The sequence below is a fragment of the Rousettus aegyptiacus genome, unplaced genomic scaffold, assembly GCF_014176215.1.
Source record: "Rousettus aegyptiacus isolate mRouAeg1 unplaced genomic scaffold, mRouAeg1.p scaffold_m13_p_14, whole genome shotgun sequence".
NCBI lineage: Eukaryota > Metazoa > Chordata > Mammalia > Chiroptera > Pteropodidae > Rousettus > Rousettus aegyptiacus.
This window is the reverse complement of record NW_023416289.1, coordinates 32023388-32094217: the sequence shown is the minus strand read 5'-3', so window position 1 is coordinate 32094217 and position 70830 is coordinate 32023388. Positions and strand designations below refer to the sequence as shown.

Genomic DNA, 70830 nt, shown 5'->3' with positions numbered 1-70830 from the left:
GACTTTAAAGAGGCCCCTTTCCACGTGGCAGGCTCTGACCCACATGCCCAACCACTGCTGCTCACTTAACTCTGAAGATTATGGTCCCAGAGTGAGGTGCTGGAAACCACTTGTAACTGCCACGATCTGGGCCCTTTCTATAGACTTCAGTCCAGGAGGTTCCAGACACCTGTTCGGCCATGTGTGGTTCTTATTTGAGCTCAGTATAACACTGCCAACCTCTGGTGGCCTCCATGAAGCTCTGAGCACCAGACTGTCTTGGACCTCTCCAGCTTACCTGAGGACATTTTGTATTGTGGACATATCAAGTCTGCTTTGTGAGCACATCTACAGTTATCATATCCACCTGCTAGAGGTTTGAGCTATTTGGTCTTATTCATCAAACACACATACATATGGAGAGGGAGGGGAAAAAACACCCATGTACCTACGCATCACACGAGTGGTGACATTTGTTGCTTCATGTCATCTGTTTATTCCAAGTTCTCTTGCACTAGAGTGGCAAGAGGATGGAGCCCACAGGATCTGGAGATGGGGGCCAGGCCCTCCTGGAGCCTGATCTTCAGGGACAAGCTGTGATCCTCCAGTTCTATAGAGAGGTCTAAGATTGGAGCTTCAACATGCACTCAGGGACGGGATGGTGCCCCAGAGACCACCGGACCGACACCTCAACTTACCATTTAGGAGGGAAAGAAGGCGCAAGCCAGGGAGCAGGGTCTCTCCCTGAATCCACCCAGCACCCCGTGTGTCTGGTTAGAGTCAGAATCAGAGCCAGATCCCACGGAAGAATGAAAGCCTCGGAGGTTGCCTGCGAGAACAAGGTTTCAGGAGTTTTGCGGTGACTAAAGAGCCCCGCATTAGTGAGATGGGCCAGAGATGCTCCTTGACCTTGGCGTGAGATGCCCCACCTTGCTGAGAAAAAAAGATTTGCTATGCTACCTTTCATTAGGGCTTCCCATTCCTGACGTCAGGCTGCAGAACTCTGACATCCACCTAAAAGGACTCATAAGGGATTAGAGAACTGATTTTCTTAAGCCGCCAAAGTTTTGTTGGCTTGTGCACTCTTCATGGCAGTGAAAGCCAGGGTTTCCAGGCTGGGCTTTTATGCTTTAGTTTTAGAGGGCCTGCCTGAAAGCCTTCAGGGAAGGAGTTTTCACAGCCAAGTGTTCTTGGTGGAGTGGGGAGGGGGCAATGGGCTAGAGTTTGTAGAGAGTAACTTTTCTAATTTACCTTATCAGTCTCCCTTGGGCAGTGTGAAAGCTGCCAGATGGGCTGTGAGCCCCAGGAAGGGTAGCTGCATTCCAGAATCCACAGGATTTAAGACAGAGTCTGGGGAGGGCTGGCCAGACTTTCTGCGCACAGAGCAGCTGGCTTTCTGCTAAGTACAAGAGTCTGGCTGGGGTGAGGCTAGTCCAGTCTAGCTCTGGTGGCATGGCTCATGCAGGAAAGGGGGTGAGGACGGCGTGGGTCATGTGCTGAAGAGGACCCCAGTCTCCAGATTGCCTCCCTGAGGAAGTCGCTCCTTCACCCCTCCCTTTCCCCTGTATGTAACCACTTGAGCATCCTGCTGTGCTGTCTCCATTCCACCCTCCGGTGCCTGGAAATGGCTGTGCTGTGGCCAAGAGTTCCTTGCCAGGCAGAGCCATTTGCTTCTGCCTCACCCCCACCACTAAGATCCCAGGTTGCCTTTGATTGTGTTGAGGATTGGGGCTGGCGGGAGTCGGGGTGGGGACTGGGAGATCCCCAAAGGTTGGCCTGGACTGCATGCCCCTTCCCTTGGAACCAGGACAGGATGCCTGCTACTGACAACATAGGGAACACGTGAGATACAGGCAGGAGGAGCTGCCATGGGACTCCTCCCGAGCGCTCTCCAGGGCTGGATGAAGCAGAGGTATCTGGATGTATGGGGAGCTGCCAGGTGGAGTGGGAACCACCTTTGAAGCTATGCCCACAGGTTAGCAGCTGCGAAGGTCTGAGCAGGGGAGGGGGATAGTTTCCAGGCCCCACAGACTGTCACAGAGGGCCAAGGGCTTATAAATAGAAAAAGAAGGGAAGGTGTGCTGGGGAGGGACCAGGCAAGGTTCTGGTGGAGCCATAGGGGCTGTGGCCTTGAGGTCAAGATACTCCGAAAACCAGGGGCAGCTGCGGTCTGTTTCACAGCTGACAGAGCCGAGCCTCTGCTCTCCTCAGGTTCCAGTCTGTGGGCCTGGCTCGGAATGTCTATCCTGTGGTCTTGGTCCAGCAAGATGTGTCTCTCAAGAATAGTGAGAGGATAGTTTGCAGATTCTATTCTGTGGCCTTGTAAAGAGTTCGGACTTCAACGCTTGTTGGAGTTCTGAACAATTAAATCTGTGAGTGACCCCTCAGATTTGTAAACCCCCCAAAGGGGCCAAGATTGAGGGGCATGAAAGACCTCCTCAGGTCCACATGGTCAAAGAAACCAGACTCCGTCTCCTTTCTTGAGTGTGGCTACTCTCCTTTTGGTTATCAAAATGGAAGAACCTTAACCCCTTGTCATGCAACAAGAGGGGATTTATCAGCCCTAACAAAAAGAGCACTGTAGTCACTAGAATGGCTGTCCTTGGCAGCTGTCCTGATGCCTGGGAGTAACTTACAGATTGCCACCCTGCAGCTTGACTGCTCCCTCTGGGCACAGTGAGGAGGAAGGCCTCAGGGGCCGGGTCATCATTTCTTCAACACAAAGTGCCAGAGTCTTCCAACCTGAAGACTCTGAAGTTGCTCTATGGCTCCAATCAGAGATTTTTACACATGGTAACCCCTAGTTACAGACCAGTTAGCATGCCAATTGAAGCTTCAATTGCTAGCAAGCAGGAAGAGTAAAGCTGCCACTGGCTGAGTTTCTGGTGGCAATGGGACTTGTGCAACCTTGGAGACTGGTCACAGAGCCTGGATTCTCTCTCAAAGAGATCTGGGATATTCATGTTTGATGTAGATGCTCGATGGTGGGACCATACATGAAAGACTCCCCTCCATCAGACAACTGGCTGCCTCCCATGTGGAATTAGGGAACCAAGCGTTCCAGCCAGGTCAGAGAGCAGTGTGTGTGTGAGGGGTGAATGGCGAAAGGGCTTTCTTGCACCCCCCCTCCCCCCCACTCACTCCACAGGGAGAGATCGGCCCTCCGTCCAGACCTGAAACCTTCTCACCGCCCCACAATGCTGTGCCTAACCTTGACCTAACCCACATAGCTGCCAAATGCTCCGTCATTTCATTTAGGGGCAAAGCTGGGTAGAACCAAGTATCATTTTTAAGCCAAGTTACTAGCAATATTTGGAGAAAGGCTGAATTTATAAACTAAAATTTGTCTCTTAACCCATAATGGTCTCACTACGATTAAACATTGCTGTTAAAAGTGCAAAATAATGAACTGCAATCACTATGCACGGCAACAAATGAAGTGGTACAACATAATCCATTTGGGAGGCAATAGTGAGGATCTAAGAGGAAGCTGAGGAAAGTAAAAGTTGCCTTTGGCTTGCCTCAGCTCTGAGCTTCCTACAGCCAACACTTATAAGAACCACCAAGGAGGTGGGGTTTACTGAAAGGGTGCCATGTGGCCTTAAAAATACATGGAGAAATCCTGAATGTAAAGCATCACCTCACATAAAGCCTATCAGATCAGTAAGAAGACATGATATTACTTCTCAAAAATCCTGAAATCTCATAAAATTAGCAGTTCAGGCTGTTTCTGTGTCTGCACAGGTGCAGTCATAGGCAAATCCAAGAGAACCAAGTCCAGAAGCTGTGACGAGTGAACAGGCCTCCGGTGTGAGGCTCTTTTAAGTTGTTTGAAAGCATGAACTCATGAGCCTCCTCCTTCGGGAAGTCTTCTCTGAAAACCCTAACTCTATACTTTTCCAGTCATACTATTTATCTTACAAAACTGAAAGTTTTGCCCCTTCTGAACTATCAGCGTGGACGATATCCATCTCATATCTAACTGTATCTCCAGCACTTGGCACTGCGTATAGCAAACAGTAAGCATTCTTTAAGTGACTTTTCATTTATTCCACGAATTTCTGAGCACCTACCTTGGGCCAGGCCCTGTGCTAGGTACTGGAGATGAAGTGGTAAACAAGACAAAAGTGATCCTTAACATTCACTGGATGGAAAAGACAGATTTGAACAAACAAAAATGACAAAGATAAACACGACAAGGACTTGCAAGCACAATTAGGACATGTTGAGTGAAGAAAAAGTAGAGAGCTGGAAGACTGTTGGAAGAGAACTTAACGCATTCTGGAAGATCCTGGAAGACACTCCTGAAAATGTCATGATTAAATTGACATTTGAAGAATGAGAAGCAATTCTGTAGTTGGTGAAGAGACCTGCCAGAAGAAACTGCCTATGCAAAGGCTCAGAAGCAAAAAATTTGGATTATTTTAGGAAGTGAGGGAAGGCTAAGGAGTTCCCCAGAGACTAGATCATCTGGGGCAGGCTGGGAAGGATGGAACTCTTTCTTAAGAGAAACAAAATCACTGGAGAGTTTGATGAAATAATTTGGGTTTCCATAGCACTGAGGTGGGGAACGCAGAAGCAGTTGGTGTTGGCAAGGCACTCGGGGGTCTTGTGTGTGGTGTCAGAGGGGCAGAGCAACGGAGAGAATCCAAGGTCCTCTTCCAAGTATTTTTTATATTGACACTTAACTTACATAAGCACAAAAATCTTAAGTCCACAGTTTGAATTTTCACTTATGTGTATATACTACACCCACCACCCCAATTAAGATATGAAATACTTTAGTAGGCCCTGTCTCTCCCAAAGATAACTACAATTTTATGTCTACCACTATAGATTAGTTTTGTCGGTGTTTTGAGTTTCGTGTAAATAAAATCATACAGTATGTACTTTAAAAAATTTTTTAATTAAAATTATTGGTGACATTGGTTAATAAAATCATATAGGTTTCAAGAGTACAACTCAATAATGTTGTATACTGCATTGTGTTTACCACCCAAAGTTAAATTTCCTTCTGTCACCATATATTTGATCCCCTTTACCCTTATCTAGACCCCTGTCGCTTCCCTCTGATAACCACTAATCCACTGTCCATGTCCATGAGCCTCTGTTTGTCATGTTTGTTTGTTGCTTTCAGTTTTATATCACACATATGAGTGAAATCATACGGTTCTCAACTTTTTCTAGCTGACTTATTTTGCTTAGCACGATAATCTCAAAATCCATTCATGCTGTCACAAAGGGCAGCATTTCATTTTTTTCTTATGGCTGAGTGATATTCCACTGTATGTATGTACCACATCTTCTTTATCCAATCATCTATCTAAGGACACTTTGGTTACAGTATATACTCTTTTGTGTCTGGTTCTTTCACTCATCATGACGTCTGAGATTCATTTATGTCGAAGAACAAGTTTTTTATTTTTTTCACTGTATTTCATTGATAAATATACCTCTATTTACTGTCATTGTTCATTCAAGTTATTTCCAGGTTTTGGCTATTATGACTCCTATGAACATTCTTGTACAAGTCCTTTGGGGGACATAAGCTCCCCAAATCATTTCTATTGGGTATGTACCCAACGGGGAAACTGCTGGGTCATAAATATATATATTTAGCTTCAGTAGACACTACCCTTTGGCTTCTCAAGTGGCTGTACCAATTCCACTCCCACTGTTAAGGTCCCAGTTCTTCCACCTCTTCACTGACACTTGATATTACAGTCTTTTAAAAAAGTTTCAGTCATTTTTGTGGGGCTAGAATGGTAGTTCTTTTATATTATTATTTAGTTCTATTTTAATTTGCATTTCTTTGATGATAAAGACTCAAGAACCTTTCATATGTTTATTAGCTGTTTGAATACCCTCCCTATTGTGTGTTGAAGACTTTAAAAATTGAATTGTTGGTCTTTTTATTTTAACTTAATTTTTAGTTCTCTATATATCCTGGATTATGAAGCCTTTGATGGCTGATATTATATGATGCAAATATCTTCTCCCAGGCTGTGCCTCCCATTTTCATTCTCTTGACATCTTTTGAGAAACGTTTAGTCTTAATGAAGTCCAGTTTATCAATATTTTCTTTTATCTTTTCTGGTTATCATTCTTTGTGTCCCCTTTGCCTACTCCAAGATCTTGAAGATTCGCTCTTTCATGTTTGGTAGTTTTCGGTGGAGAGGTCTTGCACGCCTTTCGTTAGGCTGCTAGGTAGTTGATTTTTGGCAAGGTACTATTATAAATGGTAACATTTTAACTTTTCATTTTCCAATAACTTGTTGTTTATATATAGAAACAAGTGATTTTTGTACGTGTTAATAATTCACTTATTAATCGTAGATTATAGATTTGACGCTAGTCCCAAGAGGAAAAGTTCAATATTTCACCATCATCTGTGATATTGGCTGTACATTTTTTGGGTAAATAGCCTTTATTAAAGAAATTTCCATCTATTCCTAATTTGCTGAATTTTTCTTTTTTTTCTTTTCTTTCATTCATTTTTTTTCTTTCCTCTCTCTCCTTCCTTTTTTTTTCTATCTTTCTTTCTTTCTCTTTTCTATCATTCTTTCTTTTCTTTCCTTCCTTCCTTCCCTCCTTCCTTCCTTCCTTCCTTCCTTCCTTCCTTCCTTCCTTCCTTCCTTCCTTCCTTCCTTCTCTTTCTTTTCTTTCTTGCTTAATTTCTTTCTTTCTTTTCTCTCTCTCTTTTTTAAATCTCCTCTTTCTTTTTGAAAGGCTGAAGACTGTGCACACCCAGTTTGTTTATTTGGTGGTAGCAGTGGTGGGGAAGTCAAAGGTGAAAAGATGTCAGCCTGCTCCAGAAGGTACCCTAGGGCTCATGCTACCATTTGTGGGGGGATTGCCAGCCTTTCCACCAAGTCTCTGTAGGCTTATCTTTGCCAGGTCATCTGCATCTTTTTCTGGTAGTTGGCTGTGACAGACATTACTTGCGCTCACTAATATTTGGTTCTATAACTTTTGTGACTCCTTAAGTTAAGTGAGAAGGCAAGTTCAGGTTTGGATAATGCAAAAATGAGCATGTCTGATAGCTCCTTTCCATCCCTGGGGAAAGAAAAAGCAGCTCTCTTCTGACTACGCTATAGGTAGACACCAGGACAGTATCCCATCTCAGTTCAATGGAAGTCTGAAGACTCTAAGATTTCTAGATTTAAACCAAGTAGCAGCTGGAAGAGACAAGTAAGCTGGCCCAGACACTAGGTATGTTTCGAGCATGAGTTGTGACCTAGGTCGATGAAAGTTGCAGAGCAAATCCGCTGACAGTCTGGAACTCAGATACAGGGAGGCATCTGACCCAGGGATACATTCAAGGAGAGGCTATAGCCAGTATGGGTTGGCCTAGCATTTCTTGCTTTGTCAAGAAGTCCTTTAAACATTTGCAGAGAGTGGGCCTGGGGTTCTCATCATTCATAACCTAGACCTAAGCCCAGTGTCAGGTGATGGGCAGCTCCGAGGCCTAGTTGGAAGCTGAGCTGGATCTCTAGGCTGTTCAGAGCAGAGGCAGGACTGGACATGGAGACTCAATGCTGCTGAACACCCGCCAGCTGCTGAGCCAGAGGTGTGCAGCTGCCCTGCTAGCTCACAGCCCTGTGACTTATTTTTAGATCTGTGACTCAGAGGTCTAGACCAGGGCTGAGGCCTCGGGGAGGGAGGAGGCCCTGCTCAGGGACTGGCTCTTGTGAGTACGGGTCTGGCTGTTTGCCATGATCACATCCATATCAGACCATAGTTACAGGGATACAATTTCCAGTAAGACGCCATCTCTTAAGGCCTCCAAATTAGATGCCTTCCCTAAGACATATGATATAATTTGACAATCAGATTTGTGTTCCAAAGAATTCATTCTGGCTACTGCATAGAAAATAATTTGGAGGAGTGTAGTATGGATGAAGGGTGACCAATGAAGACATAGTAGTACCAATAAGAGTTAAGGTGCTTCATACCAGAGGCGAACAGATTTCTGCTTTGAGATGGTAAACCAACTACTTTTTTTAAAGACTACATTAAAATGTCAATAAACAAGCAAAGTGATATGATATGAATAGAATTGGGCAGGGAGGACTCTGTGAGGTATTTTTCAACAAATTTCTAGCTTGATGAGAATAAATGGAATAAGTATGTTGGTGACCTTGGGCAGGTGCTGCCACCTAGACCATCCCTGTAGTGCTATTGTGCAGGAGGAGCCACTTTCCTGGGACTCTGAAATACTTAAGACTCTGTGAGGTAGCAGGTATGACAGAGGGCAAGAGTGAGAAGGAGGCTTGAAAACAGGAAAACTAACCTAAGTTCTGTTTGCGCAACAAGCAGTGAACAATCCTGTGCTACAAGAGAATGACCTGTAATTAGGCAACGTACTCCTGAGAAAAAAGAACAAGTAAAAGGAAGACTTTTCTGCAGGTATCTGTGAGATCTGGGAATACTGGCACCTCTGAACGAAGCCCTCTGAAATTCAGAGATCTCAAGGATAAAGATCACTGCCTTAAATCAAATCCCATTAGATGACAAATCCTGACCACACAAGAGCTACAGGGAAACTAACTCTTCTGATATTCGAATACAGTCTACGACAGGAAGGAGACCAAATTAACAATCAGGATAAGGAAAGAAAATGAGGAAAAACTGAGGCACAAAGGATTTATATTCTTAGCACAAAAAGACAGTGGTAAGTTTCCAGAGAGAGAGAAAAAAACACATCATCCATAATAAAAAAGAATCAGATCGGCATTGGATTTAGCACCACCGCATGTTAGGTGAATGATCAGCAATTGAACTGAGAATGGTTTTTATATTTTAAAGTGTTGTTAAATTAAAAGAAAAAAAAAAGGAAGATGTGACCCACCTCATTATCTGGCCCTTTATATATACTTCCTTAGAAAGCTCTCTAAGAATTCTAGCAAACAAGGGAAAACATGGCATCCAGGAAACTGTGACTCTAGCTCAGAAGAGAAATGAAGAGAAATACCAGGATCCTAGCTTTGCTGAAGATCTTTAAAATAACATGTTTGAGTATTAGCAAGATGGCGGGAGGCCATAGAACAGCAGTTTCTAGGGGAAAAAGAGACTTCAGAGATTAAATAAAATAGATAGCATGGTTGAAGTTAGGGAAATCTTTATGATATGATAAAGGAAACAAATACAAGCAAATAGAAGAGCAATCAGAAACTCCAGGAGAAATGAGAAGCTGTAGAAAAAATAAAGGTCCAAGAAAAAGTCGATATTAGAAAATTGATGAGCTCCAGAAGAATGGAATAGATTCCATATAATAGAGAATATGAGGGAGGTCGGGTGGGACGGAAAGGGAGGATGAGGGAGGGAGGAAGAGAAAGGAAGAGGGAGGGAAGGAGGGAGAAAACATGTATAAGAGCCAATCGGACATTCTTGGCAAAAACATTGTAAATAAAAAGAAAACCAAGATAATAAGACATATAAAACTCAGGAGAGTGGTTTCCTTTTGGGTGAAGCAGAAACAGAAAAGGAGAGCCATAAGGCACAGACACAGCAGTGCTTTATGTTAAGTGACAGGTTCAGTTACTCATCGTCTTAGGAATCACGTATTCTTGTGTATATATTAAACGTGCAAAAGGAAAAACCATTTAAAAATTGGAAAAGGCAAGGTCCAATCGCGAAGCAAATTAAAATGTAGATGGTTTTAAGAAAATGGTGGACCTTAAGAACATTCATTTAATCTTGATCATAGTAATACATTATTTATTTATTCATTTTTTACAGTAGAGAAGAAAAGCTTTATTAGAAGGGAAAGTACACTGCCAGATGTGGAAGCAGGCCTGAGCAAGACAAGTGTGGCTCAATAGGCCAATATATATATTTTTAAGGGTACAGTATATATGATAAGAACTGTAGGGAAGGCGTACCACTTAGCTATGTGCTGAAGAATTCCCATAAAATCATAGCAGAATATTGTTCATTAGTTTTCAGCTTTTAAAGTCAACCAACATTCATAAATAAGGAAATTTTTAATGGCAGGAAGAATAAAACATTTTGTAAGATAGAAAATACAGATGCAGTTTATACTACTTAGCTCATTCATAAGGATATTTACTTAGGTGTAATAAGTATTACATATTAACTGTACTGAAGTGTTATGGTAAGTATATTAATAAAATACAGAGCAAAGATGTGTGAATCTGTGTGTGTGGAGGGGTTAGGACAGTATATCTCCATATCAGAAGGTCCATAGTTAATAAATAGATGGAAAAAACAAAATACAGAACAGCTTATACAAACTCTTCCTACTGATATATTAGTAAAAGGGGGGATGTGGGTGTCAAACATACACACAAACACACACATTATTTGAAGAGGAACACTTTCTAGAATATTGATAAATAGTTAAAAGTATTTACATTTAAGGAAGAGAAGTAGACTTCTTGTATACTATTTTGTTTCATTTGCAGTAACCATGTACAGGTATTATTCAATTAAAAAATTTTTTCCCTAATAAAAAAAGAGCTCCTGTAAATAACTAAGAAAAAGACTAACGTCTGAGGAGAAAAATAATCAAACAATACTTTTTATCTAAAGGTCATAGAGAAGAAAGTGCTAATAACTTAAACTTAAAAGAAAAATCTTCAACCTCTCGCAGAATGAAATGCACAGAGTACTGAAACAACATTTTCATTTATCAGACTGGCAAAGATTTCCAAGTTTGATAACACTGCACTGGTATATGTAGTTGACTCTCAACACAGCAGCCAGAGTCTTTCTGAATTAAGTCAGATGGCCACTCCCCTATTCAAAACCTTACAATTGCATCCATCTTGGAATAAATGACAATCATTACAGTTGCCTCCACTCCCTGCCTGGCCTCCACTTACTCTCTGACCTCACATTCCCTCTCCTCCTTCACTCCACTCCAGCCATACTAGGTTCACTCCTGCTTCAGGATCTTTGCAGCTACAAGGTCTTCAGCTCGAATATCCAATCACCTTCTCGAGTCATTTCTCGAAGGTCAGCTTCCCTAACCTATTTTAAATTGGAAGAAGCAATTTCCTCTCCTGCCACTACAGTCTTTCATGTCCCCCTTCCTGGATTTTTCTCCATAGCACTTAAACATCTTAACATATTACATATTTTACTCATTTGTCTCTATAATACAAGCTCCAAACAAGGGTTGGATTTGTTTTGTTCACTGCTGCTTACTCTGCAATTGGAACTATACCTCTTCCACAGTAAGGGCTCAAATATTTGTTGAATAAACTGTTTCCTCTTTCTCACAAAAAAATCAGCAAAACTAAAAACAGAAGACCAGGGGTAGGAAGGGATAAGATCGTTAATATGACTGCTGCCTTTCATTATAAGCCTTTCTGAGGAATTTAAAACACAACATGCACACAAACCTCCTATCAAAATAAACATTTTTTTAATAAAAAAAGAGGTGTTTGTTAGATACGCTTAGGAAATAGAATTGACAGAACTTGGTAACAGGTGTGATGCTGGAGCAGAAATGAAGGAAATGAAGTGTCAAAGGTGACTGCCAGATTTGTGGCATACTCAGGTTAGTGGATGGTGCTGCTACATAATGGTATCGAGAACACTGGAAGAAAAGTAGAGAGATTACTTCAGTTTGGGAAAGATTAAATTTGAGAGGTTACTAGAAGACGTTCAAGTACAGCTATCAATCACAAAGTCAGATCTAGACTCAGAAAAGAGATCTGTGCTAGATATGCGAATTTGAAAATAACTTCATGTAGTTAAAACCATAGGGGTTGATGCCAGAGAGTAGACAGCTTAACAAAAAGAAAAATGCTAAAGTATAACTCTGAGAAACACAATCATTTTAATATGGGGTGGTGAAGAAATCACGTAAATGGGCTGAGGAATAACAGCTAGAGAGGGTAGGACCAGATGACTATGGTAGCCAGGAAGATAAGAGTATTTTAAGAAGGAAGAGGTCTATTGTATGGAGTGCTTCTATAAAGCAAACAAGAGGAAAATGGGAAAGGCTCACTGAAGAGTGCTGGTGACCTTACCAAAAAGTAGATCAAGTGGGTTAAGAAATGAAAGATCAGGCATCGTGATAGAGCTAAGTAGGAGCTGGTAGGATGTAGGATTCTTTAAACGGGAATTTGTAATAATTACTAAATGTGCTACACAATTACAATTATATATTAATAGGTGAATATTAAGACATTAATATGCTATACAGTATACCAGTATAATTAAACGTGAATGGAAAGGATCCATTATCAAGAAGTTGGAGATAGAGGCAGTAAAAGAGGCAAATCAATATTTTAAGTCTGGGAATGGTGGGAGTTACGGAGCTGGAACACAAGCAGCTTTTTGGTAAGTGGTTTTGTTTTTATAGCGCCACCAGGAAAATGCTGGATGCAGATGAGATTGGTTAAAGGAGTGTGTAAGTGCTTGAGGCAATTTCCATCCAATGTCCTCAGTTCTCTTTGATATAGATGGCAAGGCCATTAGCTGCCTGCAGAGAAATGATTACAGAAAAGTCCTAAGTTTTGCTGGCAATGTCTAGGGCCCAGTAGAGAGCAGTAATCAGACTTACAGTGGTATTAATTTGCTCATTTGTGATTCCTTTGCAGGATTCGGCCCTCTGGATGAATATTGACAATGTGGATGGGTGGATGCTTTTAGGCAAGAGGACAAGCTCAAAAGAGGAACAAGAGTTGAGGCTACTTGCAAGACAGATGAAGGATCATGGAGTCTAGGCTGGTTGGTGGTGGTGGGGAAAGCAAAAGGAAGGAGCTAATGAATCCAAAGTAGAAAGATCCCTGACCTGGAGTTCTGCGCAGTGGTTAGATTACTGTATTTTCAAGTTATTTCTTCAGCAAGTACTTGGAAGATCAAAGTATTGGGTGTCTAATTCCATGATTCAGACGTGATGCAGTTGAGGGACAACGTCCAGGTGTGTGGACAATTTTGGGCGGGGATGAGGGAAAGGTCACAGGGCAAGGAACAGGAACCAGGGTGTGGGATGGGTCTGGAAGAGTGAACCTCGCAGGCCTATCCTCTATAAGGCCTGCTTACAGGTTTGGCCTTTAGTTGACATCTGGAAACTTGGATTTCAAGAAGGTTTCCACTGTTCCCAGAACTGGTAAGAAGGGCATATTGTACCTAAACTGTTTGTACAACGTGGTTCACTTGTCTTAATTCGGGGAGGGGAGGTGGGATGTCTAAGACTTTGGTATGTGCCAAGCAGAAGGTGCTGATATAACCAGCCCCCAATCCAAACCTTGGGAAGGGAGTCTCTAATCAGCTTCCATGGTGGATGACATTCCAGTAATGTAGAAACTACACACTGTTGGGGGAACGAAGTACATCCTGTGGTATTATTCCTTTTGAAATTCCCTCTGAAAGTTTGAGCCTGGTTTCCTCCAGACTTTGGTCATTCATCTTTTCCCTTTGTTAATTTTCCTTTGTCTCTTTTTGCTGTAAGAAATCATAGCCATGAGTATGGTTACCTTGGAGACTCCAAACACAGATGGGTAAACCACACAGAAGCTGAAGTCATTTGGAAGGACAGAAGAGGAAGGCAGGTAGCAGGTTTTTCAAGATGATGGGTAGTAATCGGGTCATTAGATGATCAAATAAGGAGAGTGAGAGGGTCACATGAGCCTTAATAGAGTTTAATAGAGGCTTTATCAGAGAGGGCAGGGGGCAAGGGCACCAAGGCGACATGCTGAACATAGGTTAGTAGGGCAAGAGATATTCCAGTGCCACTCCTGGGGAGGGTGGCGGTGGGAGCTGTGTCCTTAGGGGTCAAAGGTTAGGCACATAGCAGATTAAATCTGCTCTAATATATACATCAGGAGTACATAAGGGTTTTCTGGTACTTTACAGTAACAAATTATTTGCAGCAGCATGCTTGGGTAGAGTGGCACCACAGCTGGGCACACCGTCTTTCACCGTCTTTTACCATACTCTAAATCCTCAAGAAGTATCAGTGTTCCTCTCACCCACTCTAGGTCTGGCTTCTCTTGTAGAGGACAAAACATTGCCAGCATTATTTAATAGCCATACGCTAGAAATTACCCAAATGTGGCAGAATGGATAACTGTGGTCTACTAACACAATGGAGTATTATATTGCAATGAAAATGAACACTCCACAGCCAAATGCAACAATATAGTCGTCTCCCACGAATACAATGTTCAGCAAAGCAATTAAACATTTACATAAAGAGCCAAAACAAGCAAAAGCAATCTATGCTGTTAGAAGTCAGGATAGTAGTTATCACTGAGGATGCAGGAGGCCACTGGAAGTTGTGTGTGAGGGGCTTTGCGGGTACTGTTAATATTCTGATTTCCAATCTGGGTGCTTGTGACATAGGGAGTTATGATTTGTGTACTTTCCTGTATGCATATTATACTTCAAAACAAAACTGCTACTCAATATATGTGAAAAAAAATCAAGTTTCACAACATATATCATCAGTACACATATCACGAATCCATTTTTGTTAACTAGCACTTGCCTGTACAGAACAGCAGGCAGAACATACACTCAGTGTTAATGATGGTTAGGTCTGGGTGGTGGAATTGTAAATCATTTTTTCTTCTTTTACCTATTTTAAAAAATCTTTAATACTGCCCAGATTTTTGTTATTACTTTCACAAAAACAAAACAAAACTACACTTAATCCCACTTTATCAACTACAAACTATGACTCCACACCCACTTCAGGACAAATAAATGCTGTTAAACACTGGGGAACGGAGCAAAGAACCATCACCCAACCAACCCAGAAAGAAAAAATTTACATAGTACAATTTCAGCACAAGCAAAATCCTGAATCGCAATGTTGGGATTTGCATTCTCATCAACAATCCTGTGTGAGGCTAACACCCAAGGATTATCAGGATTAGGCAAGTATCAGGATTACAGAAGCACACTCCAGACATCTAATAAACATGTTCCCATCCTTTGTACCAGGATGGCTGTAACCATTTACTGGAATTCATTACAATCTGGCCTGGGCCCAGGTTTTTCACACTCCCTCAAGATTGGCATTCTTTGCACTCTCTCCTTCTACTCCCAGACTGCTCTTCAAGTCTGGAGGCAAAGGCAAGACTTTCTGGGTCACGAGCTCCTTGCAGGCTGCTCTCAGTTGTTTCTGTGCACCTAAAGTATGAGTCACTCTAAAAAAGCCTCATTTTGAACTAAAATATGCTTTGGTCTCACAGAGCTGCTTTCTTTATAAACCACATCGGACATCAGTGCATTTAAAAGCATTTCCTTAAAACCAATATTATGAACTAGAATCCGATTCAGGTCTATTTTGATATGCTTATGAGCTAATTCTGAGAATATTTTTATCAGTCAGCCAAGTTTGTCAAACATGAACCCCACTGGAATGGAAAGGACACCCATACCATTGGCTCACAGCTCTACACCACACGGAGAACAGAAACCACATTAGATTCATAGTCTTACCACGTGCTCTTGGAGCCAGATCTATAAATGTCTCAAAACCACAAGCTTGCTTTTACTAACAAACAGTCTCTGGAAAACAGGATAAAAACCTTTCCATCACTTCTCCTCAGAAGTCTGGGATTACCCTTTGAGCAGTGACTAGGACCTGCATCCCTGTCTGCCACTGGTCTCTCCAAGCTTCTGTTGCTCAAAGGTATACTCTCCCTTACTTCCTTCACTTGACAAACTCATACTCAGGAGATACCTCTTCCAAGTTGTTCCTGTGTCTCCATCTCGGGAGAAGCCTAAGGTAGCCTGCTCTGACCAAAGCTCACTTAGCTTCCTCAGATTCAGGGATTAATGGTGCTACTTTACTTCCCTAAGTTTGATTCCAATTGTATTAATACTTGTCACCTTTAAAAATGTCAGAATAGGTAAACTGATTGGTGACATCTGAGTTCACTTTATACTGTGACACTCTCCCCACTGTCAGTTTAAACCAGTTTAGTTTCTAAATTCCTAGGGCCAGAGAATCCAGCAACACGAAATTCAGACACGATTAGATCTGAGCCGTGAACATGGGCTTGCAGGAGCCGGTTCTCTTTCAGGCAGATAACCCAGAGGCAGGGACAACAGCCATGTAAAATTGAGACACAGACACAACACACACCCATTTCCTGTATGCTAGAAATAAAGAACTGTCTCTACCCACAGCAGCCAACCCCTGGAGGAAACTTAAGTCTCAATCTCCCCGTTTCCCCCAGATTCTATCCTGCAGAAATGTACCCCCTTCTACTTAGTCCTTTCCCTGTCTTCGTGCCCAACACAACCTGGATGTACTGCATTCGGAAGGTTAGGAAATGAAAAAAATAATCCTACTGAGGACACTTCACCAAGGCCCATAAAGAAGGGGGTTTGATTAACCAGCTGTGATGCTTTGAAACACTCTCAACTTGGCTGATCCACCAGAACAACTTAAGAGTGATTCCTGGGCCTCAGAACTTCAGAATCAGACTCGCTAGGTGTGGGGCAGGGGAATTTGTACTTAATAAAAAAAATGCTCCTCAGATGATTCTAAGATCTGTGAACCACCAAGAGGCGATTGGATGGAGTGGTAATGGGTTTCCAAAATATTAACAGTGCTACTGGAAGCAAGGTTCCTTCATACTTGTCCTTCCATGTCCCATGTCAAGTAAGGTTAGTGTTTTGAAAACCTGGGGCGGGCAGAATTAATTCCCACTCACTGTCTTTCCATGCAGAGGATATTCAGTTAGTGTTTCTCAAAGTGGAAGGGCCACTGCTACATTTTGGGCTGGATAATTGATTACATGGCACTGTCCTGCTGAGTGTAGGAATTTTACTATCTCTACACTTACTCTGAAATGCCAGCGCTGGTCTCTTGTCACTGTTGACAACCAAAAACACATCCTCTCACATTCTTAAATGTTCCCAGGATGTCAGTTCAACCCCTGATTATGAGCCACTGAGCTGAGTTCACATTCCTAACCTCTCTTCCAGCCTCTCACATTAAGTCCCACTTTTGGAGGGAGAAATGCTCTACCCAAATGGTGAATTTAGAGGTCAGCCCCTCTCCCCTCTTCTGCACCTGCCTGCCTACAGAGGGCACATTCCAGCATGATATGTCCTTAGCTGTCTCTGCATGTCCCAGATTTTGACTTTGGTGTGGTTTGTACCCTAGAAGGGGAGAAAGGGGCTTTCTATCTTTACCTAAACATTTATAACAAGAAATAAATCTCAGAAAAAGAGAAATTAATCTACTAGTTATTTTAAGAAATATAAACATGACCATAAGCCCACTCTGACATTTTAAAGATGCCTTTCATTACATTTCTATTAAGATAATATTATTGTTTAAAGAGAAAGAACTTTGACGAACATTTTTTTTATTGAATAATTTTATTCTGTCTCAGAACAAAAACCTTGCTTTAATATTGTAAGGTGCACTGCAGGTATGCCATGCTGCCAGTTATTGGGGCACCATATGCCCTAGTCAGTGACCCAGACGGCTTGGAAAACGCATGAATTCATACTTTCAGAGCATGTAGAACTGGTATTTACAGTTTTTCTTCTTGAAATCAGCCCAGGACATCTCCAACAGTCTACACAGGTATTGCCATAGCACTTGCTTTGATGTTCAGAATGGCTCAGAAATGTGTTCAATATCATGATTTGTGGGTCCTCCGAAAGGTTTTGTTGTTAACATGCAAGCAAACAGTATTAAACAATATTATCTAAATTATGGCTGCCAAGTACTGAAACTTAATAATGAAACCAAATTACAAAACATTTTCTTGTAGAGCTATACAAAAGATATAAAATTAAACTTAAAAATATCAACCATCTTTAAATATTCCAATTCTCCTACAGTGCAGTATTCCATATCTTTATCACTACTGAATAGTTTAAGGAGAAAGTTAACAAAAATCAAGAGATAAAAATATTTAAATCTTTGGATCCCTTTACTCTATGGCCTTCACAAAAACACAAAAGTGGCCAGATTTTCCCCCCCTATAGCTTAAAATATCAAAAAGATTTACTAGTAATTTATAATTAGCAATGAACTCTATACTGAGTCATTTGTGGGTCATAGGCCCAAGGACCAGTGTTATATCACAGGTTGCCAAAATAATTTCTAACACGCTGAATCCTCTTGAAATTAATGGAATGAGTCAACTTATCCTGACAAAATTCCAGGTGTATCAGGAAGAAGAGGTTAATTGATGCCTAGTTTTATTGTCTTAAAGGGGGGGGGGTACTTATTTGAAAATACAGTTAAGTACATTCTTATCTATGATTATTTACATTTGTATACTGAAAATATCTATTATTTGGACGAATTCTGTGATATGCCATTTACAACAAAATGAAGTTCTTACAATGAGCATGAGTAATTTATTCTTTTTAGATAACGAAAGAATGTATCAAATCTTCATTTGAGTTCCAAATGTTAAAAAAAAATCTTAAGCCTGGAAAGCTATGAAAAAAAGACCCACCCATAGCTCTGCTCCTCAGCATATCAACTTTTGCAAAGACACATTATGTTTGCTGACTTTAAAATGTTTATTCTTTAAAAAATTAGTTGCTTTTTATACAGCTATACAAAGTTCTTAATGTTTCTTTGGCAATGGAATATAATGGAATTTTACAACTATATAAAAAAGTTACCTTTGCCTAAGAAACAGTATTTACTGTGTGTACATAGCTGACTGACAAAATTCTCTACCATCCAGCACCCTAAATGACGAAACAAGCTACCTCAAAAAGGATATTACAGGATTTCCAAAAAGAAAGGGCAAAAGACACACACACACACACACACACACACACACACACACACACCCTCAAAACACAGTATCACGGCCCTATCTGCAGGCAACTTGCAATAATTGCCAAATACAATTTAGTGATAAGAAAAATCCTTTCAGTGATGAAAAAATACTTATAAGTCCCATTGAAGTACTGCTTTAGTTTAACTATACATAAGAAATTACTTAACCTTCTGCTATTCCAAATATATTTAATGCTCATTTTTAAAGATGAGCCATCCCCCCGCCCCTAATGTAACTGCATCATATCTTTGAAAGTAAGCAGAAAAACAAACAAAAAAACCCAGTGCTGGTGACAAATATACAGAGAAATCACTTCTTCATTCTTGGTAAAGACTGAAACCAACTCTCAGGACCATGAAGAGCTAGAAATTCACCTATCTTCAAAGACTTGTTTGTAGACTACGCGGCAACTTTGTTGTCTTTCTAAAAAGGAAAAAAAAATTAGCTCATGGGTCAAATTATTGGTTGATTAATAAATATTTCTTTTTAGTTTGCTTCAGTTTATTTTCCACTACCTTTAAACATACCTATCTTTTACTTTCATGTACAAATCTGTACCAGTTATTTCTAGGAAACACTTTTTACAACTTCCACACTCTGTAGGAGTTTATTATTTGTTAAGTGCATTTTTCTACTTGTTGGAGTTTAAAGCAGTGGTGTTGTGAGTCAAGCTGGTCCCAGCAGAAGGCCTATCTAAAATACAGGCATACCCTGCCATCTTTGACTGCCATCCAAATAATCTTTAAAAACAGAACTTAATCAAACTTCAACATACTAGTCCATCAAACTCATAAAAATCATCAACCAACAATATATTTTGGAAGAAGATTAATAAAATCCCTACGTCTTTGATGTCTTTACTTGGTAATAAAATATCCAGACAGTAAAATAACATTTCTCTCCAAAGTTTTATGCCAGAAGAAAGCAATGATTTAGAAATTCATTTTAAAGGATAACTTTTAAGTTTGAAATAAGTTCTAAAAAATCACAGAGTTGACTGGGAAATTTAAAAATGTAACCAGGGAGAAAGCAGTAAAAATCTCAAGGAGCCTGTAGCTTTCCAGCGAGACTAACCCTAAACTAAAGGCCATTTTCCTCAGACTACTTGCTATACATACCTACCTGACTTTTTCTGCCAATGCTCACTGTTAGAAATACACACTTCCTATGTTAATCTCAACTTTATCTGTGTGTATACAATACCAGACCATTTGTACAATGTTATTAAATTGGAATACACATGGCATGGTGTAAGCTGGTGCAGAAAGAAATAAGCTGAAGACGATCCTGCTGTCCGTCGTTCCCCACTGAAGCCAACCTTCACATGCCCATATATATTTTTTTTACCTTTCAGAAAGCTGTTCAATCAATCCAGACCTTTTAGGGTCCAAAAGCTGTGGTTTTGAAAGGTGAAGAAAACCAAAAAAAACAAAAAAACAAAAAAACCCAAAAAACCCCAACCCCCAAAAATGGCAGCAAGAGAAGGAGAGACGGAAATAGGAAGAGAGAAGGGAAGAGGAGGAGGAGACAGGTAGAAGAACAGAGGAGTGGAAGGGAGAGAGAACCATGCCGAGTCATTTTGGACACCTCATTGTCTCTGGACCCTCTCTGAAGGAACACAGACTCAAATGGAAAGTAATCTGTCTCATCCACCCTGGTGGCTTAACCTCTTAGCAGCAACATATAAAATAGCTGGCTGCCCTCTTATTATTCTTTGCCTGCTCCCCATTCTCCCCACAAATCCCCCTCCAAAAAAAAAAAAAAAAAGAAAAAGAAAAAGAAAGCACCTTTGGACCAAACTTAGCATAAGTTTATGTTTCTAACATTATCCTTAAGGAAAATTGGGCTGGAAGTCAAAGACAGTAAGTTTTGCCTTTATTAGCTTATACTCAGGATCAAAAGAGTTAGCTTGTCTGGGTCCTATGTATTGGGGTTAGGCTGGGAGAAAGCTTCTAGTTTGGCTGGTATTTTTAAAGAGTTCTAAAACTCGATGATGATCCTATCTTACCCATGTTTTCATTTAGCAACCAAATTGCTTATGCTCACTCCAAAACTGTAATGATTCATGTCAAGAGACCACAAAGAATAAAGCCAACCATTATGTAAAAACTGCTGCAAATGCCACTGACATCCACCTCTGAGAAGTTATCAGGCATTGTTTCAGAAGTGAACTTAATCTCTGAAGGTAAATCTCCTTTAGTAATAGTGATCGCTAATTATTTCTACCTTTAAAGGTGTCAGATGGTACGATTTAGAAGGCACAGGCCACTGAGGTGGTCAGGGCTCTCACGGCAGACAGAAGAGTCCGTTCAACTTTGAAATGAACAATCAAGGGCCAGCCACACTGATGGACCTTTGGCCTCATTGAAAGCTAAAGTAGCGCATTCCTAATCAACACGTTAAGCAGTTACTTCAAGCCCATTATGGCTCCATGCTGGGCAAGGTGTTTTGGTGGAAAGAAAAGCAGAATACATATTTACTAATGCCAAGAGGCTTCCATCTAGTTGGCAATACGGAACAAAACAAAACACATGTAAAATGTGTGCTGATGAAAGCAGATACCACAGAAGGTGAGAAAAAGAAGAAATCAGTGAAGGAAAGAAGAGATGTTTCTAAGGATAGAGAAACTCTTGGGCAAGGCTGTGAAGGGTAAAGTAAAGGGAGCCCTCCCTTTTAGCGGTGTCTGACTTCCTGCCGGACTATGAGAAGGCTGGGACCGCATCTGCTCTGCTTACCAACAAAGCCTAGCACGTGCTTGGCATACAGGAAGAACTCAAAATACTTGGTCAATGAACGAGATTAGAGTTGGAATCAAGCACAGTGTGTGTAAGAGGTGACCATGAGTCACCTTGCTTAAATCGGGCAAGTTAAACAACACTGAGAAATGGGGCTCAATATATCAAGGGGGACCCTTGTAAGAAGAGGAGACAGTGCAGCGTCACATTAGAACCTTTTAACCACCAGGGCAACGTCAGAGGGGCCAGTGAATCTATCACTCCTTGAAACACCCAACCAGAGGTTGGACTATCTGTCAGGGATATACTTACAGATAAAGACTCATGCAGACGACCTCTATGATGCATTGTAATTCTGAAATACATGTGATAGGGGTTTTTAACTAAAGGCTCAAAATTACTGAACAGTGAGAGATAGCTTCAAAATAAATGTCTGCATCAATAAGTACATGTACCATGCACCCAGGGGTTACTCAAAGATTAGGTAAAGTGAAGTAAAAGTCTAGTCTTCTACAGACATGAAAGCTATTTTTTCAAATATCTTAAAAATTATGAAGAATATGTAAATTCTGTTATGTTTAAAAGAGTTGAGTTAAACTAATAGCTTGAAGTTATAGGGAAAAAGATTTTCACTCAAATTGTGTGTTATGTCTATGAAATCCAAATAATTAGAGCATCCCTTGGCTGGGATGGACGCTCTTGGGAAGAGTAGGCCTCCAGCCCCTGAAAAGGTTTACAGTTTGGCCAGGTCAGGCCTCTCAGATGCTTTCCAACTCTCAGATTTCAATGATCATTAAAAGGTATGTCTAAGATAAAACTATGCAACTTGCTTCCCACTAATGTCAAAACTGAGGGCCTGAAAGGTTTAATGACTCAACTGAGGTCATACTTGAAACAATCACTAAAATTCTCATTGGGACTCAAGTCTAATTTAAATGTACTTTCCCTCAAACCAAGCTGCTTCAATGTAATTTTCAACATGGAATTGTCAGAGGTTCGTCAATAGGTAGTTGATATGCCTGAAGCAAGGTAAAGGGAGGCTGAAAGTCTGGAGACCGATCAATGGGTTACTGTGATAGCTGGCAGGAACATGTCAAAGGAATGAATGCAGTGATGTGGAAATGGGCGATGACATGGATACCTCCACCATCTGGGACATAAAAAGGAAGATACACCATTAGCTAATGCAAATACTTGGAGGAGGCTGAGATGATGCAAAGGCAAGATGACGATGAGGTCATTCCGAGGAAGGTTAAGTTGAAGTTGATCACAGAACACAAATCAGGTGAAGATAAACTAGCCAGAAGCTATGAATTGACATGCTCACAAAGGGGGAAAGGACAGCGAGGAAGGGGGAGTGAAAGAGACAGAGAGAAATATGTGCACATGCATGTGCGAGTGCACACAGACGCGCTTGAGCACATGTGAGAGTGCAAACACAAATGCGAGTACTTCCAAGCAGCAGCAAAGTGAATGTTCCAAGCAGAAGGATGAGGGAAAAAGGTCCTGAGATAGGAATAAGCTTGTCACTAAACAGGAGGAAGAGGGCCTACATATCTACGGCAGAGTAAATGAATAAAAGGGGAGTCTCACTAACAATAGGCCTATAGACAGCACTAGACTTCTAGCCTTGGAGAAGTAGGCAGATCATGAAGTGCCTTATATGCTGTGTTGAGGGACATGTGTTGATTGGATAAAAAATATGTTAAGAGTATTAAAAAACAAACTCCAAGTTTGGTGGGTGGTCATCAGTGTCAAACACTACAGAGGAGGTTAAGGGCAAATATTTGTGAAAAAGTTACTGAATTGTGTAAGCAAAATGTCACTGACAAGGGCAGTAATAAGAGCAGTAATAGTGACAAGCAAAAGGCATTTTCTAGTTACTAAGACATAGTGTCCCAGATAGAATGGCAGTTTTGCAGGTTAGAAGTCCTGAAGCTCCACCAGGCCACCATGGCTAGACAGTCTGAGCTAATGTCTTGAGGCTAATTTTCAGCAATCTTGACTGTGATGAGACAATACCAAAGGCATCATAATGAACAGACCAGACCTAAAAGCCACCAACATTGATACTTCAAGAGGGATCTCAACAATGACCAATTTTAAATACTGCCAGCACATCTTTATGGTTCCAGCTGCCCTTTGCAATTCTGAGTAGACCTCTTTATGCAGAGATTTTGATCCTTTCTGTGATTATATACTTTCCTCTCCACTTGCCCTGAAAATCAATAAACTAGGATAGTGACACTGACTTAATTTATACACTCCTTTAAATAAATAACATATAAACATACTATACAGATCTATACAATTTTCTAGCAGAGGTTCCTAAATGTCAATATATCATGAAATTTTCCAAGACCAGAGCAAAATAAGAAAACCAGGGAAAATGTAGTTGAGTTTTCAAAAAACTAAATTAAGAGCCCTGACTCAGGAACAAATTTACTAGGTTCAAGACCCAGCAACATCACTTACTAGATGACCTAAGACAAGTTATTTAATATTTGTATACCTATTTCCTCATCTGTAAAATGAAAATTAAAAAAAAAAAGAACTTATACCACTGAGTAAGGTTTAAGTTAATATGTGAAAAACATTTAGAACAATGCCTACTACATGCAATATTATACATGTTAACTGCTATAATCATTTCTAAAATAATGCCTTTAGTGATTCCCCCTGTCTCCAGCAATAAAAAATTATTTTAAAAGAGGAAATAGAAAAAAAAAAAAAATAACCCTAAGTCAATCTCTAATAGTTCTGGGAAAAATTTTATCAGTCCTTGAAATCTAAAATCATGGTTCTATAATAAAAAGGTAAAAAATATCATTTCTATCCCGTAATTCTTCCAACTGAAAATTTAAAAAAAAATTGAATAGCCAGTTACTGCTCCTTAAAATTACATAAAAATTACATAAATATCCTAATCAGATCAAAATGAAAGTTATACAAATGACCTAAAGATATTCACCCAAAATAAAAGTAAAAACATTTTTGAGTTTTATGAAAAACATGTAATACTTACCCTATATTCAAAATCTGCAAACTCCCTGCCCCCACGACCTCCTCTGAATCCACCACGAAATCCTCGAGGGCTGGTGAAGGTGCCACCTCTGCCACCACCACGCCCTCGGCCACCACGAAAACCAAGACCTCCTCTGCCTCTGTATCCCCCACGGCCACGGTTTGGACGAAGTGGGATTCCAAATGTTTCAGCATTTAACCTTCTTTCTTCGGCCCAGGTTGGTCTCCGTTCTCTGTTATAAGAACAAGTAATCTTTAGTGTATATTAAGTTTTGGCAAAACTATGTAGCATTAATTCTCAAATTAAGAGTAAATAATTCCTATAGATCAAATAAAAATAAGTGCCTTGTCTAAGTTACCACAAGCTATCCACAGTAATATGTTCCTATAAGTCTATTAAATTTCATGTGAAACTATGACTGATATTAAATTCTTGCAAATACAGTTGATAAAGCCAAGGAACACGACAGCAACTCCAATATAATAGGGATTCAGATATAATGATATTGGCAAGTAACGTCACCCTCCACTTAAACCCAGTGGAAGAGAAGGCAAAGCCAGGGAAAGAAACCCTGTCTCAGAACGCTGGGAGGAGAAGGGCACTCCCTGAGTTCCCAGTATGATCCTGGCCCAATCCCTGGACCTGATGCCTACAGCAAGTGTCTTAACTGCAGCACTGCTGCTGTCCTAAGAGCCCAGACGATCACAGGGCTCACAATCATCCCCACCCAAGTTTAAAGTGAAGAAAACAACTGCCACCAGGTGGCACTAAACTGCAGCCAGGAGAAGGACAATTTGGATTAGGCAGCAGAAACCCAGGAACTCTTTAGTGTGTTATGCTGGGTCCTTTAATTAACCTGACACTTTCCTGGATCCACATTTACTGAAGTGCGGCAGAGTTTTACTGTATTGGCAAACTTCAAAAGCAACATTAGCACTTTTGGCCCTGACTTTATTTGAACTACATTGTAGAGAGGTAAAGTAAAAGGTGTTATTTAGATGTTAGATGGATGTTTAATTATTTATTTCAAATGTGAAGTTTTTTAGTATTTTATTAATAGTTTCGAGTATACATTACATTGGTTAGACATTTATATAGTTTATGAAATGATCCCCCCTATTAGTCTATCACCCCTCTGGGTCTACACAGAGCCATTACATTACTGCTGACTACATTCCCTATGCCCTGCTCCCCATCTCCGTGACTACCTATCAACTACCAATTTGTACTTCTCCAACCCTTCACCCATTTCTCCCATTCCCTTAACCCCCACCCCTCTAGCCACAGATTGTCCTCTATATTTGTGAATGCAACCCTAAACAAAAGTATATGGTTATTTCTTCTTTTCAAGGAATATCTTTTAAAATTTTAGTATAATTATTTTTTAGCAAAATAAAACATTAAAAAAATGCAGCCTTTATGTATTTTTAAGTATTAAACTTTGTGAATTTATAAGAAATCACTCCACACATCAACTTCCTAAGAGCTTAAAAGCAGCTTAGAAAACTGTACCTATTGTCATCACAGGAAATATTATCAAAGAAGGACTTAGTTTTGTCATAATAGCAATTAGGTCCAAGTGGATCTTCTTCATCTGCATTTCCTTCACTGTTTTGAGTATCAACTCCTGAGTCTCCTTTATCTTCACCATTTACAGGCTTCTCCTGTTTCTCAAGTTTATCTTCTAATGAAAAACAAGTACACACCACAAAAGTCAAGACTTGTACTAAACACTGGTAATTCAAATAAATAAAAATAATTTGTGTCGAAAACGAAAATTCACCTTTTAATTTAAGTTTATTATGAAACTCTCTGTCGATTTCTTCTTTGTTAAATTGCGCATTTGCACTTTCAAAGTCAAAGTCTTTCTCAAATTTCATAGGACCATCTCGCCGAATACCGAATCTTCCCCTGCCACCTCGATGACCCCCACGCCCTCTCCTTGGAGCTGAAGGAGCACCTGGAACTATGTTAATAAAAAAGAATAAGCTGGTTTTGGACAGAAGCCATTATTGTAGTTTTTACATTAGTCAACAACAGAAATGCATATAAGTATCTACATATTACTATATTTGTATTTTTTATATAAAAAAATGAAGTTTCACTAACACTATATAATAGACTAACAATAGCATGCATAAAATTTACAAATAGCCCAAATTAAATTTATATTTATGAGGTCCACACTCATATATGTGTACAACCAAACAATCTGGGAGACTTGTTCTAAATTGCTATATCCTTCCTGAGGGTAGGATCTTTGTTTTGCTCAAATCCCTTATACTTGTAAAGTGCCAAACACAAAGTAGGCTTTCAAAATTTAGGAAGCCTTTTATAAAAAGGATCACAGGGACCAACATTTATAGTAAGATAAATAAATGAACACTAATCAGAACAAACTGCAAAGAAGATGTTATTTCCTCATCACAGATAGCACAAGACAAGAAGCACCAGGTGTCAACCACTCATACCACTTCCCACTCCCTCTTTATCAACTTCTTCTAAATGACACCATATTATTCAAGTCTTCCTATAGTTATTCTTTCTCTACAATATTCAATGACAGGATTTATAAGGTATGATAAAGCAATACCAAAGCAGCATGAATTATAGTGAAAACTTGAGAACTCAAATATCCAACGCAAGACTAATAATAAGAAAAAAAAAAGAGGAATATGGAATAGTATTTGATGTGAATTAACAGAAACATACAGAGCACAATGCAGTATGAATTCTATGAGTATAATTATGTGTAATGCTTAATACATAGTGACAAAGGTCAGAAGTGACTACAAAGTAACAGGTTTGTGTTCACTAAAGTTTGGCAAACTGCACGAGTGTGAGACAATAATAAACCACAAAAACCCACTACAGCATATTCAGACACTTAAATCTAGATAAACAGGAGGTTTAACACATTAAACTTTACTATTAAAAATGCCTTGGCCAATCCAGGAAATAAAGCATGCATGATCTTTCTGTCTTTACAAAAACAAGTTAAGTATAGTATATATCAAAAATCTAAAAAATATCCACTGTTCTGTTAATGAACCTCTGGGGGATGAATTTTGAAGGGCAAGTGAAAGATACTTTTATTTATTATTTGATGATTTATTTTTACTTATTTGACTTTTTAACCTCCTGTAGTTTATTATTATTACTTCAAGTTTATTGGGTAACACTGGTTAATACAATTATATAATTTTCAGATGTACATTATAATTTGACATCTATATATTCTATTGTGTGATTACTACCTGAAGTCCAGTTCCTTTCGCTATTTTATGATTTTTAAATGCTGGAAGTAGGATAATTATTTTATGTTGAGCAGGGGTCCTTTTTTCAAATTAAAAAAAAAAGTAAAATATAGTAAATCAAACCAGAAATTATGTACCCTTTGGCACACGGCACATATAAAAATGTACAGGACAAATGAAGTGTTTACACATTTAAAATATATCTAGCTTTCAAAAATTAAGTCAAAGACCACTTTCTAATTATTATCTAAGTAAGGTGATTACAGGTGATTACTTTTATTTTTTAATTTGGAAAAGTTTTAAATTATAATTTATCCTCTGTTAATAAGTTAGAAAATATTAATAAGATGAATGAATTTGGGGGTATTACCGATTACCAAACAGATAAAGTATAAAATCTTATTAAATCAATAATAATGAAAGAGTTAAAGTTCTTGAATAAGTACTTCAAAAAGGGCTCGGGGCTTAAATAATTTTAATAAAAAAACTTCAAAATTTTAAGGTACAGATAACTCCATTCTTAAAAGCACAGAAAACAATGAAAACAATTTTATAACATGAAACTGAAACAAAAACATAAAGTACAAAAGAGGAAGCCATACAATGTGTACGAATCCTACAGCAGATAACATTCATGAACATATTAAAAGACAATCACTTACCATCAAATAAGTTTATTCCCAAAATGTAATGATGATTAAAAAAACTTTAAAAATAATTACACATACAAAAAAACCCTGAAAGAATACTACAGAGTGGTCTTACATGCCCATGACCCACCCAGCCTCCTCTCCAAAGCTAACATTTTATTTAACCACTGTACATTATCAAAACCAGGAAACTGACCCTGGCACAATAAAATTTACACTACATATCTTGTTCAGATTTCAACAGTTTTTGCATGTATTCATTTTTTAGTAGTCTTTATGTAGTTTTATGACATTTTGCCACATACATAGATCTGCACAACTACCACCAAAAAATAAGATAAAAACCTGTTCTGTTACCACAATGAAACTCCTCTTTATATAAGTCACCAACCCCTGCCATTTTCTTCTTCTTTTTTTTAAGTAAATACGTACCACACATTTCAAATGTTCTATTGAGAAGCATAAAATATGGCTTTCAGATCCAAGTAACTCACCTATTTGTCTCTTGCTATCATTTCTGAGTTGCTCATTTTCTGGTCTTGAAACTTTGTGTACTTCGGCTATAGAAGACACAAAAAATGACAAATTAAGACATAATCAACAACTTCTGTAAAGTTAGAAATTAGGGGAAAAAAACCCCTACAACAAACCCCCCAAAATCTATACCCCCACCACCATCACTACTTTGAGCCAAATTTGACAGACTGTACATTCTATCAAGTTCAGTTTAAACCTTCTAGGATCATTCATATAAAGTATATCTTTTTAATGAAAATAAGGTGAATGGAAAATGTTGATGAGTCAATTAAGGAATAGGAAATAGCTAAATTTCTACCTCGCCTGTGCTCTTGATTCTCTATTGCTTTTTGGCTGGTAGATGGTAAAGGCCTGGTTGATACAGGGCTCCTTCTCCCAACAGGTGCTGGAGCAGGTAAGTGGGCCGAGGCGGTCTGTACTGCTTGTTCCATGGTAGGGCTTTTTCTCAAAGGGTCTAACTGAGGGCTTGAACGACCTAAAATGTAACCAAAAGATAAGAAACTACCCTATCTTTTGGGGATTTAAAAATAACCTAGACCTTAAAAAAAATCTAGTTTTATTTCTAGCAATTCAAATCCTTAGCACAAATTTGAGTTCATCTACTTATTAGACCGGAATTTAAAACTAATTATCTTTAGCGGGTTGGCCACAGGGTTAAAAAGAAATATTTTTTAAAAAGTAAAAATAAAAGAATCCCTAAACAAACAAATAAACAAACAAAACTCTGGAATTTCATCTGTATTTCCACCTAGTGAAATAAGGTTTAAAAATAAGTTTTTCAAAATTGCTGTCTGGTACAAGATTCCCCAGGAATATTATTTAAGATTGTGCTGTGGGTCAGATACAGGCTTTCCCCAGTAACAACAACCATAAGATTCTATTGCTAACTTTAGCCATCACTTTCAGAGGCTTTTAACATTTTTAGTCTAAAGGTATCACTTTAGACATATCTTCAGATATGTCTAAAGCGATACCTCTATACATATATAGGTATTATCTCCATTAAATTTCTTTTATGAAGGAAATAAAGAATTAAAAAATTAGGTGAAGTTCTTCAATACTGTGTGGGCTTGGGTAATTAAACATCAACACTAAAAAGCCAGCACCAAATAACACCCTTCAGATCATAACATAGTAGCAATACTTATTCCTTGCCATTTGACAGATTTCTTGGCAAGATTTTGCTCAATATAGGCTTTGAACTTATAAATTCCAATTTTCCTTTTATGAGGCCAGCACCTACTCTCAGTATGAACAAAAGAAGATAATATGGGTGTCCTGATCATACTTTTTGTCCCTACAATGTTTGCGGAAAACCTCTGGTTCAAAGTGCTCTGATGTCTCATGATATTGCACCAAAATGTTTTGCTTTAAAAAATAATGCTCATTTCATGTAAAAAAAAAAAAAAAAAATCCCCCACCTGCCTACCTGCACATATTTGCACAGGCTCCAAACAACTGGAGTATTGGTGATGCTGCTGACAAAGCATTGGTGGTTGTGCACCAGATGCTTTAGGGACCATTTATTAGTAATATTCCCCAAGTTTATGGTTATCTAAAGTACGCATCTGCAAATGTGTGTTACCGTTTCCAGCCATTAATGCCAAAGTTTACTTGGCCATTAATAGAAACACTGTAATTTCCACATTTATTATAATGGGAAATCATGGTGGTTTATGTAAGTTTTGGCTAATGAGAAGATATTTTGCAATCACTATCACCTTATAAATTTAATTTATAAAACAAGTGCTAAGTTTTTTGAAAAGACTAGTTTAGTTAGTTTTACAATACTACATTAAATAATCTCATTAAAGTTCATAAAACTTACTTCAGGCTTTTCTTTGAGAAAAGATCTTATGACTCACAAGTGTTGCAGTACCACAACTAACAGGGTGATCACAGCAAGTAACAACTCATTTGCGTACTTTAAAAACCTTTGTAATTGAAGTCGACTAGTCATGATGTCGATTTTGTTATACATAGGAGAATATAGGCAATACTAAACATATTATTAGGAATAAACAAAATCTATTTCAATATAATAAAAACATACCCCTTGAGCTAGCTTCACATTCTTGACACAATTAAAAGAAAATCTTAGGTGTTTTAATTTTGTAAAATTCAGAAATTTTAGTTGGTTAAATTAAAATGCAGATTTTCAGGTCTTCTCTGCCATTACTTTATACATATAATTTCCTTCTAATAAATATGGGCTTAAAATGTTTTTAAATATTATTTTAAATTTAGCTGAATCCCAAGTATATGGGAAGAAATCTAGTCATTTTCCTTGAATGATCAAGCAGTTGTCTGTTCCAACATCACTTACTGCATAACTAGCCTTTCTATAATTTAAAAATAGTATCTTTATCATATGCTAATTACTTATTTATACTTGGGTTTGTTCCTGACTTTTGTTCCATTCACTTCTAAATTTATTCCTACATCGCTTTACTTTATGCATACTTTATTATTGAGTAGGAAAGCCCTATCAAATTACTTTTATTTTTCACATGTCTAACTATATATACTTCCACATGTATTTTAAGATAGTTTGTATATGTTTTATTAAGTTCTTATACCACTTGATTTGGATTTATTGAAAGTACAATTTAATTAATACGAGAAGTAAAGCTTTGCCAGTACTTTATCTTTTTATTTAGGAATAAAATGTTTCTGATTATATTATATTTTATGTCCTTCTATTACATTTTATACTTTCATCATAGTGTTCATATTTCTTCTTATGTATTTCATATATAATTTTTTTGATTTTACCAGGTAATTTATTATTATTTTAAATTTATTTTTTTATGGTGACACTGGTTAATGAAATCTAATAAGTTTTAGCTGTACATTTTAACAGTAAGACATACATATTTTTACAGTGTGGTCACTTCCCATAGTTATATTTCTTTCTGTCACTACATATTTGACCCCCTTTACACCTCCATCTACCTCCCACCCCACCCTGGCCCCTCTGGTAACCACTAGTCTATTGTCCATGTCCACGAGTCTCTGTTTGTCCTGCTCATTTGCTGCTTTTAGGTTTGTATCTCACATATAAGTGATATCATGTGATTTTCAACTTTTTGTGTCTGGCTTATTTCACGTAGCATGATTTATATATAATTTCTATTTCTCAGTATTGTGACCATCTCTTACCCCATTACATAATTAGTAGGTTAAGTTTTAGAGCTATTGATTTTTGTGCATTTACTTTACATTTTACCCCTAATTTAAGGTCCTTATTAGTTCTAGGTTTTCCAGTGAATTCTCAATTACAAGTAGAGTCAGAGCATTAACTAATGCTAATTTTAATATCAGCATTAGATATCTATAGATATCTATATTATCTATGCCTCATTTCTTTTTCATGTGTTTCTGATTAAGTTAAAAATTCCAGAACAATGCTGAATAGCAATGAGAACAAGTACCCTTATTTATGACTTTAATAAGCATTCTTCTGGTGCTTCCATATTAAAGTTAATGCTGGCTACTGATTAAGATAACTAACATCTACTGATCACATATGCATGAGGCACTATGCTAAGGGAACTGCTTACATTAAAAAAATTTAATCCTCACAGTAAGTATGTTACCAGTAAAGTCCCATTTTATAGTTTAGAAAACTAATGCTTAAAAAGATTAAGTATTTTCTCTAAAAAGAATTCTTTGAAAAATAAAATAACAAACCAATACACATATACACAAATATACATTTAACCTAGAAAAAAGTCTGGAAATATACACAACAAAATATAAATATTTGTTATTTCTCCCTAGCAAGACTGGGTATTTTAATTTTCTCCCTATGCTTACTGGACTTCTAATTCATCTACAACAAATCACTAGAATGGTTAAAATTTAAGTTATTTTAAATCACTATGAATAATAAAAACTACAACTATTTCAAAATATCTAAAAATAGAATTGTTTAGCATTAGCTTGATTTTACCCTCAATAGTTTTAAAAAATACTGCCCCTCTGAAATGACTTCACATTGTTTTATTTAAAAGTAAACATCCATATAAAGCAACACACCAATAACATCCATTTTGGCAGCAGATAATAATAGATGTGGAATTTTGGGACCACTGACAATTATGAGACTGGGTAATAAATATAATTTAAAAAAATGAAACAGGATAGTTTAAGAAACTTATTAAAATACAGATTCTCAAGCTCTAGGGATTCTGATGTAGCAGTTTTCACAAGCTACATTTTTAAACACTCTAGATGATTCAGTTGTGGGTAGTCCAAACTGAGAACCACTGCTCTAGATCCTGTGAGGATGCTAGGAAAATTAGAACAGCATATTGAATAATTTGTTTTTTTCAGCTGCTATTTCAAATTCATCAAGGAAAGTGCATCTTCAGTGGTGAATCTGGGATTAATATGATATAGTTAAATATTATATACAATTTATATACTTACTTTGCAAAAAAAGTGCCAAACTTAGAAAGTGCTCACCGCTTCGGTTTTATGATCTAAGAATTGTCAAAGTCTAAATAGTGGAAGTCATTCAGTAATTTACTTAATGCAATGGCAATTAGAAAAATTTTAAAAGAACTACAAAGAAATTATACATGTGATTTACAAGCCACTAAAGTTCTTACACTCAAAGACAAAAACTACTAGAGAAATTTATAATACAAATATCTGAAGGAAAAAACAGCCTACCTTGAGATAACTGTGTTTTTAGAGATCTTGTCTCCTGTGTAAAGGCAGAGCCGACTGCATTACTTTGGGACAGGGTACCGCTGTTGGATGTTTCTGTTCCAAAGGATGTCAAAGAGTTTCCAGCTTTAAGAGATTTTTTTTTTTAATGACAAAAAAATCTTTTTAAAAAATTTAAACCTTTCATCATATAAAGTAATTTATCATTTTAATAATGATAATTTTCACCGCCCCCATAACACTCTTGCTAATTAATAATCTTGGAAATAAGTGAAAGTACAACAAAAATTAGTTTGAGAAATCTCTGACAATATTGTATAGAAAGAAAGCAAACCAATATATACTCCAGCATCCTAGGTGCAAACGTTTTGTTAATATGCAGTACAGTCCTAGACAGTTACGCAGATGAGAGAGCAAGGACCCACATCAGACAGAGTATCTCCACAAATAGCCGAAAAAGTAGACAGATTAATGAAGTGCTTTCCCTGAATTTCCATGGCAACAGATCATGGACTCCAGTCCGCTTTAATGCTTCCACTCGGGATGGCATCGTGGGGCTGCATTCTGTCTAAAGTGACCTCAAAAGTTTTGGTAATATGAGTAAGACACAGTCTTAGAAAGGGCTCAATTCTTTGCTATATTAGGTTATGTCAATCTTCAAATTTCTACAGTATTTATGGGAATAGTTACTTTTCATATGCCGTGCTCTCTTCTTACTTACTAATCTATGTATATTTTCTTTGGCAATCTAAAGATGACAGAATAATCTCTTATGAAATACAAACATCACATTATTAGAATCCTTAGGACCCACTGATGTCTTTCCACAGCCCTCAAGATAAAAGTTCAAACTACCTGCATCTCAGTTTATGTGGTCCTCTCCTTATCTGCCTACCTCTTCTCTCCCCACTCTCCTTATTTTCACCAGTCTACACCCTACAGTTTATCCAAATATTCTTAAATTATTTGAAGACTATGATCATGCCCATCACAATCTTCTCACTTCCAAGCAACTGTAGTTCTTTTACCACGACTCACCTTCACATGATATTCACTGCCCCCCACTTCAATTTAATGAATTCTAGTTCACATCTGTCTTAAAATGGGGGTACCAGAGACTGGTACAGCATCTAAGATGAGAACTAATGGGACTCTCATGATCGTCAGGCTGCAGCCCCAGCTAGCTCGAGAGAGGCCTAATATAACCTCCCATAACAACCCCAGAAATGTCGGGACTACTGCCCTCAATTCTGTGGAAAGCTGAATCCATCCCCTTATCCCTAGTATTTCTGGGCAATAACCAAGACCTAAGCCACTCTGATGATATGCATTCACATCTCCATGTTTCTGTGTTTCCTCACCTGACTCAACCTCCCACTGTTTGCCCTTTGGTTAGCCAACTCTTCTATATCCTCATCTCTTCCTTGAGTTCCTGGTCATATCACACCCACCTCCCTCACCCTAATTCTGCTATTAATTTATCTCAAATTATTATTTATGCATGGTATGAGACAAGGTTCAAGTTTAATTTTTTCCAAATAGATATGCAGCTGCTGCAGCATCATTTCTTAAAAAGATTTCCCCCTCTTCACTGTACTGCTTTGGTAGCTTTGTTTTAAATCAGTATTTACTGGGTCTATTTCTGTACTCTCTGTTCTTTACTCTTGATGTATTTGTCTGTCAACAATCCACTGTTCTGACTGCTATAACTTCATAGTAAATCTTGAAACTGGGTAAAAACTTCAAACCTTCATCAAAATTGTTTTGGTTATTTTTGGTTTTGTATTTCCATATAAATATTAAAGCCAGCATGTTAATTTCCATTTTTTTAAAATGTCTGATGGGATTTTAATGAGGTTATGTTCAATCTGCAAATTCTGGGGAAAAAGTCATCTTAAAAATATCAAATCTTCCAACCTATCAGCATGGATTAACCCTCCATTGATCTAGATCTTTAATTTCTCTCAGCAATGTTTTATGGTTTTCATTGTAGTCTTCCTAAGTTCAGCACTACTGACATTTTGGGCCAAATAATTATTTGTTGTGAGGGATAGTCCTATGCATTATAAGATGTTAAGTGCATCTAGATACTAGTAGCCCCCAGTTGTGAGAAGCAAAAATGTCTCCATATATTACCAAATATCCCCTAGGGGAGGGGGTTAAAATTAATCCTCTTCCATTGAGAAGTATTGTTGCAGAGGTTTTAAAATATCTTTTTCATTCTTGGTACCCAATGTTGTTGATGCTACTGTTAAGTTGTGTTGCATGTTACATTTCCTTTCCCAATAATCTGTTCTAGATCAAGTGTTAGCAAACTCTATCTGTAAGTGGCCAGATGGTAAATATAATGTTTTAGGCTTTTCACGCCATATGATCTATCTATTCAACTCTGTCCTTGTAGTGTAAAAGCACATAGACAACAAGTAAATAAATGAGTGTGGCTGTGTTCCAATAAGAATTTACAAAAACAAGAGGTTGGCTGGATTTGGTACATAGGCCATAGTTTGCCAACCTGTCTTTCCTAGAATATAAAAATACAGTTAAGTTTTATATATTTACCACGTTATCTCCTTACCATGCTAAATTTACTTATTCATTCTAGTGGTCTGAATATTCCTTTGCATTTTATTTTCTATGCAAACAAGTCATGTCACCTTCAAATAAAGACATTTTTAGTTCTTCCTTTCCGTTCTTCAAATCTTTTTATTTTTTTCTTGCTTTATAGAACTGACTAGGACCTCTTCGACACTAAATGAAATACTGAAATAATTCTGCCTTTGCTTTATTTCTTACCTCAAAGGAAACACATTCATTATGTATGTAAGCTTTTCATTTCACTGATGAATTTTAGGATATCCCTTCCTATTCCTTAGTTGTTGAGAAATGGGTGTTACATTTTATCAAATGCCTGTTCTGTATCTCTTGGGATTGCAGTTTTCTCCCTTTCTTTTGTTAATGCGGTAAATTACTAATGATTTTCAAATGTTAAAAGTTTTGCATTCCTGAAATAAACCTCACTGTTGTTACTATGTAGTATCCTTCTTATGAATTGCTTGCTGGCTTCCACTGCTAATACTATGTTAAGGATTTTTACATATATATTTTCTTCTTGTAATGACATCATTAGATTTTCAGATCTCAGCTTGCCTTGGTTATCTGGTTAGAAAGTGTTCCGCTTCCTCTATTCTCTGCAAGTTATTCTAAGACTGGTAAAATTATTTATTTCTTCTCTAAATAGTAAAATTTATCAGTAAATCAAACAGTCTACAGTTTCGACTTCTTTAACATATATAAGAATATTGAGATTTTATTTCCTCTTGTGGTGGATTAAGAAGGTTGTATTTTTCAAGGAATTTAGTTCACCTAAGATCTCAAATTTATTGACAAAGTTGTTCGATGTTTTCATATTATTCTTTTAGGATCTATAGTGATGTCTACTCTTCCATTTCTGATATTGTTGATTTGGGTGTTCTTTTTTCCCTTGATCAGTCTTGCTAGGGGCTTATTACGGGCTTATTACGTTATGAAATTTTCGATGCACTAACTCCCATCTTTGTCGATGTTCTATATATTTTGGCTTGTTTCTATTTCATTGATTTCTGCTTTAAAAATTTTTTTCTTCCTTATATTACTTTTGGGCTAATTTTCCTTTTATCTAGCTTCTTCTTTTCATTTTCTCTCTCGCTCTCTTTTTGACGGCAGAAACGAAAAGTTTTATTAGAAGAGAAAATACACTTCCAGATGTGGAAGTGGGCCTGAGAGCAAGAGAAGCATGGCTCGAAAGGCCCTTTTTATCTAGCTTCTTAAGCTGGCAGCATAGGACACTGATTTTAAAGCATTCTTGTTTTTTAATATATGTACTTAAGGGTATAAAATTTTCCCTAAGCAATGCTTAAATTTTGACATGCTGCATTTTAAAATCATTAAAAAAAAAATTCTTTTATGATTTTTTTGACTCAGTAATTTACAAGTTTGCTTAATTTTCAATTATTTGGATATTTTAAAGTTACCTATTAATTCCGAATTTAATTTCTTTTTAGTTTGAGAAGATACCATGTATGCTTTCAATCCTTCTGAATTTATCATAACTTGTTTGATGGCCCAGGATTTGATCTATCCCACTGATCAGTCCATGATTTGCTCATGGACTATATTTTGTGATAACTGGGTATACTATTTTATGAAAGTTACATACACATTTATAGCTTCTTGATGAACGGCCCCTTGTGTCATTATAAGAATTCCTCTTTATCTCTGGTAGTACTCCTGATTTTTAAGCTGCTTTGTCTGATGTTCACTTACTTAACAGTTTTCTTGTTATCAGTGTTTGTATGGTATGTCATACCTTTTTCTTTTTCTTTTTTTTTACTTTGTCTTTCGGTCCATCTCTTATAAATATCACAGTTGAATCATGTTTTTTAAAAATTGTTTGATGATCGCTGCTTTTAAACCAGAACGTTTAATTCCTTTATACTTTATTACAGTACATCTTTTAACAATCCTTAGTCTGTCATCCCTAATGCATGAAGCATCCTCCTGGCTTTATGCTAACTGTAAAGTTCATAAGCATATCTTCTAAGCATTCATCAAACTCAGTGATTAAAATTAATCTGAATAAAACACTGGAGACTTATAAGAATTATCATGCAATATGGTTTGATTATTTAACCATCTAAACTATACCCATTTATCTCTCTATTCAGCCAATATTCCTCCATGTCGCCCATAAGAGTATTATAAGACTTAGCATGCCAGGGCTGTTTTGCAGCTTGATTTACTGTGAGATAATCAATTTTTCCTAAGAGTTCATAAATTAAAGTCAATAATGACCCTAATCTTTACACATAAGAATTATTTTAGCATCAGCTTAAAAAAATAGTACTTTAATTCTATCTGGTACATTATTCCTTTCAATATATGAAAGTATCTGTTTCCCTACCATCTGGTCAAAAGAGAATATACTCAAAATTTCTGGTTTTGCCAAATTGATGGTGAGAAATGGTGTCACAGTGTAGATTTAATTTGCATATATCTTATTATAAACAAGATTTAAGCATTTCCCATGTTTAAGGATCGTATTTTTTTCTCTTTCTGAAAAAGGCAAAGTTAGTTCCTAACGCTTACTTATTTTTTTCTGTTGGGTTGGAGATCTTTATTTTTAAAAGCTCTGTACATAGTAAGGATATTAACCCCTCATGATATAAATTCCAAGTAAAACTGTGAAAAGACTAATAACACGTGAAAAAGATTAAAATCTGGCTTAATTTGTGCCATCACAATCTATATTTGAGTTAACTCCTTTTCTAAAAAGCATCTGTTACTGTAACCTATGCTATAGTTTTCCTCACTTGACAACTTTTAAAATATTATCTACAGGTTCTCTAATTAGCCACTCCACAATTATCCTATCAATGTGAAAATCAATCAAAAAGGATCTGCCACTGCAAAAATTACCCTGTCCACATAGAAAGTGCAAGTAAAATCTTTTACTTTTGTGACACCTAAGGAACACTAAACCAGCACTCATAATCATATTGAAAGTAGGTAATAGCATTTCTGAGAAATATATCTCACCACTATAAAATACCCCAATTAGAGAAGAAGGCTCTGAAGAATGGCAGAAGCACTATTTACTATGTAGACACCAAATGCTAGACTTTGTTCAAATGCTTTATACATAATAAGTCATGCAAACTTCACAGTAATGTAGGAAATCAGTACAATAACAATCCCAATGTTAGACAACTATTTGATTCAGTGAAAGGAGTCTTAAAAGGATAATGTATTTTGCAATTATCCCTTATCTGAATCCTCAGAATAGGATTCTAACAGTTATAGCTAACGGTACATCTGGATTTAAAAAGTATAATTAATATAATTAACACTGGCTTCACTACTTGAATAGGTTTTAGAGGTACATGAAGCAAAGTCACACTATTTAACCTAAGAATAATGAGTGTAAAAGGAATTAAATATTTAGTTTTTAACTTTAAAAAATGTCAGACCTATGTCAAAAGTGAAAGAGTACACCTAAATACACCATCCAACATTTAGTTTGTACTCAAAGTTCCTCAGTAGTCCTTAAAATGTTCTTTATTAACAACTTTAAAAAAAAAAAAAAAAATGAAACCCAGATCCAATCACATATTATATTTGGATGCTATGTCTCTTTAGTCTCCCCAAGTCTAAACCAGTCCTGTTGTCTTTTTCCATATTTCACAAAACTGCATCCTTTGAAGAGTTTGGTCTCTGGATATATACGGTCCATTTCTTCAGGATTAGAAATCTGCATTTTCTTGTTCTTTTTTTTTGGGGGGGGGCAGGGATTTTTTTTTATTAACTGATAGACGAGACAGCAATCAATAAGATTATAGATTTGACGAACATTACAAACCTTATCTAATGGACATATATATATTTTTAAAATTTTATTATTAGTTTCAAGTATATAGTACACTGGTTAGACATTTATATAGTTTATGAAACGATCCCCTTGACGCTTTCTCTGGCTCTACACCGTATGTGTGTGTGATTTTAGCAGCATTTATTTATTTGTGTGTGTGTGAGATTTCAGTTCCTTCCTTCCATCCATCCATCCATCCATCCATCCATCCATGTATGTATCTATCATGACACTGGTTAACAAAATCCATTAAGTTTCAGGTGTGCAATTTAATAATAAGGCATATGGATATATTGTAGTGTGTGTTCACCTTCCATAGTTAGATTTCTTTCTGTCACCACATATTTGACCCCTTTTAGAATCTGCATTTTCATTAAGAGAACCACAGAGGTGAAGTTGTGTATTCCCTCCTCCCATATCATTACATCAGGGGACTCATCCAATGATTTTAGTATTCACTGATGATTCTTGCTGTTAATTATTACATCAGAGATTATAAAATAGTAATTTTCTATATCTACCATTCCTTCTACTTATTAGCAGGCATTTTTCTGTTAAAAAAGAGCATTATTTCCCATTCTTTTTTCAACGTTCCTTTTAGTAGGAAATGGTATTTAGAAACCGAGTACTAGGTCTACATGTGTTCTTTTCTACTGGGTATCACTGCTTCCAGGCCCCTTCTATGAACAGAGTCAGGAAATCACCAGTTTTTAAAAAATGAGTTCAAATTCATACCTCCAATTTACATTCAACATCATAGGGTTCTTCCTTATCTTTCCCCATTCCATACTTGTATCTCCCTTCTCCATGGCAAGAACACCAGTTCCCAATATCAATATATTAATTTGCCCTATCCCAATACACATACAAAACAGTTTCAAAATTAACACAAATACCACTACCAATTCCGAACCCTAAGTCAAGCCTTTTAAATAGTTCTATTTGTTCTTACAATGTATTTTACTAAGAGTATAAAGGTTACTTGAGTTAATTCTTTCTTCTATGTGGCTGTTATCAATTTGATATATACTTAGCACTAGTTGTTTCAGCTTATATTCATTCAACTTTGCAATTTACTTTCCCCTCATTCTTCTTTATTTTGTGGATAAGTCAAACATTTACTTAAAGTTACAACTATATAAAAAGTACATTCGTATAAAAATTTTTACCAAAACTTGTTAACATACTAATGAGTTTCGAGGTACACTTGAAAGTGAATTTGTGATTCAAGTGAAACAAAGTAAATTGATAAATGGAACCAAATTGATAAAATAGAACCAAAAAAGATTAAGGGCTAGAATTTGAGATATTCTCCTTATAGTTACATTTCTAAAACACTGCTATAATAAACACAGCACCAAACCCCCAAAGATGCTATATATGTGAGTATCTCTCATACGTGGTGTTAAATGCGATAACCATCCACATTAAAAAAAAAAAAAAAAAAACTCCTTAATAGCATTATTTCTTATTAGCAACAGCATTACCTTCAATCCCCCTTTCGAAAATCCATCCTGTTGGAAAAAATACTTATTTTAAATGGATATTTCTTATATAAATTTAAAGCAACATTCAAAGAAATCTGGTAATTAGATATTTTTAGGTTTTTTAAAAAGTGATTATTCTGAAAGATGACCTTTTTAGTACTACTAGTCAATGAAAACATTAAATAAAGCCTTTGAAATAATAGGCTACAAATGAAACACCAAACGGTATGTCTGAAAATCTGTGGTAGAAAGAAAGAAAATAAAAAGAAAACATACCAACGCCAACAGCACCAAACTGCTGCCCAACCAATGAACTTGGACTGAACTGACTGTATGTTGACATCCTGCCAAAAGGTCCATAGGAACCCACTGACTGGAATGAAGAAGTAGATGAACCTAGTGAAGACTGAAGAAAGATCATGGGTTATTTTTCCAGGCTCTAAACGACATGCATATTATGGAAAGAAATTCCATTATTTATATTTTTAAGAAAATTATTACATTATAACTACTAAGCGCAAAAGCAGTTGTAATAATTTCCAACACGCATTTAATATTTCAACAGTTAAATAATCTTCTGATTTCACTATTTGTATATACACTGACCCTTGAAACACATGGGTTTGAACTATGAGGGTTCACTTCTATGTGAATTTTATCAATAAATAAACAGTTGGCCTTCCATATCCCCAGGTTTTGGATTTGTGGAGTCAATCAACTGCAGAGCAAATTTTCCATCTGTGACTGGGAATCTAAGGATGCAGAGAGCCAACTGCATGTATTGTTCTATGCCACTTTATAGAAAGGACTTGAGCATCCATGAGTTTTGGTATCCACAGAAGTCCTGAAAACAGGTCCTGAAAACAGTTCCCCATGGACGCCAAGAGATGACTATTGTTAAGTTTTTGGGGAGTCAACAGTTATACACAGGGGTGGACTGAGGTGGGTGTTGGTGCCCCTAAGCCCTTTGTTCAAGGGTCAAGTGTAATGTTCCAATTATACTCAATGTAATTCTAAATACTTTTTTTTCTATAATAAACTTCTTTAAGAGTTTTATAGCATATTTAGGAAAGAACTATAAAAAGTTACTTGAATAAATAACTTTGCTTAAAGAAAAACTATGAGAAAAACTACATTTGGTTATACTGAGTTTTAGGCTAGTGCTGACATAATTAAGACATCTCACTTTTGATTTTACTCTTATTTTCAAACGTGAAGTAGTCAATTAAATTTACAACAAGGAGATATAGAAACAAACTATCTTATACAAACCATTTACATTTAAAATATAGTTATCATTAAGAAAAATTTTAAAACCTTTAATTTGCTAAACCTAAAATACATTTTAATATGTTATACACAAACTTTACGTATTAATTTATCTTAATATAAAACATTTTATAATGTAAATATAAAGTATATTAACAGCTGTCAGAAATATAAGCTCACTGCTGGTGTCGGGCGCATGGCAGAGGTTCAATAAATACTACTGAATGAATCGAAAAAATCAAAAGTCAAAATTTTTGGTGATTGGAAGAAGTTATTCAACTCCATTTTTATTTGTGCTCTCTTGGTTTTTTTCATTCAATAAAGCTGATTATTTAATTAACTGGTTTCCTGGAGATTTATCAAAAGATATATAAATATGAGACAGATAAAACTACTCTTTAGTGTAGGCAGCTATCTCTATTAGAATGTGTCTTTTCTCCCTCCACTTATGAAGTTCAGATTTTCTCAGGATTCCTTCAGACTTACTTAAAAAGGAAAACATAAATGAGAGTAGAGAATTTCTCTAGTTTATTAGAAAAGTTCATGAAGTATTTTAATAGCTGGAAGTTGGACAATTCCTATGCAAGATAATTTATTTTAAAACTTAATTTTTTAATTTAAAAAATCGTTTAAGAATCTGTTTTGTGGAATACGAAGATTTTATTGTTCACAGTACAAAAAAGGGAAAATTAATTAGAAACTATTATACTGATAAATCAATAAGCGCATTTTAGTGCAAATGACTAAAATGAAGACGTCTAACAAGAAAATAGGTTAAGAAAATGGATTAGGAAGCTATGAACTTTTAATCAACTTTGCCCTCAAGTAAAAACACTCTTAGGTTCTGCTGTTATAGTTGATATTCAGTTTCTACATGCTTCCAAATAACATGTAAACAAGTACTGTAATGGACATCCTTTTAAACTAATAATTTAAAATCTTTTAGATATCATTGTTTCCGTTTTTAATAAAATATACAATTTTTTCCCCTTACTTAGACTACTTAGGGTCTTCTATTTTATTTATTTTTAAGAATTTTTCTTTATTTATTTTAAAGGCGGGGCAACTCTTGGTTGACCTCACAGATTGCAAGGACCTTGTCAGTTTACAATCCCTTATTTTTAATTTTTTACGTCTATAACACCTGGTCTTCCTAGGCGGTCTCCCATCTAAGTACTAACCAAGCCTGACCCTGCTTAGCTTCTGAGATCAGACGGGATTGGGCTTGTTCAGGGTAGCATGGCCGTAGACGGGTCTTCTTTTTTAATACCTTATTTAGGGAACTGAACACACATCTATATATGTAAAAATTCTTTTGTGTTTGGCTATCTTATTATATAACAATGCATGTACAGCATATTATATATACTGTGATTTAGCTCCCCCTGTCCTTATTAAACCTAATAATCTTATTAAGAGTAGCCATCACCACTTTGGTTTGTAATACGAACCACATGAGAGTAATGCAGTGGCATGCATCCCGGATTCCAGAGACAGACTGCCTGGGTCTGTTCAAATTGTGGCTCTACTTCAATTCCACTTGCAAAAATGAGAATAATTAGAGTACCAAGCTCAAGAGAGTGTTGTGAGGATAGACTTATACGTGTAGTGGTTTGAACAGTGCTTCCCATGTAATCAGCTCTCAATAAATGTTAGCTATTTTAACTATTTTCAAAATTAGAAAATATTTTTGATAAAAATAAATTTCTCAGCTATTTCTTACTTTGTTTACTCCCTTATGATCTAAAGGAAAAAACCTAGGTGAAAATATTGTCCAGGTATTTCAGCTACCTAGGGAACATTTATGGTAAGCTATATAAATATTCGATTGAAGAAAAAAAAATCCAGGAGAGGCAAAAGCCAAGGCTAGCCATGGACATCAAATTTATCTGGATTCTAAGACAAACTTACTATCAGTTACCTGAACGATAGCTGGGTCCTGAGGCAAAGAACATTGTGGTTTTGGAGGCTCACAAACAGTGAGGTCTTTAATATCACTCCCACGGAATATAATGTACTCAAAGACTTCATCTCGAGGTGGTATTGGACGATCTGTTGGTCTGTCTTCTGTACCAAAGGATCGAACTGGCGAGAAAGCAGAGGATGTGACATAGTCTACTAATCACATTCAGGTAATACCTCTTATAAGTGTATTGTTCCAAGTACTAAGCAGCAGTTCTTAAATGTCAACCATGAGAAAGCACTCATTAATCTAGCTAAACAAATTTTTTTTTTAAAAGAGTAAAATATAGTTTTGCCTAGAACTAAATGTACTCAATTTAAAAGATGCTATGTATCATGAGGTTGTATTCTTCCTACATTTTTCGTTATTTATATCTTTGGTGGTTGTAGTTGAGAGGAAGTGTTAAAAATGTCCTTTATTTCATTGTTGATTTGTCATGTCCTCATTCAACTAAATAAAAAACTGGAAAACTATGTGATATTTCTTGCAGATGGGGTGGCGTGGGACAGTGAGTAAAGATTTACCCAGTTCACAAAATCCCAAAGTTTGGGAAACCAAACTTGGGCCAAGAGAAGATAATAAAGGAATACTTATTTTAATGAGTAGCAGGTCCTCTAGAAGCCGAGCCAAGCAGCTACCAGCTTATTCAGTCCATGGGACAGCCTGAAATGCCCAGGTTACCTAAATTATTTCATAGCTAAACCTGATTACTTTAACACTTAGATAGCATTACTTGAAATTAAACTGTGGACAACGTGTATGAGGTTAAGCTAAAAGACTTTTGGGATCCTATTCAAATATAATGTGTCAGACTTTCTGGGGAGAGGGTCCACAAATCTGCATTTTAAACCAATTCCCTGAGAGTTTCTTATATTAAAGTTTCATGTTCACTGTTTTAGGAGACTTTTGAAAATGCCTGCATCCACATAGAAGTTCCAAGTAAGAAAGTTTGAAACAGGAAAGATGGTGGCACAGGTGTAGGTTTGCATAAGACTAACCCTCTCTAAAAAATAAATAAGTTAAAATATCCCTAAGCTAGAAAAGCTCTCAAACTCATATCATGAAATTTTATTTAGAAGTATCATTCAGATGCTGAATCAGTCGAACTGGAAGACCAATTACAGAATCCATATCTCGCATGCCCTGAGAAATTTTCACTGGTACCCACCAATTTGGTGGATGGGGATAGGGACACTAATGTGATAAGGAAAAAGATGTGGAAGAGTTGAAATTCTCCTTCCCCTGGTAGCCAAACAGTACTTTATCAGGGCAAAAGTAAGTGACAAGGTTCTATACTTTGTCCTTTATACAAAATGAAAATTAAAGAAGAGTTAAAAAAAATCAGAACTAACAAATTTATAAATAAATCAATCTCACCCCTCACCTCAGCAGCAACATCATCACCACATAATGTATAATTTCCCAGCTCTCTGAAGTAACAGATTAGCTCATTCTGAAGCAGAAGAGGGGAAAGGTAAAAGGCCCCTTTCTATAAATCATAGAAAAGCTCCATTAAGCTTTCCAAGCCCTAAAAAAAAAAACCCATTTAAACTATACCTATGTATTCAAAAGATAGAAGAAAAATCTATTTGGGATTAATATCGATCACAGGAAATAGAAGAAAATTTCGGAAAAAAACTGCTTTATGTTCTCAAGAAAAACAAAATTCTCATGATCAAAATAACACTGAAAAGAAAAGGTAGCCTAAAGAGTTAAGGAAATAAAAAAAATAAATAAACAAATGTTAACAGCAGATCTAGTAAGTACATCAGCAAGAGGAGTCAAAGCAGTAAAACCAAGTCAATGATAGAGGGCAATTTTGAGAAAAAGCAAACAAGATGTAAAGAGAAAGTACAGCAATCAGAAGGTTAGAGAGATGCTTGTTATACAGATGTTAGTTATCCACTACCTGAGAAAGAAAACAGAATACATGAACAAATACAATGAAAGACAGAATAGAAGTTTTCTGACATGAAGACCTATATTTGATCAAAAGATTCTATTGTATTCCAGGACAAAATTTAGTGCACTGTAAGACATAGAGACTTAAACCCTTTGCTGTATCAAAATCAAGAACTCACAGAAACAGTGTTATCAAAAGATGAGATGGACACAAATTAATTTAAGCACATAAACATATGTGTCAATTTACTATGGTCCCAGAACAAAATGTAAATTTAACATTTCTGAAAAAGTCTATAAAGTTACAAAGTATGACAAAGTAAGTCAAGACAGTATCTACACATCAGAGTAGTCTAACAAAAATTGGGAGATGAAGAGTGAAAAAAGAGAAAAATACAAAAGGCTACATAACACTTATCTTTTATAGTAGGGAGTCACCTGATAAATATTATGTCATTACAGTCAGAAATCACATTGGTTCATTCCCAATTTTTCTTACCTGTATTTTTTTTTTTTTTTTGGCACTTGTAGGTAATAGGAGCTAAACACCGCAAGCCATAGAAGAACAGTATGTGATGCCCATTGACCCTAAATTTCCTCTTGGCTCAATTTGGCTGCATATTCAGTCTTAGATGTGTTTACTGCATGGTTCTCCCTGATCTCGATGCACTCTTTCCTTGTCTCTAGCAGCAGTGTCGACTCTTCCTTATACCTTCTTCCATCAGGCTACCCTTGATTTTTTCTTTTAAGTCAACCAACAACCTAATTGTTGGGTATAGTTCGTCAACATTTTTGTTAACACTATCATTTTAATTATTTTTAAAAATTGTGCTAAGAACACAAAACATGAGAACTACCCTCTTTAACTACAAGCAAAATGTCAAAAAGCAGAGCTCTACAACTTTATCATCTTGCTTAACACTAACTTTGTGCCTGTTGAACCACGACTCTTCAATCCCCCTACTCCCATCCCCTAGAAACCACCATTCTACAGTATTTGTCCCCCTGTGACTATGGAAAATAAAATGAAAATGAAAGCAGAAGTTACTGGGCAAGTGACGACGAAGAGGTACTTAAAGAAAGGGGTCAGTCATAAGAGACTCAAGCTCACTAAAATTACTTGATCCACTGAATGCAATTCCTACTTAAAATTCTACAGCTCTGGCCAATTTTTCCCAAAATAGACTGCTATAGCATTTTCAACATCCAAAAGTTAGATAAATATACAATAACATTAAACGTGTCACGTATATGAGGCAGATTACAAAACTTATTTTCAAAAGATTACAACTATCTAAAATAAAAACAGATTTGAGTGACATCATGGAAGGTGGGAGAATGGAAACAACTAATGAGCTGGCAAGCAGTCAGAATAAACCATTTGGGAACTATGGAGTCCAGTCGAACACTTGCAGCATCTGTGAGAGTACTTGATGAAGAGAGAGGCTGGTGACTTTTGGTGAACTCCGGCATTTTGAACAGTGGCTGGGTGTTACTATTCATCACCTCCTATCTCCATGCCTGGCGGCTATGGGAACCGCAGCCCATGTTCCTGAGCGCAGCTTGTTGTTGACAAGTGGACAATAGGGACCTTGCCCTCCAAAAAATCAGGGTTGTACAATTTGACCTGCCTGGAAATTCATTGAGGGATCGGCACAGAAGATGGCCATATTTTCAACCTTTAAGGGTGAATGAAGGCAGCTTCCCCAGTGGTGCCTGTGAAGGTATTTAAAAGAATACTCTTTTCCCCATCAACAGCAGGAGAATATATGTTATTCTCAATAGCACATGGAAACTTCAGGATAAACCACATTAGGCCAAAACTAAATCTCAATAAACTAAATCAAAGAAGAAATCACGAAAAATGTGAGACAAGTGAAAAAGAGAATAAACATGTCAAAATTATGGGATGCAGAGAATGCCACACTCAAGAGGGAAATTTATATTGGTAAATGCTACATTAAAAAAAAAAAAATCAACTTTACACCTTAACTAGAAACTAGAAAAAGAGCAAGCAAAATCAACTCTAACAGAAGGAAGGAAATAATACAGAGAGGGGACAACAATACAGAGTACAGGAAAACAAGCAACAAAACCAAAACCTGGTTCTTTGAAAAGATCAACAAAATTGACAAAACCTTAGCTAGAATGACTAAGAATAAAGGTAAGAAAATGCAGATAACAAAAATCAGAAATGAAAACAAGGACATTACTACCAACCTTATGGATATTAAAGGCTTATAACTATTATATGCCAATTAGATAATCTAGACAAACTAGAAAAATTCCTAGGAACATACAAATTACCAAAAGTGACTCAAAAGAAATAGAAAATCTCAACAGACCTATAACAAGTAAAGAGATTAGGCCAGTAATCAAAAACCTCTAAACAAAGAACCAGGACGAGAGGGGTTCGCTGGTGAATTATACCGAACATTTTAAAAAGCTTTAACTTTAATCCTACTCAAATTCCTCCAAAAAAAGAGAAGAAAAGGAAACTTTCTAACACATCCTAAGAGGGCTGCATTATTACCCTGATCCCAAAGTCAGACAGATACCACAAGAAAACTGCAGATCAGTCATGAATACAGACAGAAAGTTTCTCAACAAAATGCTAGCCAACTGAATCCCACAGTATATTAAAAGGATTATACACCATGACCAAATGGCATTTTATCCTAATAACGCAGGGTTAGTTCAATACACATGCACACACAAAATGCAACGTAACATGCCATGTTAATAGACTAAAAGGGGGAGAAACCCTACATGATTATCCTAATAGATGCAGGAAAAGCACCTAACAAAAATTTAACACCTTTTCATAATGAAAACAACTTAGCAAACTGGGACTAGAAGGAAACTTCCTGAATATGTAGGGCATATACAAAAAACTCGCAACTAACATCATATTCAATGGTGAAAGACTGAAAGCTTTCCCCTCAGATCAGAAATAACATGAATTAGACAGGAAGAAGTAAAACTCTCTCTTTTGAAGATTACATGATTCCATATATATACTATCCCATAGAATTCATTAAAATCAACTACAAGAGTTAATAGATGAATTCAGTAAAATTATGGGTACAACACCAATACGAAAAATCAGCTGCATTTCTACATACCAACAATAATCAATCCAAAAAGGAAATTAAGAAAAACAATTCCACTTATAACAGTATCCAAAAGAATAAAATATCTAGGAATAAATTTAACCAAGTGAAAGACTTGTACACTGACAATTACGAAACACTGCTGAAAGAAATTAAAGACCTAAGTAAATGGAAAGTCATCCCATGTCCATGGATTGGAAGACTTAATATTAAGATCACAATGTTCCCTAAACTTACCTACAGATTCAGGGCAATCCCTAACAAAATTACAATGGACATTTTTTTCAGAAATGGAAAAGCCAATCCTCAAATTCATATGGAACTTCAAGGGTACCTAAATAGTCAAAAGAATCTTGAAAAAGTTAGAAGACCCATACTTTCCAATTTCAAAACTTACTACAAAACTATAATAGTCAATACAGTGTGGTACTGGCATAAAGACAGTCATAGATTCATGGAATGAAGAAGTCTAGAAATAAACCCAAACATCTATGGCCAACTGGTTTTAGATAACGGTCCAAGATCACCCAATAGGGAAAAACGATCTCTTGAAAAGATGGTTCTTGTACAACTGGATAACCAACCATACAAAAGAATGAGATTGGAACCCTACCTTATTCCATATACAAAAATTAAAGTGGGTGTGACAGTGTAATATATTATAGGAAATATTTATTTGGGTTTTCGTCTCCAGCTCCTGGCCAGAGTTCCTAAAATCTTTGTATTTTCCAAAGAGATAAAGGTAGTAAGAGCATCTTTTGTTCTAATATTTGGTCTTGGAGCCTAGTTCCTGAAACAGAGCTTCTAAATCTCTTGGATTCCTGGATGACAAGAGCATTTTTATGAGGAGACTCTTGGTAGGCTCCTGGATAGCTTCAGGAAAGGGGCTGGTCACCAGAGAGACCAAACTATAATAAGAAGTTTGGAACTTTGAGCTTCGTCCCCCATTCTCTGGGGAGGAGAGAGGGACTGGAGATTAATAATTGACCATACCTGTGTGATAAAGCCTCCATAAAAGTCCCTGAACTATGAGGTTTGGAGAGCTTCCAGGTTGATGAACATATGAAAGTGCTGGGATGGTGAAGTGCCTGGAGAAATCACACCACTCCCTCACACCTATCTTGCTCTAGGCATCTCTTCCATCTGACTGTATATAGACTATATACAGTTGTATCCTTTTGTAACAAACTGGTAATCTAATAAACTGTTTTTGCTGAGTTCTGTAAGCCATTCTACCAAATGATCAAATCAAGGAGGGGTTTGTGGAAACCCCCAATTTATAACTAGTACAGGTCACTACTGCACTGGTATTGTGAAGTAGCTGGTGGGGGTGGGGACAATCTTGTGGGACTGAGCCCTTACCCTGTGGAATCTGACACTAGCTTCAGGCAGATAGTGTCAGAATAGAATTAAACTGTAGAACACCCAACTGGTATCCAGGGAGTTGGAGAATTGGTTGATGTGGGAAAAATCCCCACACATTTGGTGGCAAGATGTACCGAGAGTAAATCGGTAAGTAGAAGAGAAGAGTTTTTCTTTTAGTTGGTGAACAAGCTAAACCAAAGAGCTAAAATTATAAAACTATTAAAAGAAAGCACAGGAGTAAATCTTCGTGACCTTAAATATGATGATTAAGATTTGACACCAAAAGCACAAGCAACAACAACAGAAAAATTAACTGGACTTAATCGAAATTAAAACCTGTGCACCAAAAAATAATATTGAGAATGTTAAAAGACAAGCTAAGGAACGGGAGAATTACTTGCAAGTAATTCGTATAGAAGGGTTTAATATTGAGAATATATAAATAACTAACTCCTCACAATTTGACAACGAAAAGACAAACAACCCAATTAAAAATAGGTAAAAACTTGGAAACACGTCTCATAAAGAGATATATAAAGAGCCAATGAGATTATAAAAAGATGTCTAATATTGGTCAACATGGAAATGCAAATTAAAACAATCATGAAATATCACTTCCCAACTACTAGGATAGCTTTACTAATAAAAACAGAAAATAACAAATACTAGAAAGAATGTGGAGAAATAGGAATCCCTGCGCATTTCTGGTGGAAATGTAAAATGGTGCAGATGCTGTGGAAATCAGCTGGTGGTTCCTCAAAAAATTAAACACAGAATTACCTAATGACTCAACAACTTCACTGATATATATAAAAACCTATGTCCACACAGAATCTTGCACACAAATATTTAAAACTATATTACTCATAATACCCCAAAGGTGGAAACAACTCAAACTCCCATCAATGAATGAATGGATAAATTGTTTTCTCTCACACACACACACACACACACACACACACACACTCACTCACTCACTCACCCACCCACCCATAAAAAGGAATGAAATGCTGATACAGGTTACAGCTTGAATGAAGCTCCAAAGCATTATGCTAAGTCAAAGAAGCCAGACACAAAATGTGACATATTGCACGATACCTTAAATATGGTAGATCTCCAGAATAGGAAAAGCCAGAGACAGAAAGCAGATTAGTGGTTACTGGGGAAACAGGAAACAGGGAGAGATTACTTCATGGATAGAGGTACTCTCAGGTGATGAAAAAGTTTTGAAACTAAGTATTCATACACTTTTGATGGTTATTGTATATGATATTTCACCTCAATAAGCTACACACAAACACATCCCCCAAAAAATATAGCCTAGAAGAGAATACAATACACAAAATGACAATAATAGTTGGGTTTGAATGCTGAAAATAGGAGTGGTTGTCCTCTACAGTCTAAACCTCATTCATCATGTTGCCACATTACTTTAATACATATTCTAGTTTTTCTTATTCCCCAAACTAGAAAAGCCACATTTTAGGCCAATGTTTAATAAAAGAGAGTAGGAAACAGGGAAAATAATTTTCTCTATAACCCTAAAGAATAGAACCAACTCTCTCTGTCTACAAATAGCCAAGGTTTATAAAATAAAAATGCAACTCATAATTTTTACCATTATTTTTTAAAGATAAAGTCAAAGTGCTGGAAAATCATTTGTCTAAAAAAAACCTCTATTTGCAGATCAAGGCAAATTCAAACATCACACTAATGCCAAACCTAGTTAACCAGTGTATTCACACCAGTGTATATATAGTCTTAGTACATGACTAGAGGGAAGTGCTGTAATAACTAACTTCCCAATACAACATTATCTACATTATAAAATGTCAAAGCTTTCTAAGGTTAAAGGTAATAAACATATACGTAGTTAAGTATAGTACCCCCAAAATTACATCATTAATATTTTCCAAATGCCCTAATATTTTTACACAACTAAAAATTATAAATTAGACTCTAATATTGATTGATAAGGAAGAAAAACAAATCTGTTGCGTACCAAGATGTGACAACAAGAAATGAAAACCTGAATTAGTTAAGAAATGCCCAAAAGTAAGTTAGGAAATTAAGGCTACGTTCAAATAAAAAATCATAAAAAGATTTGTAATGTAATCTTTTTCCCCTCCTCTTTAATCCTCCCCGATTTCCACCCCTGACCTATGGATGCTGACATTTTCTCTTAAGAACTGGATCTCTGAAGGTGGGGCATCTCCTCCCACACGCTTGCGGCATGCACCGGCATGCACCGGGGCATAGTGCCCTCAAGAGCACTTGGGGTATGGTCCGTGGCTCCAGCTGGGTCACCAACCCAGGACCTTCTGCATGTAAAGCAGACATGCTAACCACTACACTATGGAGCCACCCCTAATGTAGTTTTAAACTTAAAACTCTTGTCAAATATCGGTTTAAGACCTGGTCTCAACCCATGTACCCTAACTTAAGTTCCAACCAAGCTCATTATTCTCAATACATATAGCAGGTTTTCTACCCTCTACCATAGCTCTTCCCTACACACAACCTATCCTAAATTTCACCTTAGATACTTGTATTTGTCAGGGTTCTTTAGAGAAACAGAACCAACATGATGTTGGGTCACACACTTGTTTTAAGTAGCTGGCTATGAAAATCCAAAATCTGCCTTACAGGCTGGCAGGCTGGAGTTGTAAGAAAGAATCACAGTTTGAGTCCAAAGGCGGTCTTCTGGAAGAATTCCATCTTACTCAGAGGCAGTCTCTGTTCTAGTAAGGTCTTCAACCAATTAGACGAGGCCCACCATATCATAAAGAGTAATCGGCTTTCCTCAAAGTCCATAGATTTAAGTATTAATCTCATCCAAAAAATATCTTTACAGAAACATCCAGAATATTTGAACAAATATCTGGGGACTGCGGCCCAGTCTAGCTGACACAAATTAACTATCACACAACTCCCCCAGTAATATTCCCAGGCAGATATATTCTTCCTCTAAAAATTACAGCAGTCTACCACTGCCTATAGCTCCTTTTTCTAGAATCAAAAGTTCAGGAAAAAGATCTATATCTAAACCACCTTCATAACTCCCACAGTATTTAACAAAGTGTCCTACATGTTGCTGACATGTGACTATTTCTTGAGTAAATATCACAATGGAAAAAGCTATTAAGTTATTTCTAAAATTACTGAAAACTGTTTAATATCAAGGGAGTTGAATTAAATTATACAACAAACCTACTTAGAACAAAATGACAATTTACAGTAAAAAGTGAGAAATCACAACTGGACATCAATAGGAAGGGAAAAAAGAAAAAAAAATCCCAGCATTACTTAAAAAACAATATATATATATGTGAGCATCGAACCAGGAAAATAAATGGTTAAAGGGTGCACTTGGTATTTTTTTTCTCTTTCTGTTATTTATCCATAAGTACTGTTCATGTTGCACCCCAAGTATCATGCACTAACCTTTGCTGAAACCATTTGAGATAATGCATATTTGGAATAAGCTGTTATATATATAGACTAACATAAGATTTAATTACTTAAATACTAGAAGACCACCACTTATAAAGCTGTCTCCTCTTTAATACAGTACTCTAACACTGACTCTCATGGCACAATGCTAGTAAGCAGGCTCTAGATTTCTTATTTGGGAGGGGAGCTTTAACAATAAGATTCCACAGGCCTGCTCTTTGAATCACCTTCACAGCCTGCCTCCTCAAACCTCCGCTTTTGGCACACCCGCACTCTCTTCTTTGGCCCCTTCTTCACTCTTATCCACACCACCTTCTTTCTGTTAGGAATTATTACTGTGCCAAGTGAAAACGTCTGTCTCCAGCCTCCATTATCTCTTCTTGGACCTACTAGAGACTTGTCATCTCTGTTATAGAGACATTACTACTGACCCCCTCTTTGCAATATTCTCAATCTTCTCAGCACTTATCACATGCCAATCACTGGTGACTCAAGGGGGAAAAAAATCCACCTCCACTCCCAGAGTTTACAACCCAGATCACTTTCCTCTCACCTTTTCATTCTAAAAAAATCAACTCCTTACCAACTTGAAACTAACTCCTTATCACTTAATTTTAAAGGTTGATGTAACCTCCTGTTTGACTAAAAGGACCCAAAGCCATCTTGTCCTTTTCATTAATACATTTCACCATCTTCACTCATGTTCTTTAACTCTTCCTTGCTGGCTTTTTTTTTTTTTTTTTTGGTGGGGTGGTGGTGGTGAGGAGAGACTTATTTATTTATTTTTTAACCCATAGTCATTTCCCACAATTTTAAGTTTGAGACCTTGCTCAGTTAATTAGTTCCCCTCAATCGCAACTACACTGGCTTCTATACAAGATTTCCCCCCTTGAATTATTAATATATGCAGATTTACTCAGATATATCATTCCTCGACCATAAGAATTTTAGACTGAGTGCATGGGAATAATTACTAGCGAGAACCAGAACTTAGGGAGAGTTGCAAGAAGAGAGCATTGTAAAAACAAAAAAACAAATCTGAATATTTATTTAAATTTATATAATTTTTATGGTGACATTGGTTAACGAAATCTAGTAAGTTTCAGCAGTACATTTTAATAGTAAGGTATATATATATTTACACTGTGTGTTCACCTCCCATAGTTAAGGTTTGTTTTTGTCACCACATATTTGACCCTCTTTACCTCATCTACCTCCTCCTCTTCCCTCCCCTCTGGTAGCAATTTGAAAATTTAGATGATGATGCAACAACAAAACAACAGAAAAAATGCAAAACACATTTACAAGGATCTCTTTGAAACTGCAGATAAGGTCGTGAAACCTTTCTAGAAAGCACAGGATGGCAAAAGAAAATGGATCTATATTAATTATTATTAAGTAACACTACAATATCCTTAATGCTGTCTTCATTTCACTCTTTTCCTATTAAATATTAAGTTGTTCAACTACATACTTTCTGACCAAAGAAAATTTTCAGAAATAATGACCCTTCAATTGCTCAACAAATATTAATTTGTGATGTACATGGGACACAAGGGAGGAAAAGATGTTGATGGCCAGTAGTGAAACATAAGAAGAAAAGCTTGATAAGCTCAAGAAGAAAAGAGATGATAAAATGAGAACACAGAAGGTGCCCCTAACACTTCCTGGCTAGGAGAATCAGGGAATGCTTTGTAGGCGTGATGATGCTCAAGCAGAATCCAAAGGATAAACCTGATTCCCTCTTGATCTATTCCCAATTCTGGTTGATAAAAAACACTATATGGATCATCACTTAACTCTTCCCTGTTCCCTGTCAGATCCATGCTCCTAATTTTTCATGCATCTGTTCCTTCCTCTCTGTTTTAACTAGTTTAGGCCTACATTTTCTCTTTCTCAAACTCTTAAAAGATTCCAGCAGAAACCTCCTAAAACTGGACTCTGTATGTCACTCTACTGGCTAAACACTCCCAATGGCTCCCTATAGTTCAAGAAAACTCAGACTTGTTAGCCTGCCATTCAAATGACAGACTGAATAAATTAAGATAAATTCAGCACTGGAAGCTAAATAAGAAGGGGGAGGGGTTTTCCACAAGTCTGTTATTTGACATTTTCATTGGCACTTGAGCTTTCCAGAGCTGTTAGTTCTTCTCCTTCCTTTATGACTTCTTTCTCAATCTGTTATATTGCTCATTTCTTCAATAATAACCATGTAAGGAGCAGGGGAAGAGCATTCCAATTCAAGGAAATGTTGTGAAAAGGTCCCAGATCTGAAGGAACTTGATTGACCTGGAGACCTAAATTACACCTAGTGTGGTCCTGCCTTAACTGAAGATGTTGTGGGCCAGGATAAGTCTTGGACTTTGTGGCTGTCTGTGTTTGCTTTCTGCATAGACTGCAAACTTCTTGTGGCCTGGGACTGGACACTTCTTCCTAGATATCCTAGCATATCTAGATATGCTAATTGTGACTTATATGTCAGACTCTAACTTAAATGCTGTGTCCTTGAGAATCTTGTCTGTACTGCTGCTCTCTTTTGTTCCTAGCACCTAGTATACAGTGTCCAGCATGTATTCACAGTAGGCACTCAGTAATAATCTTGACAGCTTATTAAATAATAAGCACCAGGCAGATACAAGCTTCTCTTATGTGCCCCATTTTGTCCTTAGTGTGGTTGGTACCTCTGTTCTCAACTGTGCCTAGGTTTCCCCAGAACCTCTATCTTACCCTCTTTCTAGAGCAGGGGTCTCCAACCCCCAGCCGTGGACCAGTACTGGTCTGTGGCCTGTTAGGAACCAGGCCACACAGTAGGAGGTGAACCACAGGCGAGTGAGCAAAGCTTCATCTGTATTTTCAGCCGCTCCCCAGCACCAGCATCGCCACCACCTCAGCTTCACCTCAGATCATCAGGCATGAGATTCTCATAGCAGGACCAGTCCCTGAGGCCCAAAATGCTGGGGACCACTGTTTTATGGATTTATGCCTTTTAAAAAGTCTCTCTCATGTAGTTTTAATAGAATTTAGCAACAGGAGTAAAAGCATGTCCAATCTGGAGTCAAAATTTAATCTTGACTTGCTAAGCTGCTTTCAGTTGGGCATTCTTCCTTGTAGTTGGTTTTACATCTTAATCTCCCAAACTATAAAACTAAGACACAGAGATATAAAAATATGATATAAAAGGAAGAAAGATAAATGCATCCAATAGGAATTAAAAAACAAATCAAACAGCGCTAGGAGGGGAGGAGCAGGAACAAAACAAACTAATCTGAGAAAGTAAATTTATTAGGTTAAAGAGACTTGAGTCTGCAGATTTACAAGGTCCACAGAGAACCACTCAGGAAAAAACCCACCAGTGTGGTTAATATTCCATCCAAATGCCAAAAATAAAATTTCCAAAAGGAAAAATGACTGAGAATCAGACTGGCATCAACAACATCAGAATGTTAGAAGACAACAAACCAATAATCTCAATGTTTTATAGAATAAAGATTCTGAATTTGGAGTAGTATAGCTGACCAGTCAATCAAGTAATTAAGAAAAACAGGTTCGCTAAGAAAATTTGCCCACATATTTCATGGTTTTTTTTTTTTTTTAAACAATGACAAAGATGTCATTGTACTTAAGCAATATTGGGTGGGGAGGGAATCAAGTAAGAGGCCAACACTATAAACAAGAAACAAGAACCCCTGGGTGACTCTGAATAGACTGGTGAGAGATAATGAACCAGAGTAGAGCAATTGAGGTGCTAAGAGGTCAAATTCTGGATATATATTGAAAGCAGAGCTGACAGGATCAGAAACACATTAAGTGTGAGAGAAATAGAGGAATTAAGGATGACTCAAAAGTTTTTGGTCTTACCAACTAAAAGAATAAGCTGTCATTCAATTAGATTGAGAAGGCTGATGGAGAAACAGGTTGAATGAGAGATACCTAGCAGACATCCCTCCAGGTGGAGATGTTAAGGAGGCAGCTGGATATACAGGAGGCACTAAAATAAGTTTCACTATAACATTAGTAAGATGCCTAGGAACTTTGGTTTATATCAACTAGACTACGTAAAATTGGTTTTGTTATGGTGGTTTGATTTAAAGCCACATAACTTATAGACGATGTGAAGTCTTACTGTACAAGCCAGGAGTTCAGAGAAGAGGTACAGGTTGGAGAAGAGTCAGCAGTGTATAGTGTTTGAAGCCATGGACTACATGAGATCATCAAGAATGCACATAATAAATAAGCAAATAATTTTTAAAAGAGTGAAACACCAAGAGAAAAAACCTAAGCCCTGGACCCCTCTAACATTTGGAGGTTTAGGAGGTGAGGGAGCAACAAAGGAGAGTGAGACACAACCAGTGAGGTATGAGAGAAAATCAGGCTAAAGTCAAATGAAGAATGTGTTTCAAGGAGAAAAGACCAATTGTGCCATATATTGCTGATTGGTCAAGTAGACTCAGGATAAGAACCACCACTGGTTCTAGCAACACAGAAGTCCTTGGTAACCTTGATAAGAATAGTTTCTCATCTGTGGGAATAAAAACCTAAATAAAATGGGCTCAAAAAATATCAGAAACACGTGGTGCAGAAAACTCCTTCAAGGAGTTTTGGTATAAAGGATAGAAATGGAGCAGTAGGTAGAAAAGAGGAAATGCAGTTAAGACTGGCAGTGTTTTGTTGCTGCTGCTGTTTTTAAGATAGGTGAAATAACAGTGCATCTGTAAGTAGACAGAAAAGATCTGGTAGAGAAGGAAAAACTGAATACATTGGAGAGAGGAGAGAACCGCTGCAACGATTTCCTGGAATCATCAATAGGGGATGAAATCTACCGCACAAGTGGAAGGAAGAACAGTTTCTCTATATTGAGAGAAAAGATAAAGGTAACTGGGTATGTGTGCGATGAACTGGTATGTGTGGGATGAACTGATCAAAGTTCTCTTCTGTTTGCTATTCTTTTCTCAAATAGGAAGCAAGGTTCCCAGGCTAAAAGTGAAGAAGTGTTAGAGATCTGAGGAAAACAGAAGGAATGAAATCAACATACAGAAAAATGGAATGAACGGAGTATGGAAATATAATATGACTACTGGAGTTAACGAACATAAGTTTAGAGTGAAACTGGTCAGCATATCTATGTTTCTTCAAGCTTGTGCAAGAAAGCAGAAGGGAAGGGGGTTGAGAGTATATGTTCAGTACTTACTGTCACAATTACTCCTGCAATCTAAGCAAGATGGAGAAGTAAAGTTATCAAGGGAGTATGGGAAAGTGAAAAGTACTTATCCTATTTCCTTCTGTCTATTTTCTTCAGGCTTTATGCTGTTTTCTCTATTTTTGATTCAGAAAGAAATGGCTTATTTTACTCCACTTCGAAATGTAGTTAATTTTTGACACCTGATTTCAGACTTCCAGTATTAGCAAGTATTTCTGTGGACTACACGGAAACAATAAACTGTTTCTAAGGCTCCAAGTTCTGACAACCTTACCAAATAGGTAACCAAAAGAAATTACAGCTTAAAGTTTCCCTAGATCTTTAACATTCTGGGTAGTGATTTTGTGCTTCGCTAGATTTAGGTCCCCAACTCATATGATAATGCAAGAAATCAATAAAGCATTTCACAGGTATTTCATCCATCATATAAAGCTCTCCTTCTCACACTGCAGTTTGAGACTATGTGGCTAATGATCAAGACGTAGGTAAGCTCCACTAATGGGCAAGATTTAGCAGATGATTAAAGAAATACTACATTACCGGTTTTTATATTCCTCCACCAATCCCTTGATTTTTAAGGGACATATCATTTTAAAAGCTGCTGACTTACATAATAATCATTCTTCTTCACAAAGGCTCTTTTCCTACTGCAGTAGCAACCAGGTTTTCATTTCAGTAATGTAGTATCCAAGTACAGCTAACTAAATGTTAGATAGGAATTTCATTAATTTTAGCCCATTTTATTGAAATAGTGTTTATGTGTGTGAGTGTGTGTGTGTGCATAAAATGTTTACGGGAAATTTGTTTCTTCTAACTCTGAAGTCCCTAAAATTAGAAAGCTTCAATAACTACAAGTGTCCTTTCATTTACTCAAATTTTACCAAGGGCCTGCCACGTGCCAGCCAGGCACTGTTCTAAGCACTGAGGATACAGCAACGAATGAGACAAAAATTGTGCCTTCACAGAACTTCCACTCTGTGGGGAATCTCTTGGCATCCAGGATCTAGTATGTGCTTGGGCATCATATTCACATATGTAATTGGAAATATTCCACAAGCTACTCATATATGTCACAGTCTTGCAATTCCCACAAATATACTGAACTGATTTTTCCCTTAAACTTTAAATGAAAATTATAATTGTGTTTCACAAGATAAAACTTTCTCCCCAACAGTATCGATTTTGTCATACATAAGATTTATCCACTTGTATCCTCATTCTCCAAAATCTGTTTTTGTGGGGGCAACATATGTTAGATACTTGAATTTTAAAGAGAAATACAATTTTGAATGTGGAAAAGCATACCCCCAAGAGATTTCTACAAGACTAATAAACTAAAATGTTAAATAACTTCCATTTACTCATTCATTAAATAAACATTTCTTCATCCCAGGAGCTTAGACTCTCTGGGGAGAGGGAAAGTGAGCACAGACAATAAACACATGCAAATAAGCAAAGAAGATTACACGTAGGTAGGGTAGGTAGGTCATGATCAGTGCTAGGAATAAAATAAACTCAGAGCTGTGACAAAAACAAACAACTCAAGATTATCTATTAACATAAGAGACTGATGTCAAAGTCTTTCTAGGTTGCCTTTAAGACTTCTTGACCTTATTTAGAAGACTGAGTATTAAAGCCCATCAAATTTACCTCAATTTCACTTTTACAGAATTAAGAGCTAATCTGTGAAATCTCTAGCAGAAAATAAAAGACATCGCCCCTTTAGCAATACCTCTGGGACTGGGCTTTTGATCACATATAGTGTGACCATACAATTTATTCCCCAAATGGAAACACTTCTAAGAGAGAAAAGAGCTGTTTTAATTATTATGCCAGAATCACAGGCACAAACAAGGACTTTCCACCAGAACAAACCAGGCCATATGGTCCACTCTAGTTATATGCCACATTAAACGTAACTAGTCCAAAATTTCGAGGAGTATTTTATAGTTCCAGGTGGATTTAAACTAAGTAATATTCAAGTAAAGAACCTAAATTATATAACTTGGACCGTATAAACCAAGTGAATCCATTACTAAATTTAAAGATTTAAATACTTGATACCATACCCAAATCAATTTTAAGTGCATTGCAGACCTAAATGTAAAGGACAAAACAAAAGTTTTGAAAAGACAATCAAAATATCCCCATGACCTTTGGGTTTGAAAAAATTCATAAAAAGAAAATAAACATTAGCCATAAAGAAAAAATAACAAACATGTCTACATTAAAATGAAAAACTCTGTTCACCAAAACAAACAAAAACAACAAAAAACCATTAAAAGGAGAGAAAGTAATTGTAACATCTAGCAAAGAATTCATATTCAGAAGACTAAACTCTAGAAAGATACCCATTTCAATAGAAAAAAAGGGGAAAAGATTTCAAAGGCACTTCATGAAAGATGAAATCCAAATAACCAGGATATGATACGGTATTTATCTCATTAGTAATCAGGGAGATTAAAACCAGGTAAAGCCACAGACGCACCAGATTGACGAGAATTAAAATATCTAATACTCAGTATTGTTGGTGAGAGATGTGGAACAATTAGAACTCTTATATACTAATAATTGAAACAAAAACTAGTAAACAACTACTTTGGAAAACTGCTTGGCATTACCTAATACACACATTCCTCATGACCTTGCAATTCAAAGTATATACCCTCAGGAAAATGCCATAAATGTTTGTCAGTGCACTTAAACACAAATTTCATAAAGGCACTGTTCACAAAAGTCAAAAACTGTAAACATTTAAACATCAACTGTAGAATATCCAAAACAATTGCAGAATAAACTGGTTATATTCACGATGGAATACTATGCCACACAAAAGCCAAAATGAAATATATACATCATGAGTCCATTTATATAAAGCTCAAAAATGGACAAAGCTAAACTCTATTATTTAGGAATGTAAACTTAAGTGATAAAACTATAAATGTCAGAATAACATTTATATCTAGTTTAAGAGGGCAGTAGTCATGCTGGGAAGATGCAGAGGGTGGGAGGCTTCTGGAATGCTGGCAAGGTCTGCTTTGCCCTGGGTGGTATTACAAGGAGTTTTGTTTATAAATATTTCATTTTTATCAACGTATTTTTTCAACATATGTGGTTATATTTCACAGTAAAAAAAGGAAAATACTAACTTCAGAGGGGGTTAAAAATTAATATCCTAACGAGAATTCTAAGAATGTTAAAGAAATTACCTCAATCTACAGTTCACAAAACTGAATTCTAAACTCCGTAATAAACTTTTGGCTTTAATGTTAGACTGCCATTTGCATCCAAATTTTGAAAAAGATGAAATTTCATATATCAAATTATTCAACAAGTCATGTCAATTCTCGAATTTCAATACCAGACACCCTACTTCTTTTTGAAATGTGAACCAAGTGCCCAGTGTTGACCGGAAAGTTATATAGCAGTTTTAGATTAGATCCTGCCGAGTAGAATAATATGCCAAGATTTGGTTAACTCTAATTTTTGCAAACAATTAAATTCCCAAATCTGTTACACAATAATTTATACTGCTTAAGAAAAAGCATATATTATGTATGTGGGATTAAATATCAAAGCTATATAAATTCAATGATTAAAAAAATCTTTTTATTGCTTTACTTACATGGCATATTTATGACACAAGGAACAAATTATGTGTGACATGAATTTAACTATTATAGACTAATAGAATGTTTATCGACTCTAAAATCTGTTGAGTTTTTTTAAAACTGGGTCATTAATATTAGGTTCTTGCATAGAAGAGCATATTCAGAGAGATTTAAAAGACTGAAGTTAATATATTAGAAATCTAAATATGTATGAATTTTTTCTTTGTACGGGTAACACAGTAAACTTACTAATAAGTCACAAAGCTAACAAGACACCTTAAAATTCAGATTAGGTAAAACAGTGGTTTTTAAAAAGTTTATAAAACCACTTTAGTGAGAAGTACTGTTTTCAACCTGTATGTGGCTCTCACCAAGAACTTTAGAGAGCCTTTTTCATAATTTCCTGAAGTCAGAAAAGCTAAAACACTATACAGCTAAATATACATTTGGGGGCAAAAAAAAAAAAAAAAAAAAAAAAAAAAAAAAAAAAAGAAAGAAAAAAAAGAAATGGAAACTAGAGAAGATAAAAGTAAAGCTCCCTAACCAGATATAAAATTTGCCCCAACACGAGTGCTATTAAAACGGATATAGCACAGCATCCAAAAAATGTCATTAAATACATGTTTGATACTGTGAAATGTTAAATTTGTATTTACAGATTTAGAAAATTTCTTCCTATTCCTGGACCTCTGACCCTACCATGCTATTTATTCCATAAGTCTACCAGATGTGCTGGGAAATTGCTTTAGTTATCTTGCTTCCCTCTCGTAAGTGTTCCAAACTTATGAGATTTCTTTTAAGATCAGGAGCTAGTTTATTTTCTTCTGTTTCCCGGTGGAAAGAAGGCCCAGCACGTGTGGAACGGAAACAAAACCCACAAAGACTGTGGCGATGCTAAACACTATGGGTAGGACCTCTTCCTCCTCAACACTCAGAACTCCTGGTCCCAGCGACAGGCACCCACGGACCACTCATATCTATCTGCCTTTGGAACAAAAGTCCTGGATCAAACCTGAACCCTCCTCTCCACTCAATTTCCAGAAACAGGGTCGACGCGAGTGCAGCAAGCATTTAAAAAAAGATGGTTGCACAAACAGGCTTTGAAAAGGATTCCGGTTTAACAGGTAAATACCACCCAAGAGACGAGATGCGATCTGCTCGAGACCGGCTGCGTCGCAAAACAAACCCAAAGTTTTGGCACATAACTTAAAATTCACCTGAGGAATATCGCCACAAACTGAAACTGAGAGCGTGAGAAAATGGTGCTGTAGAATCAACAAATCAGCACTAAACTTAAGCGAGCCGGAAAAATTCTTTGACTACTCAGGCTTTGTTTTGTGGTGAGTCGACAGAATCACCGAATTTCGGAGTTGGAAGACACGCATCTCCGTGTTCTCCTGCCCGTTCTGGGACCTCAGGGCCACCCCGCCTGCCCCGCTCGCAGTCCTGCAGTTCCCGGATGGAAGGCGCGGACCTCGGCGGTGGAAGCCGGGGAGGCCGCGGCCCGCGACGCCAAGGCACGGAGGGAGGGAAGGGAGCGGCCTCCCGGAAGACAGCGGAAGGAACAGGGAGGGAGCGACGAGGACGCGGGCCGAGAGCCGGACACAACCCCAAGCGGGCGCCCACCCCGGCGCCCCACCCCGGAGTACCTTTGGCGAGGGCTACAGTGGAGTTCTCGGTGTCGATGGTGTAGAGGATGCCCTCGTAGCGGATCTCCGCTTTGGAGATAAGGCTGATCTTGCTGCCGATGTAAGGGGTGCCCCCGCTCATGGCGCCGCCGCCGCTCCTGGCCGCTAGCAGAGAGGCAGATCCCACGCCACGGTCGCCGCTCCGTACGCCCGCTCGCTTCGTCGGCGCCTACAGCAGCCGCCTCAGACCCAACATGGCGGCGGCGCCGGCTCCGCTACCCTCCCCCAGACTCCCGCCCCCAAGCCGCGGCGCGGCGGCGGCGGCGGCAGCGGCAGCGGCGGCGGCGGCTGTGGCGCGGGGCATGCTGGGCCAGCGAGGCCGGACTCTCGCGAGATTCGGCTGGCTGCGGGTCACTCCGCACCTCTCGGCGGATCCTGGTCCTGGCAGCGCCGCTGGGATGGACATAGACAAGTCTAGCGCGGGCTCGCTTGGGCCGGCAGAGAGGAATTTCGAGAAGCAAAGTGCCTTGTGACGCCAGGTCACTGTGGGTGCGTGCTGCTCTCAACGTCAGCTGTGGCCTCCACCATTTCCAGGCCCGTGTGTCTTGTCCTGAGTCCTGTGTCTTTGCAAATGCTGATCCCTTTGCCCGAAGGCTGCCCACCCGCCCCCAAACTCCTGACGAACTCCCTTAAGATCCAGTCCTTTCCCCTTATGGAGCTCTTATCCTCTCCTTGCATCATCCACCGCTTGACCGCTCCCCACCTCCACCCTCATGCTAAGACTCTGTCCAATACTTTCAGATGGTCCTATTTCAGTCTCAGTGCCATTGTGCCTAGACCAATCCTGAGTATTTGCAGCTTTGATTAGTTCTGCGAACTTTGGATTCATATAAACAATAGCCTCCTCAGCCTCTCTAGTTGTTATGTCTAATTGGCAACTTCGTATATCCAAAGCCCTAATCCTGATTTCCTCTCTAAACCTAACCGTTCTCCACTAATGTGTGAAAATGAACAAAGGAAAAGCTCATTCAAAGTGGAGCAGGGAAGCCCTAAAGGGAGAGCTCTCCATCACAGCTTATTTTACAGATTTGGGGAGGAAGAAGCTTGCTTTACCGCAGGAAGGAGGAAGATTTTCTCTTTGGGCAGCAACAGTCCAGCCAATGAGAGGCCATCACCGCTCTGAACTTCCGCTTTCCTCCAATGGACTTTTGCTTTTAACTGCCGCTCCCGACTTCCTCCTTTTTCTCTATAAAATAATGTGTCCTTTCTTTGTTCTCCAGGTTTGCCTGTGGTTCACCATAGTTTGCATGTCCTGACTGCAATTTCTCTGCCATTCCTGGATAAACTCTTTTTGTTTTTGGTGGTAAAATAACTAGCTTTTTTATTTTTAAGGTTGAACCGTTTACTCAACTGCTTATCCTTGGAGTCATCCTTAACTTCTGTCTCACTCCCACATCTGTTCTGACTACAGATCCTTTCTGTTCCACCTGACCAGCTAAATCTGACTACTTCTCACTATCTCCACGCCTACTTCTCCATAATATGCTACCATTATTCTGGCCAAGATTATTGCAATGGCCTCCTAAAAGGTCCCTCTACTTCTGCCTTTGCCCCTAGAAGTTTATTCTTAACACAGCAGCCAGGGCAATCTTGTTAAAATCTAAGTCAGATCATATCCCTCCTCTACTCAATACTCCTCTGCCCAGTGACCACATGTCATACAGAGTAAAAGCCAGACTCTTTTATTTTGTCCTATGAAAATATGCATGATAACCCTTGGTTTCCTTGCTTCCCCATTCTGTTCCACCCACCCCTTCTTTACTCAGAGCTCTCACAATTCATTCATATCTCTGCTCAAATGTCACCTCCAGAGATGACTTTACTTAGTGTCCTATTTAAAATTAGAATACTTGCATCACTCTACATGCCCTTGATGTCAGAGACTCCATGGGGCAGGAGTCCAAAGAGGGCCCCTGCCCTGGACCTTGGTGACTAGGTTCCTGTCTTATGCCATGAGAAAGAATTCAAAAACATGATAAGCAGCAAGTGCAAGTTTTATGAAAGGACAAGTACACACTTAAGAGAGAGTGCAGGCAGTTCAGAGAGAGGGAGTCTGCCCTGAGCTGTCTGAATTACAGGCTTTTGTTTCCTTGGGTGTCCCACGACTATCCATCTTGTCATTGGGTCTTGGCTTGTTTCTCATGCCACCTGGAGGGGAAGGGCAGCTCAAGGCCATCTATCCTGTTTCCCCCAACTCCTCCCAGCCTTGTGCCTTGTCTCCTGATCAGAATCAAAGCAAGGAGAGGGCTAAGTAAGGGACTAAGGAAAAATTCCAGGGCTGCCCCCGGAGGGGAGGAGGAACTTCCCTAGGCTACTATCCTGCCTCATCCTTATTCTTGAAGAATGATTTTCTTTAAAGCATTCATCTCTTCCCAGTATACCTATTTAATTATTTGTGTGTGTTTCCTTCTCTGGGTGTAAATGTATTGAGGCAAGGATGTTGTTTTGGTCACTGCCATAGGGTCAGGACTAAGTACAGTGCCCGGCACAGGGCAACTGCTCAGTAAATGACTGCATAAATGAACAGTTAGATGAAGGAAGATCATAGGCAGGACGTCTGGTGAACTGAGTAAACATATGGCGAGAAGCCTGGCGACATAGAGAAGGGGAAGCAGGAAAGAAGGAAAAATACTAGAGGCAGTGTTGAAGTTGGTACACAGTGGCTTCAAAGGAAGGCTATGAAATCCCTGCTTAAGAACAAGTTGCTGCCACGGACTTGAACCCTTATTTCTGTTCTTTCCTCTCCCTTCCAGGCCTGGAACCTAACTTACCTTCACATGCTTGCTGAATGAGCTCATCTTTTTCCAGCTATAAGCTGACAGTTCCTAAATTTACATCTTCACTCCAGACCTCTTGACTTCAAGGGTCACACTACACACTTACTAGATGCAATTGCTTGGATGTCCCACTGGCACTTCCAACTCAACATGTTCAAAATTATCTACATTTACTTCCCTCCTTCCCCAAAATAAACCTGTTCTTCATCTATGCTCCCTATCCCCATAACTGGCCTCAGGACTCATCGAGGTGTCCAATCCTGAAACCAGGAATCTTTATCTATCTACGCCCAATCAATCATCAATCTTGTTGATTCTACTTTGTGTTTTGTAATTCATGGTTTCCTGTACCACACCAGAAAATATGCATAAATGCAGCCGATCAGTGTGGTAGCCCATAGTGTATTATGCAATTTATGTGCTAGAAAAAAAGTTGAGAATTGTGACACATTTCACTACCATAGCTTCCTAAAACCCAAATCGCATTTTGCTTCCCTGCTTAAGAACCATGAGTGACTTCCAGTAGCTTACGGAAAAAAAAAAAAAAAAAAAAAACCAAAAAAAAAAAAACCCAACTCCTTTCCATTGAAGGTTTCCAGCAATAGGTGCTCACTGGAGGGGTTAAGGAGAAGCAATCTTGTTGGAAGGGGAGATGGGGAAGATTGGAGGCTTTTCCAAAGCTAAGTTTTTGGTTAGTACACTGCGTTTTGCTTACATTTGTCTTAGGCTGGGGAGTGGCCAATGAAGAATATGGGGAAATAAGGCTCCTGCTCCTCACCATCTTTTGATGCAGTTGCTATTATTGGTTGTAAATTCCAACATACTCTCTGCATGCCTTAGGGCCTGGCCACAATGAATTAATTGCTTTCCAGAGCATATGTCTCACTCTTCCTCCTCTACTCATTCCTTCATCTTTAGCTTTATAAAAAAGACTCTCTATCCTATCACCACTTAACAGGCAAGATTCAAAGTCACACTCGCATTATAGATAAAAAATATCTGAGCTAAAACTATAAAACTCTTAGAAGAAAACATTGGGGTAAATTTTTGTAACTTGGATTAGGCGATGGTTTCTTAGATATGACACCAAAAGTTTAAGTAACCAAAGGCAAAATGGATAAATTGGACTTCACAAAAATTAAAGACTTTTGTGCTTCAAAGGACACTATCAAGAAAGTGAAAAAGACAACCTACAGAATGGAAGAAGATGTTTATAAATCATAGGTTTGTAAATCTGATAAGGGACTTGTGTCTAGAATATATAAAGAGGTTCTTATAATCAACAATAAAACCACAAATAAGTTGCCCAATTTAAAAGTGGGTAAAAGATTCATATAGACATTTCAACAAATATGATATATAAATGGCTAAATAAGCACAGAAAAAGATGCTTCACGCCATTAGTCATTAGGGAAATACAAATAAAAGCCACAATGAGATACCACTTCATACCTACTAGGATAGTTGTAGTTAAACAGATAGACAAGAACGAGTGTTAGTGAGGATTTGGAGAAATTGGATCTCTCACATATTGCTGGTGGGAATATAAAATAATACAGCCACTTTGGAAAAGAGTTTGATCCTCAAAAAGTTGAACATAGATTTACCATGTGATGCAACTATTCCATTCCTAGATATATTCCAAAGAACTGAAAATACACATCCACACAAAAACTTGTAGATGTTACAGAACATTATACATGATAGCCAAAGTGGAAACAACACAAATATCCATCAACTGATGAATGAATAAACAAAATATGGTATATTCATACAATGGGATATTATTTTGCTATAAAAAGAAATAAGTTACCAATACATGCTACGACATGGAAGAACCTCGAAAATGTTATTATAAGTGAAAGAAATCAGACACAAAGGCCACATGTTGTATAGTTCCACTGATATAAAATGCCCAGAATAAGAAAATCCATAGAGATATAAAATAGATCACTAGATTAGTGGTTGCCAAGGGATGAGGAGTGAGGATGGGAAATAGGAATGGGGACCGAATGCTGATGGGTACAGGGTTTCTTTATGGGCTGACAAGTGTCTTAAATGAGATAGTGATGATGGTTGCACTACATTATGAATGTGCTAAAAACTGTTAAATTATACACTTTAAAAGGATGAATTTTATGGTATGTGAATCATATCTCAATAAAAATATTCAAAGTCTCATCATATTATGACCCTATTATTAAACCAAGGTTATGTAGCAACATGGGAACATGCTTATAATATTGAAATTAAAAAGAAGACTACAAAATCATATGGGTGTAGAAGATTTTTAAAAGAAAAAATAGGCAGCACATAAAAATGAATCAGGGAAATAATAACTTTCAAATGCTATTATATTAAGGTATTAGGTATAAGATTTTATGGTAAAATTTTCTCTCCATGTTAGGGGATGTGCTCTGGTTATCTATTGCCCTGTAACAAACCACTCCAAAATTCAATAACTTAAGACAATTAGAGTAAGTTCTCAGTTAACATCATCAATAGGTTCTTGGAAACTGCAACTTTAAGCTAAATGATGTATAACAAAACCAATGTTACCGTGGCTAATTGATAAAAACAAGAGTTAAGTTCCATGCATATTTCTGGTCACAAAAGCGTCACAAAATTTCTAAGTAAAGACCCCAAACACTTCTAATATTAAACATTGAAATACATGTGAGCTATCCATACATTTAGGAAAGATAAATAAAAACAAATTAGATAATTATTTTCCAACCAGCTTATTCCAGTTCAGGATCACAGGTGGCCAGAGCCTCTCCTGGCAGCTGAGGGCGCCAGACACCTAACCCTGGCCCTTCAGATACAGGGCACACCACACCCACACCCACACTCGCACATACTGGGACAGGGTAGCCATGCCAATCCACCTCATGTTCATGTCTTTGGGTTGTAGGAGGAAACCAGAGTACCCAGAGAAAACCCATGCAGACATGGGGAGAAAGTGCAAGCTCAGTGCTGAAAGTGGC

General features: G+C 37.5%; 1 protein-coding gene and 1 pseudogene across 5 annotated transcripts; both read right to left on the bottom strand.

The window, feature by feature from the left end:
• Window positions 1–17282: 17282 nt before the first annotated feature.
• LSM14A (LSM14A mRNA processing body assembly factor) lies at window positions 17283–65335 on the bottom strand. 5 transcript variants are annotated; one of them, XM_016166056.2, is made up of 11 exons: window positions 65028–65281; window positions 44696–44859; window positions 41782–41911; window positions 33619–33741; window positions 29237–29413; window positions 28896–28961; window positions 26278–26460; window positions 26007–26178; window positions 24495–24726; window positions 21782–21824; window positions 17283–19157 (listed from the first exon to the last, which is right to left on the bottom strand). In XM_016166056.2, the coding sequence occupies exons 1-10, from the start codon at window positions 65146–65148 to the stop codon at window positions 21807–21809; spliced, it is 1386 nt and encodes a 461-aa protein (XP_016021542.1). In that variant the 5' UTR covers window positions 65149–65281; the 3' UTR covers window positions 17283–19157; window positions 21782–21806. The 5 variants fall into 5 exon arrangements, with proteins under 5 accessions (XP_016021542.1, XP_016021540.1, XP_016021544.1 ...); XM_016166054.2 differs by lacking the exon at window positions 21782–21824 and having other exon boundaries at window positions 65028–65335; XM_016166058.2 differs by lacking the exon at window positions 21782–21824 and having other exon boundaries at window positions 33619–33711.
• LOC118611660 lies at window positions 43907–44025 on the bottom strand (annotated as a pseudogene).
• Window positions 65336–70830: the final 5495 nt, after the last annotated feature.

Bases quoted from the DNA above. Each gene is read 5' to 3' on its own strand.
- LSM14A (XM_016166054.2), bottom strand. From the start codon at position 65,148: ATGAGCGGGGGCACCCCTTACATCGGCAGCAAGATCAGCCTTATCTCC. The intron at 41,912-44,695 runs GTAACTGATAGT...ATCTTTCTTCAG, and splicing joins AGGACCCAGCTATCGTTCAG to TCTTCACTAGGTTCATCTAC. The intron at 24,727-26,006 runs GTACAGTTTTCT...TTCTTATAACAG, and splicing joins ATTTCCTGTGATGACAATAG to AGAACGGAGACCAACCTGGG.